This window comes from Vicugna pacos, unplaced genomic scaffold (assembly GCF_048564905.1).
Source record: "Vicugna pacos unplaced genomic scaffold, VicPac4 scaffold_20, whole genome shotgun sequence".
Lineage (NCBI taxonomy): Eukaryota > Metazoa > Chordata > Mammalia > Artiodactyla > Camelidae > Vicugna > Vicugna pacos.
The window spans coordinates 49,484,895-49,556,983 of record NW_027328741.1 but is presented as its reverse complement, the minus strand read 5'-3'; positions in this window follow the sequence as shown (position 1 = coordinate 49,556,983).

Below are 72,089 nucleotides of genomic sequence, written 5' to 3'. Positions count from 1 at the left end.
GATATGTAATTTGAATAGATTCCTTCAACATGATATTCCGTGTTCCGTACATGTTACATGCATGACGGATTCGACATACATGCATTCCTGAGTTGTGATCATGTGGATTACTGATTTTTCATCCTCTATAAAAGGAATAATTTCATATAGACTCGTGTACACATTTTCACAAGCTTTCCCTAACACAAGTTTCGAATTCGTTCATTTTTCACAGAAGAACACTTCTGGAGTTTATTCAACTTAACAGATATATAATTTACATGAATTCCATCAACATGGCATTCCGGGTTCCGTACATGATACATGCATGACGGATTCGAGAAACATGCGTTTCTGAGTTGTGAGCATGTGGATTAGTGAACTTTCATCCACCAAAGAAGGCATATATTACACTTTGAAATATTTACTCTGACTTCATAAGTTTTTTGTATCACCAGGTTCTAAAATCAGACATTTGGCAGTAGAAAACACTCTTTGAGCGAATTCTCACCAATACACATGTAATTTACATTGTTTACATAACCATGGCATTCCGTATTCCGAACATGTTTCATGCATCACGGATTCCTCAAACATGCATTTCTGAGCTGTGAACATTCGCATGACAGATGTTTCAACCACCAAACAAGTTATTTATGCACTTTGAAATAGTTCCTTGGGCTTCATTGCTTCTCCTATCACCAGTTTCAAGAATCACACTTTGATCCCAGAAAAACCCTCTTGGAGCGAATTCTACCCTAGAGATATATAATTTGAATAGATTCCTTCAACATGATATTCCGTGTTCCGTACATGTTACATGCATTACGGAATCGACATACATGCATTCCTGAGTTGTGAGCATGTGGATTACTGATTTTTCATCCTCTATAAAAGGAATAATTTCATATAGACTCTTGTACACATTTTCACAATCTTTCCCTAACACAAGTTTCGAATTCGTTCATTTTTCACAGAAGAACACTTCTGGAGTGTATTCAACCTAATAGATATATAATTTACATGAATTCCATCAACATGGCATTCCGGGTTCCGTACATGATACATGCATGACGGATTCGAGAAACATGCGTTTCTGAGTTGTGAGCATGTGGATTAGTGAACTTTCATCCACCAAAGAAGGCATATATTACACTTTGAAATATTTACTCTGACTTCATAAGTTTTTTGTATCACCAGGTTCTAAAATCGGACATTTGGCAGTAGAAAACACTCTTTGAGCGAATTCTCACCAATACACATGTAATTTACATTGTTTACATAACCATGGCATTCCGTATTCCGAACATGTTTCATGCATCACGGATTCCTCAAACATGCATTTCTGAGCTGTGAACATGCGCATGACAGATGTTTCAACCACCAAACATGTTACTTATGCACTTTGAAATAGTTCCTTGGACTTCGTTGCTTCTCCTATCACCAGTTTCAAGAATCACACTTTGATCCCAGAAAAACACTCTTGGAGCGAATTCTACCCTAGAGATATGTAATTTGAATAGATTCCTTCAACATGATATTCCGTGTTCCGTACATGTTACATGCATGACGGATTCGACATACATGCATTCCTGAGTTGTGAGCATGTGGATTACTGATTTTTCATCCTCTATAAAAGGAATAATTTCATATAGACTCGTGTACACATTTTCACAATCTTTCCCTAACACAAGTTTCGAATTCGTTCATTTTTCACAGAAGAATACTTCAGGAATGTATTCAACCTAATAGATATATAATTTACATGAATTCCATCACCATGGCATTCCGGGTTCCGTACATGCTACATGCATGACGGATTTGAGAAACATGCGTTTCTGAGTTGTGAGCATGTGGATTAGTGAACTTTCATCCACCAAAGAAGGCATATATTACACTTTGAAATATTTACTCTGACTTCATAAGTTTTTTGTATCACCAGGTTCTAAAATCGGACATTTGGCAGTAGAAAACACTCTTTGAGCGAATTCTCACCAATACACATGTAATTTACATTGTTCACATAATTATGGCATTCCGTATCCCGAACATGTTTCATGCATCACGGATTCCTCAAACATGCATTTCTGAGCTGTGAACATGCGCATGACAGATGTTTCAACCACCAAACAAGTTACTTATGCACTTTGAAATAGTTCCTTGGACTTCGTTGCTTCTCCTATCACCAGTTTCAAGAATCACACTTTGATCCCAGCAAACCCTCTTGGAGCGAATTCTACCCTAGAGATGTGTAATTTGAATAGTTTCCTTCAACATGATATTACGTGTTCCGTACATGTTACATGCATGACGGATTCGACATACATGCATTCCTGAGTTGTGAGCATGTGGATTACAGATTTTTCATCCTCTATAAAAGGAATAATTTCATATAGACTCGTGTACACATTTTCACAAGCTTTCCCTAACACAAGTTTCGAATTCGTTCATTTTTCACAGAAGAATACTTCTGGAGTGTATTCTACCTAATAGATATATAATTTACATGAATTCCATCAACATGGCATTCCGGGTTCCGTACATGATAGATGCATGACGGATTCGTGAATCATGCGTTTCTGAGTTGTGAGCATGTGGATTAGTGAACTTTCATCCACCAATGAAGGCATATATTACACTTTGAAATATTTACTCTGACTTCATAAGTTTTTTGTATCACCAGGTTCTAAAATCGGACATTTGGCAGTAGAAAACACTCTTTGAGCGAATTCTCACCAATACACATGTAATTTACATTGTTTACATAACCATGGCATTCCGTATTCCGTACATGTTTCATGCATCACGGATTCCTCAAACATGCATTTCTGAGCTGTGAACATGCGCATGACAGAAGTTTCAACCACCAAACATGTTACTTATGCACTTTGAAATAGTTCCTTGGACTTCGTTGCTTCTCCTATCACCAGTTTCAAGAATCACACTTTGATCCCAGAAAAACCCTCTTGGAGCGAATTCTACCCTAGAGATATGTAATTTGAATAGATTCCTTCAACATGATATTCCGTGTTCTGTACATGTAACATGCATGACGGATTCGACATACATGCATTCCTGAGTTGTGAGCATGTGGATTACTGATTTTTCATCCTCTATAAAAGGAATAATTTCATATAGACTCATGTACACATTTTCACAAGCTTTCCCTAACACAAGTTTCGAATTCGTTCATTTTTCACAGAAGAATACTTCAGGAATGTATTCAACCTAATAGATATATAATTTACATGAATTCCATCACCATGGCATTCCGGGTTCCGTACATGCTACATGCATGACGGATTTGAGAAACATGCGTTTCTGAGTTGTGAGCATGTGGATTAGTGAACTTTCATCCACCAAAGAAGGCATATATTACACTTTGAAATATTTACTCTGACTTCATAAGTTTTTTGTATCACCAGGTTCTAAAATCGGACATTTGGCAGTAGAAAACACTCTTTGAGCGAATTCTCACCAATACACAAGTTATTTACATTGTTCACATAACTATGGCATTCCGTATCCCGAACATGTTTCATGCATCACGGATTCCTCAAACATGCATTTCTGAGCTGTGAACATGCGCATGACAGATGTTTCAACCACCAAACAAGTTACTTATGCACTTTGAAATAGTTCCTTGGACTTCGTTGCTTCTCCTATCACCAGTTTCAAGAATCACACTTTGATCCCAGAAAAACCCTCTTGGAGCGAATTCTACCCTAGAGATGTGTAATTTCAATAGATTCCTTCAACATGATATTCCGTGTTCCGTACATGTTACATGCATGACGGATTCGACATACATGCATTCCTGAGTTGGGAGCATGTGGATTACTGATTTTTCATCCTCTATAAATGGAATAATTTCATATAGACTCGTGTACCCATTTTCACAAGCTTTCCCTAACACAAGTTTCGAATTCGTTCATTTTTCACAGAAGAATACTTCTGGAGTGTATTCAACCTAATAGATATATAATTTACATGAATTCCATCACCATGACATTCCGGGTTCCGTACATGCTACATGCAGGACGGATTTAAGAAACATGCGTTTCTGAGTTGTGAGCATGTGGATTAGTGAACTTTCATCCACCAAAGAAGGCATATATTACACTTTGAAATATTTACTCTGACTTCATAAGTTTTTTGTATCACCAGGTTCTAAAATCGGACATTTGGCAGTAGAAAACACTCTTTGAGCGAATTCTCACCAATACACATATAATTTACATTGTTCACATAACTATGGCATTCCGTATCCCGAACATGTTTCATGCATCACGGATTCCTCAAACATGCATTTCTGAGCTGTGAACATGCGCATGACAGATGTTTCAACCACCAAACAAGTTACTTATGCACTTTGAAATAGTTCCTTGGACTTCGTTGCTTCTCCTATCACCAGTTTCAAGAATCACACTTTGATCCCAGAAAAACCCTCTTGGAGCGAATTCTACCCTAGAGATGTGTAATTTGAATAGATTCCTTCAACATGATATTCCGTGTTCCGTACATGTTACATGCATGACGGTTTCGACAAACATGCATTCCTGAGTTGTGAGCATGCATATTACTGATTTTTCATCCTCTATAAAAGGAATAATTTCATATAGACTCGTGTACACATTTTCACAAGCTTCCCCTAACACAAGTTTTGAATTCGTTCATTTTTCACAGAAGAATACTTCTGGAGTGTATTCAACCTAATAGATATATAATTTACATGAATTCCATCACCATGACATTCCGGGTTCCGTACATGATACATGCATGACGGATTCGAGAAACATGCGTTTCTGAGTTGTGAGCATGTGGATTAGTGAACTTTCATCCACCAAAGAGGGCATATATTACACTTTGAAATATTTACTCTGACTTCATAAGTTTTTTGTATCACCAGGTTCTAAAATCGGACATTTGGCAGTAGAAAACACTCTTTGAGCGAATTCTCACCAATACACATGTAATTTACATTGTTTACATCACCATGGCATTCCGTATTCCGAACATGTTTCATGCATCACGGATTCCTCAAACATGCATTTCTGAGATGTGAACATGTGCATGACAGATATTTCAACCACCAAACATGTTACTTATGCACTTTGAAATAGTTCCTTGGACTTCGTTGCTTCTCCTATCACCAGTTTCAAGAATCACACTTTGATCCCAGAAAAACCCTCTTGGAGTGAATTCTACCCTAGAGATATGTAATTTGAATACATTCCTTCAACATGATATTCCGTGTTCTGTACATGTAACATGCATGACGGAATCGACATACATGCATTCCTGAGTTGTGACCATGTCTATTACTGACTTTTCATCTTCTATAAAAGGAATAATTTCATATAGACTCGTGTACACATTTTCACAAGCTTTCCCTAACACAAGTTTCGAATTCGTTCATTTTTCACAGAAGAATACTTCAGGGGTGTATTCAACCTAATAGATATATAATTTACATGAATTCCATCATCATGGCATTCGGGGTTCCGTACATGTTACATGCATGACGGATTTGAGAAACATGCGTTTCTGAGTTGTGAGCATGTGGATTAGTGAACTTTCATCCACCAAAGAAGGCATATATTACACTTTGAAATACTTACTCTGACTTCATAAGTTTTTTGTATCACCAGGTTCTAAAATCGGACATTTGGCAGTAGAAAACACTCTTTGAGCGAATTCTCACCAATACACATGTAATTTACATTGTTTACATCACCATGGCATTCCGTATTCCGAACATGTTTCATGCATCACGGATTCCTCAAACATGCATTTCTGAGCTGTGAACATGCGCATGACAGATGTTTCAACCACCAAACAAGTTACTTATGCACTTTGAAATAGTTCCTTGGACTTCGTTGCTTCTCCTATCACCAGTTTCAAGAATCACACTTTGATCCCAGAAAAACCCTCTTGGAGCGAATTCTACCCTAGAGATGTGTAATTTCAATAGATTCCTTCAACATGATATTCCGTGTTCCGTACATGTTACATGCATGACGGTTTCGACAAACATGCATTCCTGACTTGTGAGCATGCGGATTACTAATTTTTCATCCTCTATAAACGGAATAATTTCATAGAGACTCGTGTACTGATTTTCACAATCTTTCCCTAACACAAGTTTCGAATTCGATCATTTTACACAGAAGAATTCTTCTGGAGTGTATTCAACCTAATAGATATATAATTTACATGAATTCCATCACCATGACATTCCGGGTTCCGTACATGCTACATGCATGACGGATTCGAGAAACATGCGTTTCTGAGTTGTGAGCATGTGGATTAGTGAACTTTCGTCCACCAAAGAAGGCATATATTACACTTTGAAATATTTACTCTGACTTCATAAGTTTTTTGTATCACCAGGTTCTAAAATCGGACATTTGGCAGTAGAAAACTCTCTTTGAGCGAATTCTCACCAATACACATATAATTTACATTGTTTACATAACTATGGCATTCCGTATCCCGAACATGTTTCATGCATCACGGATTCCTCAAACATGCATTTCTGAGCTGTGAACATGCGCATGACAGATGTTTCAACCACCAAACAAGTTACTTATGCACTTTGAAATAGTTCCTTGGACTTCGTTGCTTCTCCTATCACCAGTTTCAAGAATCACACTTTGATCCCAGAAAAACCCTCTTGGAGCGAATTCTACCCTAGAGATGTGTAATTTCAACAGATTCCTTCAACATGATATTCCGTGTTCCGTACATGTTACATGCATGACGGATTCGACATACATGCATTCCTGAGTTGTGAGCATGTGAATTACAGATTTTTCATCCTCTATAAAAGGAATAATTTCATATAGACTCGTGTACACATTTTCACAAGCTTTCCCTAACACAAGTTTCGAATTCGTTTATTTTTCACAGAAGAATACTTCTGGAGTGTATTCAACCTAATAGATATATAATTTACATGAATTCCATCACCATGGCATTCCGGGTTCCGTACATGATACATGCATGACGGATTCGAGAAACATGCGTTTCTGAGTTGTGAGCATGTGGATTAGTGAACTTTCATCCACCAAAGAAGGCATATATTACACTTTGAAATATTTACTCTGACTTCATAAGTTTTGTGTATCACCAGGTTCTAAAATCGGACATTTGGCAGTAGAAAACACTCTTTGAGCGAATTCTCACCAATACAAAGGTAATTTACATTGTTTACATCACCATGGCATTCCGTATTCCGAACATATTTCATGCATCACGGATTCCTCAAACATGCATTTCTGAGCTGTGAACATGCGCATGACAGATGTTTCAACCACCAAACAAGTTACTTATGCACTTTGAAATACTTCCTTGGACTTTGTTGCTTCTCCTATCACCAGTTTCAAGAATCACACTTTGATCCCAGAAAAACCCTCTTGGAGCAAATTCAACCCGAAAGATATGTAATTTGAATAGATTTCTTCAACATGATATTCCGTGTTCCGTACATGTTACATGCATGACGGATTCGACAAACATGCATTCCTGAGTTGTGAGCATGTGGATTACAGATTTTTCATCCTCTATAAAAGGAATAATTTCATATAGACTCGTGTACACATTTTCACAAGCTTTCCCTAACACAAGTTTCGAATTCGTTCATTTTTCACAGAAGAATTCTTCAGGAGTGTATTCTACCTAATAGATATATAATTTACATGAATTCCATCAACATGGCATTCCGGGTTCCGTACATGATAGATGCATGACGGATTCGAGAAACATGCGTTTCTGAGTTGTGAGCATGTGGATTAGTGAACTTTCATCCACCAAAGAAGGCATATATTACACTTTGAAATATTTACTCTGACTTCATAAGTTTTTTGTATCACCAGGTTCTAAAATCGGACATTTGGCAGTAGAAAACACTCTTTGAGCGAATTCTCACCAATACACATGTAATTTACATTGTTTACATAACCATGGCATTCCGTATTCCGTACATGTTTCATGCATCACGGATTCCTCAAACATGCATTTCTGAGCTGTGAACATGCGCATGACAGATGTTTCAACCACCAAACATGTTACTTATGCACTTTGAAATAGTTCCTTGGACTTCGTTGCTTCTCCTATCACCAGTTTCAAGAATCACACTTTGATCCCAGAAAAACACTCTTGGAGCGAATTCTACCCTAGAGATATGTAATTTGAATAGATTCCTTCAACATGATATTCCGTGTTCCGTACATGTTACATGCATGACGGATTCGACATACATGCATTCCTGAGTTGTGAGCATGTGGATTACTGATTTTTCATCCTCTATAAAAGGAATAATTTCATATATACTCGTGTACACATTTTCACAAGCTTTCCCTAACACAAGTTTCGAATTCGTTCATTTTTCACAGAAGAATACTTCAGGAATGTATTCAACCTAATAGATATATAATTTACATGAATTCCATCACCATGGCATTCCGGGTTCCGTACATGCTACATGCATGACGTATTTGAGAAACATGCGTTTCTGAGTTGTGAGCATGTGGATTAGTGAACTTTCATCCACCAAAGAAGGCATATATTACACTTTGAAATATTTACTCTGACTTCATAAGTTTTTTGTATCACCAGGTTCTAAAATCGGACATTTGGCAGTAGAAAACACTCTTTGAGCGAATTCTCACCAATACACATGTAATTTACATTGTTCACATAACTATGGCATTCCGTATCCCGAACATGTTTCATGCATCACGGATTCCTCAAACATGCATTTCTGAGCTGTGAACATGCGCATGACAGATGTTTCAACCACCAAACAAGTTACTTATGCACTTTGAAATAGTTCCTTGGACTTCGTTGCTTCTCCTATCACCAGTTTCAAGAATCACACTTTGATCCCAGAAAAACCCTCTTGGAGCGAATTCTACCCTAGAGATGTGTAATTTGAATAGTTTCCTTCAACATGATATTCCGTGTTCCGTACATGTTACATGCATGACGGATTCGACAAACATGCATTCCTGAGTTGTGAGCATGTGGATTACTGATTTTTCATCCTCTATAAAAGGAATAATTTCATATAGACTCGTGTACACATTTTCACAAGCTTTCCCTAACACAAGTTTCGAATTCGTTCATTTTTCACAGAAGAATACTTCTGGAGTGTATTCTACCTAACAGATATATAATTTACATGAATTCCATCAACATGGCATTCCGGGTTCCGTACATGATAGATGCATGACGGATTCGAGAAACATGCGTTTCTGAGTTGTGAGCATGTGGATTAGTGAACTTTCATCCACCAAAGAAGGCATATATTACACTTTGAAATATTTACTCTGACTTCATAAGTTTTTTGTATCACCAGGTTCTAAAATCGGACATTTGGCAGTAGAAAACACTCTTTGAGCGAATTCTCACCAATACACATGTAATTTACATTGTTTACATCACCATGGCATTCCGTATTCCGAACATGTTTCATGCATCACGGATTCCTCAAACATGCATTTCTGAGCTGTGAACATGCGCATGACAGATGTTTCAACCACCAAACAAGTTACTTATGCACTTTGAAATAGTTCCTTGGACTTCGTTGCTTCTCCTATCACCAGTTTCAAGAATCACACTTTGATCCCAGAAAAACCCTCTTGGAGCGAATTCTACCCTAGAGATGTGTAATTTGAATAGTATCCTTCAACAAGATATTCCGTGTTCCGTACATGTTACATGCATGACGGATTCGACAAACATGCATTCCTGACTTGTGAGCATGTGGATTACTGATTTTTCATCCTCTATAAAAGGAATAATTTCATATAGAATCGTGTACACATTTTCACAAGCTTTCCCTAACTCAAGTTTCGAATTCGTTCATTTTTCACAGAAGAATACTTCAGGAGTGTATTCAAACTAATAGATATATAATTTACATGAATTCCATCACCATGACATTCCGGGTTCCGTACATGCTACATGCAGGACGGATTTGAGAAACATGCGTTTCTGAGTTGTGAGCATGTGGATTAGTGAACTTTCATCCACCAAAGAAGGCATATATTACACTTTGAAATATTTACTCTGACTTCATAAGTTTTTTGTATCACCAGGTTCTAAAATCGGACATTTGGCAGTAGAAATCACTCTTTGAGCGAATTCTCACCAATACCCATGTAACTTACATTGTTCACATAACCATAGCATTCCGTATTCCGAACATGTTTCATCCATCACGGATTCCTCAAACATGCATTTCTGAGCTGTGAACATGCGCATGACAGAAGTTTCAACCACCAAACAAGTTACTTATGCACTTTGAAATAGTTCCTTGGACGTCGTTGCTTCTCCTACCACCATTTTCAAGAATCACACTTTGATCCCAGAAAAACCCTCTTGGAGCGAATTCTACCCTAGAGATATGTAATTTGAATAGATTCCTTCAACATGATATTCCGTGTTCCGTACATGTTACATGCATGACGGATTCGACAAAAATGCATTCCTGAGTTGTGAGCATGTGGATTACTGATTTTTCATCCTCTATAAAAGGAATAATTTCATATAGACTCGTGTACACATTTTCACAAGCTTTCCGTAACACAAGTTTCGAATTCGTTCATTTTTCACAGAAGAATACTTCTGGAGTGTATTCAACCTAATAGATATATAATTTACATGAATTCCATCAACATGGCATTCCAGGTTCCGTACATGATTCATGCATGACGGATTCGAGAAACATGCGTTTCTGAGTTGTGAGCATGTGGATTAGTGAACTTTCATCCACCAAAGAAGGTATATATTACACTTTGAAATATTTACTCTGACTTCATAAGCTTTTTGTATCACCAGGTTCTAAAATCGCACATTTGGCAGTAGAAAACACGCTTTGAGCGAATTCTCACCAATACACATGTAATTTACATTGTTCACATAACCATGGCATTCCGTATTCCGAACATGTTTCATGCATCATGGATTCCTCAAACATGCATTTCTGAGCTGTGAACATGCGCATGACAGATGTTTCAACCACCAAATTACTTATGCACTTTGAAATAGTTCCTTGGACTTCGTTGCTTCTCCTACCACCAGTTTCAAGAATCACACTTTGATCCCAGAAAAACCCTCTTGGAACGAATTCAACCTTAGAGATATGTAATTTGAATAGACTCCTTCAACATGATATTCCGTGTTCCGTACATGTTACATGCATGACGGATTCGAAAAACATGCATTCCTGAGTTGAGAGCATGTGGATTACTGATTTTTCATCCTCTATAAAAGGAATAATTTCATATAGACTCGTGTACACATTTTCACAAGCTTTCCCTAACACAAGTTTCGAATTCGTTCATTTTTCACAGGAGAATACTTCTGGAGTGTATACAACCTAATAGATATATAATTTACATGAATTCCATCACCATGGCATTCCGGTTCCATACATGATACATGCATGACGGATTCGAGAAACATGCGTTTCTGAGTTGTGAGCATGTGGATTAGTGAACTTTCATCCACCAAAGAAGGCATATATTACACTTTGAAATATTTACTCTGACTTCATAAGTTTTTTGTATCACCAGGTTCTAAAATCGGACATTTGGCAGTAGAAAACACTCTTTGAGCGAATTCTCACCAATACACATGTAATTTACATTGTTTACATCACCATGGCATTCCGTATTCCGAACATGTTTCATGCATCACGGATTCCTCAAACATGCATTTCTGAGCTGTGAACATGCGCATGACAGATGTTTCAACCACCAAACAAGTTACTTATGCACTTTGAAATAGTTCCTTGGACTTCGTTGCTTCTCCTATCACCAGTTTCAAGAATCACACTTTGATCCCAGAAAAACCCTCTTGGAGCGAATTCTACCCTAGAGATGTGTAATTTGAATAGTTTCCTTCAACATGATATTCCGTGTTCCGTACATGTTACATGCATGACGGATTCGACAAACATGCATTCCTGAGTTGTGAGCATGTGGATTACTGATTTTTCATCCTCTATAAAAGGAATAATTTCATATAGAATCGTGTACACATTTTCACAAGCTTTCCCTAACTCAAGTTTCGAATTCGTTCATTTTTCACAGAAGAATACTTCAGGAGTGTATTCAAACTAATAGATATATAATTTACATGAATTCCATCACCATGACATTCCGGGTTCCGTACATGCTACATGCAGGACGGATTTGAGAAACATGCGTTTCTGAGTTGTGAGCATGTGGATTAGTGAACTTTCATCCACCAAAGAAGGCATATATTACACTTTGAAATATTTACTCTGACTTCATAAGTTTTTTGTATCACCAGGTTCTAAAATCGGACATTTGGCAGTAGAAAACACTCTTTGAGCGAATTCTCACCAATACACATATAATTTACATTGTTCACATAACTATGGCATTCCGTATCCCGAACATGTTTCATGCATCACGGATTCCTCAAACATGCATTTCTGAGCTGTGAACATGCGCATGACAGATGTTTCAACCACCAAACAAGTTACTTATGCACTTTGAAATAGTTCCTTGGACTTCGTTGCTTCTCCTATCACCAGTTTCAAGAATCACACTTTGATCCCAGAAAAACCCTCTTGGAGCGAATTCTACCCTAGAGATGTGTAATTTGAATAGATTCCTTCAACATGATATTCCGTGTTCCGTACATGTTACATGCATGACGGATTCGACATACATGCATTCCTGAGTTGTGAGCATGTGGATTACTGATTTTTCATCCTCTATAAAAGGAATAATTTCACATAGACACGTGTACACATTTTCACAAGCTTTCCCTAAAACAAGTTTCGAATTCGTTCATTTTTCACAGAAGAATACTTCTGGAGTGTATTCAACCTAATAGATATATAATTTACATGAATTCCATCAACATGGCATTCCGGGATCCGTAAATGATACATGCATGACGGATTCGAGAAACATGCGTTTCTGAGTTGTGAGCATGTGGATTAGTGAACTTTCATCCACCAAAGAAGGCATATATTACACTTTGAAATATTTACTCTGACTTCATAAGTTTTTTGTATCACCAGGTTCTAAAATCGGACATTTGGCAGTAGAAAACACTCTTTGAGCGAATTCTCACCAATACACATGTAATTTACATTGTTTACATCACCATGGCATTCCGTATTCCGAACATGTTTCATGCATCACGGATTCCTCAAACATGCATTTCTGAGCTGTGAACATGCGCATGACAGATGTTTCAACCACCAAACAAGTTACTTATGCACTTTGAAATATTTCCTTGGACTTCGTTGCTTCTCCTATCACCAGTTTCAAGAATCACACTTTGATCCCAGAAAAACCCTCTTGGAGCGAATTCTACCCTAGAGATGTGTAATTTGAATAGTTTCCTTCAACATGATATTCCGTTTTCCGTACATGTTACATGCATGACGGATTCGACAAACATGCATTCCTGAGTTGTGAGCATGTGGATTACTGATTTTTCATCCTCTATAAAAGGAATAATTTCATATAGAATCGTGTACACATTTTCACAAGCTTTCCCTAACTCAAGTTTCGAATTCGTTCATTTTTCACAGAAGAATACTTCAGGAGTGTATTCAAACTAATAGATATATAATTTACATGAATTCCATCACCATGACATTCCGGGTTCCGTACATGCTACATGCAGGACGGATTTGAGAAACATGCGTTTCTGAGTTGTGAGCATGTGGATTAGTGAACTTTCATCCACCAAAGAAGGCATATATTACACTTTGAAATATTTACTCTGACTTCATAAGTTTTTTGTATCACCAGGTTCTAAAATCGGACATTTGGCAGTAGAAAACACTCTTTGAGCGAATTCTCACCAATACACATATAATTTACATTGTTCACATAACTATGGCATTCCGTATCCCGAACATGTTTCATGCATCACGGATTCCTCAAACATGCATTTCTGAGCTGTGAACATGCGCATGACAGATGTTTCAACCACCAAACAAGTTACTTATGCACTTTGAAATAGTTCCTTGGACTTCATTGCTTCTCCTATCACCAGTTTCAAGAATCACACTTTGATCCCAGAAAAACCCTCTTGGAGCGAATTCTACCCTAGAGATGTGTAATTTGAATAGATTCCTTCAACATGATATTCCGTGTTCCGTACATGTTACATGCATGACGGATTCGACATACATGCATTCCTGAGTTGTGAGCATGTGGATTACTGATTTTTCATCCTCTATAAAAGGAATAATTTCACATAGACACGTGTACACATTTTCACAAGCTTTCCCTAAAACAAGTTTCGAATTCGTTCATTTTTCACAGAAGAATACTTCTGGAGTGTATTCAACCTAATAGATATATAATTTACATGAATTCCATCAACATGGCATTCCGGGATCCGTAAATGATACATGCATGACGGATTCGAGAAACATGCATTTCTGAGTTGTGAGCATGTGGATTAGTGAACTTTCATCCACCAAAGAAGGCATATATTACACTTTGAAATATTTACTCTGACTTCATAAGTTTTTTGTATCACCAGGTTCTAAAATCGGACATTTGGCAGTAGAAAACACTCTTTGAGCGAATTCTCACCAATACACATGTAATTTACATTGTTTACATAACCATGGCATTCCGTATCCCGAACATGTTTCATGCATCACGGATTCCTCAAACATGCATTTCTGAGCTGTGAACATGCGCATGACAGATGTTTCAACCACCAAACAAGTTACTTATGCACTTTGAAATAGTTCCTTGGACTTCGTTGCTTCTCCTATCACCAGTTTCAAGAATCACACTTTGATCCCAGAAAAACCCTCTTGGAGCGAATTCTACCCTAGAGATGTGTAATTTGAATAGATTCCTTCAACATGATATTCCGTGTTCCGTACATGTTACATGCATGACGGATTCGACATACATGCATTCCTGAGTTGTGAGCATGTGAATTACAGATTTTTCATCCTCTATAAAAGGAATAATTTCATATAGACTCGTGTACACATTTTCACAAGCTTTCCCTAACACAAGTTTCGAATTCGTTCATTTTTCACAGAAGAATACTTCTGGAGTGTATTCAACCTAATAGATATATAATTTACATGAATTCCATCAACATGGCATTCCAGGTTCCGTACATGATTCATGCATGACGGATTCGAGAAACATGCGTTTCTGAGTTGTGAGCATGTGGATTAGTGAACTTTCATCCACCAAAGAAGGTATATATTACACTTTGAAATATTTACTCTGACTTCATAAGCTTTTTGTATCACCAGGTTCTAAAATCGCACATTTGGCAGTAGAAAACACGCTTTGAGCGAATTCTCACCAATACACATGTAATTTACATTGTTCACATAACCATGGCATTCCGTATTCCGAACATGTTTCATGCATCATGGATTCCTCAAACATGCATTTCTGAGCTGTGAACATGCGCATGACAGATGTTTCAACCACCAAATTACTTATGCACTTTGAAATAGTTCCTTGGACTTCGTTGCTTCTCCTACCACCAGTTTCAAGAATCACACTTTGATCCCAGAAAAACCCTCTTGGAACGAATTCAACCTTAGAGATATGTAATTTGAATAGACTCCTTCAACATGATATTCCGTGTTCCGTACATGTTACATGCATGACGGATTCGAAAAACATGCATTCCTGAGTTGAGAGCATGTGGATTACTGATTTTTCATCCTCTATAAAAGGAATAATTTCATATAGACTCGTGTACACATTTTCACAAGCTTTCCCTAACACAAGTTTCGAATTCGTTCATTTTTCACAGAAGAATACTTCTGGAGTGTATACAACCTAATAGATATATAATTTACATGAATTCCATCACCATGGCATTCCGGTTCCATACATGATACATGCATGACGGATTCGAGAAACATGCGTTTCTGAGTTGTGAGCATGTGGATTAGTGAACTTTCATCCACCAAAGAAGGCATATATTACACTTTGAAATATTTACTCTGACTTCATAAGTTTTTTGTATCACCAGGTTCTAAAATCGGACATTTGGCAGTAGAAAACACTCTTTGAGCGAATTCTCACCAATACACATGTAATTTACATTGTTTACATCACCATGGCATTCCGTATTCCGAACATGTTTCATGCATCACGGATTCCTCAAACATGCATTTCTGAGCTGTGAACATGCGCATGACAGATGTTTCAACCACCAAACAAGTTACTTATGCACTTTGAAATAGTTCCTTGGACTTCGTTGCTTCTCCTATCACCAGTTTCAAGAATCACACTTTGATCCCAGAAAAACCCTCTTGGAGCGAATTCTACCCTAGAGATGTGTAATTTGAATAGTTTCCTTCAACATGATATTCCGTGTTCCGTACATGTTACATGCATGACGGATTCGACAAACATGCATTCCTGAGTTGTGAGCATGTGGATTACTGATTTTTCATCCTCTATAAAAGGAATAATTTCATATAGAATCGTGTACACATTTTCACAAGCTTTCCCTAACTCAAGTTTCGAATTCGTTCATTTTTCACAGAAGAATACTTCAGGAGTGTATTCAAACTAATAGATATATAATTTACATGAATTCCATCACCATGACATTCCGGGTTCCGTACATGCTACATGCAGGACGGATTTGAGAAACATGCGTTTCTGAGTTGTGAGCATGTGGATTAGTGAACTTTCATCCACCAAAGAAGGCATATATTACACTTTGAAATATTTACTCTGACTTCATAAGTTTTTTGTATCACCAGGTTCTAAAATCGGACATTTGGCAGTAGAAAACACTCTTTGAGCGAATTCTCACCAATACACATATAATTTACATTGTTCACATAACTATGGCATTCCGTATCCCGAACATGTTTCATGCATCACGGATTCCTCAAACATGCATTTCTGAGCTGTGAACATGCGCATGACAGATGTTTCAACCACCAAACAAGTTACTTATGCACTTTGAAATAGTTCCTTGGACTTCGTTGCTTCTCCTATCACCAGTTTCAAGAATCACACTTTGATCCCAGAAAAACCCTCTTGGAGCGAATTCTACCCTAGAGATGTGTAATTTGAATAGATTCCTTCAACATGATATTCCGTGTTCCGTACATGTTACATGCATGACGGATTCGACATACATGCATTCCTGAGTTGTGAGCATGTGGATTACTGATTTTTCATCCTCTATAAAAGGAATAATTTCACATAGACACGTGTACACATTTTCACAAGCTTTCCCTAAAACAAGTTTCGAATTCGTTCATTTTTCACAGAAGAATACTTCTGGAGTGTATTCAACCTAATAGATATATAATTTACATGAATTCCATCAACATGGCATTCCGGGATCCGTAAATGATACATGCATGACGGATTCGAGAAACATGCGTTTCTGAGTTGTGAGCATGTGGATTAGTGAACTTTCATCCACCAAAGAAGGCATATATTACACTTTGAAATATTTACTCTGACTTCATAAGTTTTTTGTATCACCAGGTTCTAAAATCGGACATTTGGCAGTAGAAAACACTCTTTGAGCGAATTCTCACCAATACACATGTAATTTACATTGTTTACATCACCATGGCATTCCGTATTCCGAACATGTTTCATGCATCACGGATTCCTCAAACATGCATTTCTGAGCTGTGAACATGCGCATGACAGATGTTTCAACCACCAAACAAGTTACTTATGCACTTTGAAATATTTCCTTGGACTTCGTTGCTTCTCCTATCACCAGTTTCAAGAATCACACTTTGATCCCAGAAAAACCCTCTTGGAGCGAATTCTACCCTAGAGATGTGTAATTTGAATAGTTTCCTTCAACATGATATTCCGTTTTCCGTACATGTTACATGCATGACGGATTCGACAAACATGCATTCCTGAGTTGTGAGCATGTGGATTACTGATTTTTCATCCTCTATAAAAGGAATAATTTCATATAGAATCGTGTACACATTTTCACAAGCTTTCCCTAACTCAAGTTTCGAATTCGTTCATTTTTCACAGAAGAATACTTCAGGAGTGTATTCAAACTAATAGATATATAATTTACATGAATTCCATCACCATGACATTCCGGGTTCCGTACATGCTACATGCAGGACGGATTTGAGAAACATGCGTTTCTGAGTTGTGAGCATGTGGATTAGTGAACTTTCATCCACCAAAGAAGGCATATATTACACTTTGAAATATTTACTCTGACTTCATAAGTTTTTTGTATCACCAGGTTCTAAAATCGGACATTTGGCAGTAGAAAACACTCTTTGAGCGAATTCTCACCAATACACATATAATTTACATTGTTCACATAACTATGGCATTCCGTATCCCGAACATGTTTCATGCATCACGGATTCCTCAAACATGCATTTCTGAGCTGTGAACATGCGCATGACAGATGTTTCAACCACCAAACAAGTTACTTATGCACTTTGAAATAGTTCCTTGGACTTCGTTGCTTCTCCTATCACCAGTTTCAAGAATCACACTTTGATCCCAGAAAAACCCTCTTGGAGCGAATTCTACCCTAGAGATGTGTAATTTGAATAGATTCCTTCAACATGATATTCCGTGTTCCGTACATGTTACATGCATGACGGATTCGACATACATGCATTCCTGAGTTGTGAGCATGTGGATTACTGATTTTTCATCCTCTATAAAAGGAATAATTTCACATAGACACGTGTACACATTTTCACAAGCTTTCCCTAAAACAAGTTTCGAATTCGTTCATTTTTCACAGAAGAATACTTCTGGAGTGTATTCAACCTAATAGATATATAATTTACATGAATTCCATCAACATGGCATTCCGGGATCCGTAAATGATACATGCATGACGGATTCGAGAAACATGCATTTCTGAGTTGTGAGCATGTGGATTAGTGAACTTTCATCCACCAAAGAAGGCATATATTACACTTTGAAATATTTACTCTGACTTCATAAGTTTTTTGTATCACCAGGTTCTAAAATCGGACATTTGGCAGTAGAAAACACTCTTTGAGCGAATTCTCACCAATACACATGTAATTTACATTGTTTACATAACCATGGCATTCCGTATCCCGAACATGTTTCATGCATCACGGATTCCTCAAACATGCATTTCTGAGCTGTGAACATGCGCATGACAGATGTTTCAACCACCAAACAAGTTACTTATGCACTTTGAAATAGTTCCTTGGACTTCGTTGCTTCTCCTATCACCAGTTTCAAGAATCACACTTTGATCCCAGAAAAACCCTCTTGGAGCGAATTCTACCCTAGAGATGTGTAATTTGAATAGATTCCTTCAACATGATATTCCGTGTTCCGTACATGTTACATGCATGACGGATTCGACATACATGCATTCCTGAGTTGTGAGCATGTGAATTACAGATTTTTCATCCTCTATAAAAGGAATAATTTCATATAGACTCGTGTACACATTTTCACAAGCTTTCCCTAACACAAGTTTCGAATTCGTTCATTTTTCACAGAAGAATACTTCTGGAGTGTATTCAACCTAATAGATATATAATTTACATGAATTCCATCAACATGGCATTCCAGGTTCCGTACATGATTCATGCATGACGGATTCGAGAAACATGCGTTTCTGAGTTGTGAGCATGTGGATTAGTGAACTTTCATCCACCAAAGAAGGTATATATTACACTTTGAAATATTTACTCTGACTTCATAAGCTTTTTGTATCACCAGGTTCTAAAATCGCACATTTGGCAGTAGAAAACACGCTTTGAGCGAATTCTCACCAATACACATGTAATTTACATTGTTCACATAACCATGGCATTCCGTATTCCGAACATGTTTCATGCATCATGGATTCCTCAAACATGCATTTCTGAGCTGTGAACATGCGCATGACAGATGTTTCAACCACCAAATTACTTATGCACTTTTAAATAGTTCCTTGGACTTCGTTGCTTCTCCTACCACCAGTTTCAAGAATCACACTTTGATCCCAGAAAAACCCTCTTGGAACGAATTCTACCTTAGAGATATGTAATTTGAATAGACTCCTTCAACATGATATTCCGTGTTCCGTACATGTTACATGCATGACGGATTCGAAAAACATGCATTCCTGAGTTGAGAGCATGTGGATTACTGATTTTTCATCCTCTATAAAAGGAATAATTTCATATAGACTCGTGTACACATTTTCACAAGCTTTCCCTAACACAAGTTTCGAATTCGTTCATTTTTCACAGAAGAATACTTCTGGAGTGTATACAACCTAATAGATATATAATTTACATGAATTCCATCACCATGGCATTCCGGTTCCATACATGATACATGCATGACGGATTCGAGAAACATGCGTTTCTGAGTTGTGAGCATGTGGATTAGTGAACTTTCATCCACCAAAGAAGGCATATATTACACTTTGAAATATTTACTCTGACTTCATAAGTTTTTTGTATCACCAGGTTCTAAAATCGGACATTTGGCAGTAGAAAACACTCTTTGAGCGAATTCTCACCAATACACATGTAATTTACATTGTTTACATCACCATGGCATTCCGTATTCCGAACATGTTTCATGCATCACGGATTCCTCAAACATGCATTTCTGAGCTGTGAACATGCGCATGACAGATGTTTCAACCACCAAACAAGTTACTTATGCACTTTGAAATAGTTCCTTGGACTTCGTTGCTTCTCCTATCACCAGTTTCAAGAATCACACTTTGATCCCAGAAAAACCCTCTTGGAGCGAATTCTACCCTAGAGATGTGTAATTTGAATAGTTTCCTTCAACATGATATTCCGTGTTCCGTACATGTTACATGCATGACGGATTCGACAAACATGCATTCCTGAGTTGTGAGCATGTGGATTACTGATTTTTCATCCTCTATAAAAGGAATAATTTCATATAGAATCGTGTACACATTTTCACAAGCTTTCCCTAACTCAAGTTTCGAATTCGTTCATTTTTCACAGAAGAATACTTCAGGAGTGTATTCAAACTAATAGATATATAATTTACATGAATTCCATCACCATGATATTCCGGGTTCCGTACATGCTACATGCAGGACGGATTTGAGAAACATGCGTTTCTGAGTTGTGAGCATGTGGATTAGTGAACTTTCATCCACCAAAGAAGGCATATATTACACTTTGAAATATTTACTCTGACTTCATAAGTTTTTTGTATCACCAGGTTCTAAAATCGGACATTTGGCAGTAGAAAACACTCTTTGAGCGAATTCTCACCAATACACATATAATTTACATTGTTCACATAACTATGGCATTCCGTATCCCGAACATGTTTCATGCATCACGGATTCCTCAAACATGCATTTCTGAGCTGTGAACATGCGCATGACAGATGTTTCAACCACCAAACAAGTTACTTATGCACTTTGAAATAGTTCCTTGGACTTCGTTGCTTCTCCTATCACCAGTTTCAAGAATCACACTTTGATCCCAGAAAAACCCTCTTGGAGCGAATTCTACCCTAGAGATGTGTAATTTGAATAGATTCCTTCAACATGATATTCCGTGTTCCGTACATGTTACATGCATGACGGATTCGACATACATGCATTCCTGAGTTGTGAGCATGTGGATTACTGATTTTTCATCCTCTATAAAAGGAATAATTTCACATAGACTCGTGTACACATTTTCACAAGCTTTCCCTAACAGAAGTTTCGAATTCGTTAATTTTTCACAGAAGAATACTTCTGGAGTGTATTCAACCTAATAGATATATAATTTACATGAATTCCATCAACATGGCATTCCGGGATCCGTAAATGAAACATGCATGACGGATTCGAGAAACATGCGTTTCTGAGTTGTGAGCATGTGGATTAGTGAACTTTCATCCACCAAAGAAGGCATATATTACACTTTGAAATATTTACTCTGACTTCATAAGTTTTTTGTATCACCAGGTTCTAAAATCGGACATTTGGCAGTAGAAAACACTCTTTGAGCGAATTCTCACCAATACACATGTAATTTACATTGTTTACATCACCATGGCATTCCGTATTTCGAACATGTTTCATGCATCACGGATTCCTCAAACATGCATTTCTGAGCTGTGAACATATGCATGACAGATGTTTCAACCACCAAACATGTTACTTATGCACTTTGAAATAGTTCCTTGTACTTCGTTGCTTCTCCTATCACCAGTATCAAGAATCACACTTTGATCCCAGGATAACCCTCTTGGAGCGAATTCTACCCTAGAGATATGTAATTTGAATACATTCCTTCAACATAATATTCCGTGTTCCGTACGTATTACATGCATGACGGATTCGACAAACATGCATTCCTGAGTTGTGAGCATGTGGATTACTGATTTTTCATCCTCTATAAAAGGAATAATTTCATATAGAATCGTGTACACATTTTCACAAGCTTTCCCTAACTCAAGTTTCGAATTCGTTCATTTTTCACAGAAGAATACTTCAGGAGTGTATTGAAACTAATAGATATATAATTTACATGAATTCCATCACCATGACATTCCGGGTTCCGTACATGATACATGCAGGACGGATTTGAGAAACATGCGTTTCTGAGTTGTGAGCATGTGGATTAGTGAACTTTCATCCACCAAAGAAGGCATATATTACACTTTGAAATATTTACTCTGACTTCATAAGTTTTTTGTATCACCAGGTTCTAAAATCGGACATTTGGCAGTAGAAAACACTCTTTGAGCGAATTCTCACCAATACACATATAATTTACATTGTTCACATAACTATGGCATTCCGTATCCCGAACATGTTTCATGCATCACGGATTCCTCAAACATGCATTTCTGAGCTGTGAACATGCGCATGACAGATGTTTCAACCACCAAACAAGTTACTTATGCACTTTGAAATAGTTCCTTGGACTTCGTTGCTTCTCCTATCACCAGTTTCAAGAATCACACTTTGATCCCAGAAAAACCCTCTTGGAGCGAATTCTACCCTAGAGATGTGTAATTTGAATAGATTCCTTCAACATGATATTCCGTGTTCCGTACATGTTACATGCATGACGGATTCGACATACATGCATTCCTGAGTTGTGAGCATGTGGATTACTGATTTTTCATCCTCTATAAAAGGAATAATTTCACATAGACACGTGTACACATTTTCACAAGCTTTCCCTAAAACAAGTTTCGAATTCGTTCATTTTTCACAGAAGAATACTTCTGGAGTGTATTCAACCTAATAGATATATAATTTACATGAATTCCATCAACATGGCATTCCGGGATCCGTAAATGATACATGCATGACGGATTCGAGAAACATGCGTTTCTGAGTTGTGAGCATGTGGATTAGTGAACTTTCATCCACCAAAGAAGGCATATATTACACTTTGAAATATTTACTCTGACTTCATAAGTTTTTTGTATCACCAGGTTCTAAAATCGGACATTTGGCAGTAGAAAACACTCTTTGAGCGAATTCTCACCAATACACATGTAATTTACATTGTTTACATCACCATGGCATTCCGTATTTCGAACATGTTTCATGCATCACGGATTCCTCAAACATGCATTTCTGAGCTGTGAACATGCGCATGACAGATATTTCAACCACCAAACAAGTTACTTATGCACTTTGAAATAGTTCCTTGGACTTCGTTGCTTCTCCTATCACCAGTTTCAAGAATCACACTTTGATCCCAGAAAAACCCTCTTGGAGCGAATTCTACCCTAGAGATGTGTAATTTCAATAGATTCCTTCAACATGATATTCCGTGTTCCGTACATGTTACATGCATGACGGATTCGAGAAACATGCATTCCTGAGTTGAGAGCATGTGGATTACTGATTTTTCATCCTCTATAAAAGGAATAATTTCATATAGACTCTTGTACACATTTTCACAAGCTTTCCCTAACACAAGTTTCGAATTCGTTCATTTTTCACAGAAGAATACTTCTGGAGTGTATTCAACCTAATAGATATATAATTTACATGAATTCCATCAACATGGCATTCCGGGTTCCGTACATGATACATGCATGACGGATTCGAGAAACATGCATTTCTGAGTTGTGAGCATGTGGATTAGTGAACTTTCATCCACCAAAGAAGGCATATATTACACTTTGAAATATTTACTCTGACTTCATAAGTTTTTTGTATCACCAGGTTCTAAAATCGGACATTTGGCAGTAGAAAACACTCTTTGAGCGAATTCTCACCAATACACATGTAATTTACATTGTTTACATAACCATGGCATTCCGTATCCCGAACATGTTTCATGCATCACGGATTCCTCAAACATGCATTTCTGAGCTGTGAACATGCGCATGACAGATGTTTCAACCACCAAACAAGTAACTTATGCACTTTGAAATATTTCCTTGGACTTCGTTGCTTCTCCTACCACCAGTTTCAAGAATCACACTTTGATCCCAGAAAAACCCTCTTGGAACGAATTCTACCTTAGAGATATGTAATTTGAATAGACTCCTTCAACATGATATTCCGTGTTCCGTACATGTTACATGCATGACGGATTCGAAAAACATGCATTCCTGAGTTGAGAGCATGTGGATTACTGATTTTTCATCCTCTATAAAAGGAATAATTTCATATAGACTCGTGTACACATTTTCACAAGCTTTCCCTAACACAAGTTTCGAATTCGTTCATTTTTCACAGAAGAATACTTCTGGAGTGTATACAACCTAATAGATATATAATTTACATGAATTCCATCACCATGGCATTCCGGTTCCATACATGATACATGCATGACGGATTCGAGAAACATGCGTTTCTGAGTTGTGAGCATGTGGATTAGTGAACTTTCATCCACCAAAGAAGGCATATATTACACTTTGAAATATTTACTCTGACTTCATAAGTTTTTTGTATCACCAGGTTCTAAAATCGGACATTTGGCAGTAGAAAACACTCTTTGAGCGAATTCTCACCAATACACATGTAATTTACATTGTTTACATCACCATGGCATTCCGTATTCCGAACATGTTTCATGCATCACGGATTCCTCAAACATGCATTTCTGAGCTGTGAACATGCGCATGACAGATGTTTCAACCACCAAACAAGTTACTTATGCACTTTGAAATAGTTCCTTGGACTTCGTTGCTTCTCCTATCACCAGTTTCAAGAATCACACTTTGATCCCAGAAAAACCCTCTTGGAGCGAATTCTACCCTAGAGATGTGTAATTTGAATAGTTTCCTTCAACATGATATTCCGTGTTCCGTACATGTTACATGCATGACGGATTCGACAAACATGCATTCCTGAGTTGTGAGCATGTGGATTACTGATTTTTCATCCTCTATAAAAGGAATAATTTCATATAGAATCGTGTACACATTTTCACAAGCTTTCCCTAACTCAAGTTTCGAATTCGTTCATTTTTCACAGAAGAATACTTCAGGAGTGTATTCAAACTAATAGATATATAATTTACATGAATTCCATCACCATGATATTCCGGGTTCCGTACATGCTACATGCAGGACGGATTTGAGAAACATGCGTTTCTGAGTTGTGAGCATGTGGATTAGTGAACTTTCATCCACCAAAGAAGGCATATATTACACTTTGAAATATTTACTCTGACTTCATAAGTTTTTTGTATCACCAGGTTCTAAAATCGGACATTTGTCAGTAGAAAACACTCTTTGAGCGAATTCTCACCAATACACATATAATTTACATTGTTCACATAACTATGGCATTCCGTATCCCGAACATGTTTCATGCATCACGGATTCCTCAAACATGCATTTCTGAGCTGTGAACATGCGCATGACAGATGTTTCAACCACCAAACAAGTTACTTATGCACTTTGAAATAGTTCCTTGGACTTCGTTGCTTCTCCTATCACCAGTTTCAAGAATCACACTTTGATCCCAGAAAAACCCTCTTGGAGCGAATTCTACCCTAGAGATGTGTAATTTGAATAGATTCCTTCAACATGATATTCCGTGTTCCGTACATGTTACATGCATGACGGATTCGACATACATGCATTCCTGAGTTGTGAGCATGTGGATTACTGATTTTTCATCCTCTATAAAAGGAATAATTTCACATAGACTCGTGTACACATTTTCACAAGCTTTCCCTAACAGAAGTTTCGAATTCGTTAATTTTTCACAGAAGAATACTTCTGGAGTGTATTCAACCTAATAGATATATAATTTACATGAATTCCATCAACATGGCATTCCGGGATCCGTAAATGAAACATGCATGACGGATTCGAGAAACATGCGTTTCTGTGTTGTGAGCATGTGGATTAGTGAACTTTCATCCACCAAAGAAGGCATATATTACACTTTGAAATATTTACTCTGACTTCATAAGTTTTTTGTATCACCAGGTTCTAAAATCGGACATTTGGCAGTAGAAAACACTCTTTGAGCGAATTCTCACCAATACACATGTAATTTACATTGTTTACATCACCATGGCATTCCGTATTTCGAACATGTTTCATGCATCACGGATTCCTCAAACATGCATTTCTGAGCTGTGAACATATGCATGACAGATGTTTCAACCACCAAACATGTTACTTATGCACTTTGAAATAGTTCCTTGTACTTCGTTGCTTCTCCTATCACCAGTATCAAGAATCACACTTTGATCCCAGGATAACCCTCTTGGAGCGAATTCTACCCTAGAGATATGTAATTTGAATACATTCCTTCAACATAATATTCCGTGTTCCGTACGTATTACATGCATGACGGATTCGACAAACATGCATTCCTGAGTTGTGAGCATGTGGATTACTGATTTTTCATCCTCTATAAAAGGAATAATTTCATATAGAATCGTGTACACATTTTCACAAGCTTTCCCTAACTCAAGTTTCGAATTCGTTCATTTTTCACAGAAGAATACTTCAGGAGTGTATTGAAACTAATAGATATATAATTTACATGAATTCCATCACCATGACATTCCGGGTTCCGTACATGATACATGCAGGACGGATTTGAGAAACATGCGTTTCTGAGTTGTGAGCATGTGGATTAGTGAACTTTCATCCACCAAAGAAGGCATATATTACACTTTGAAATATTTACTCTGACTTCATAAGTTTTTTGTATCACCAGGTTCTAAAATCGGACATTTGGCAGTAGAAAACACTCTTTGAGCGAATTCTCACCAATACACATATAATTTACATTGTTCACATAACTATGGCATTCCGTATCCCGAACAGGTTTCATGCATCACGGATTCCTCAAACATGCATTTCTGAGCTGTGAACATGCGCATGACAGATGTTTCAACCACCAAACAAGTTACTTATGCACTTTGAAATAGTTCCTTGGACTTCGTTGCTTCTCCTATCACCAGTTTCAAGAATCACACTTTGATCCCAGAAAAACCCTCTTGGAGCGAATTCTACCCTAGAGATGTGTAATTTGAATAGATTCCTTCAACATGATATTCCGTGTTCCGTACATGTTACATGCATGACGGATTCGACAAACATGCATTCCTGAGTTGAGAGCATGTGGATTACTGATTTTTCATCCTCTATAAAAGGAATAATTTCATATAGACTCTTGTACACATTTTCACAAGCTTTCCCTAACACAAGTTTCGAATTCGTTCATTTTTCACAGAAGAATACTTCTGGAGTGTATTCAACCTAATAGATATATAATTTACATGAATTCCATCAACATGGCATTCCGGGTTCCGTACATGATACATGCATGACGGATTCGAGAAACATGCATTTCTGAGTTGTGAGCATGTGGATTAGTGAACTTTCATCCACCAAAGAAGGCATATATTACACTTTGAAATATTTACTCTGACTTCATAAGTTTTTTGTATCACCAGGTTCTAAAATCGGACATTTGGCAGTAGAAAACACTCTTTGAGCGAATTCTCACCAATACACATGTAATTTACATTGTTTACATAACCATGGCATTCCGTATCCCGAACATGTTTCATGCATCACGGATTCCTCAAACATGCATTTCTGAGCTGTGAACATGCGCATGACAGATGTTTCAACCACCAAACAAGTTACTTATGCACTTTGAAATAGTTCCTTGGACTTCGTTGCTTCTCCTATCACCAGTTTCAAGAATCACACTTTGATCCCAGAAAAACCCTCTTGGAGCGAATTCTACCCTAGAGATGTGTAATTTCAATAGATTCCTTCAACATTATATTCCGTGTTCCGTACATGTTACATGCATGACGGATTCGACATACATGCATTCCTGAGTTGTGAGCATGTGAATTACAGATTTTTCATCCTCTATAAAAGGAATAATTTCATATAGACTCGTGTACACATTTTCACAAGCTTTCCCTAACACAAGTTTCGAATTCGTTCATTTTTCACAGAAGAATACTTCTGGAGTGTATTCAACCTAATAGATATATAATTTACATGAATTCCATCAACATGGCATTCCGGGTTCCGTAAATGATACATGCATGACGGATTCGAGAAACATGCGTTTCTGAGTTGTGAGCATGTGGATTAGTGAACTTTCATCCACCAAAGAAGTCATATATTACACTTTGAAATATTTACTCTGACTTCATAAGTTTTTTGTATCACCAGGTTCTAAAATCGGACATTTGGCAGTAGAAAACACACTTTGAGCGAATTCTCACCAATACACATGTAATTTACATTGTTTACATCACCATGGCATTCCGTATTTCGAACATGTTTCATGCATCACGGATTCCTCAAACATGCATTTCTGAGCTGTGAACATATGCATGACAGATGTTTCAACCACCAAACATGTTACTTATGCACTTTGAAATAGTTCCTTGGACTTCGTTGCTTCTCCTATCACCAGTTTCAAGAATCACACTTTGATCCCAGAAAAACCCTCTTGGAGCGAATTCTACCCTAGAGATATTTAATTTGAATACATTTCTTCAACATGATATTCCGTGTTCCGTACATGTTACATGCATGACGGATTCGACAAACATGCATTCCTGAGTTGTGAGCATGTGGATTACTGATTTTTCATCCTCTATAAAAGGAATAATTTCATATAGACTCGTGTACACATTTTCACAAGCTTTCCCTAACACAAGTTTCGAATTCGTTCATTTTTCACAGAAGAACACTTCTGGAGTGTATTCAACCTAATAGATATATAATTTACATGAATTCCATCAACATGGCATTCCGGGTTCCGTACATGCTACATGCATGACGGATTCGAGAAACATGCGTTTCTGAGTTGTGAGCATGTGGATTAGTGAACTTTCATCCACCAAAGAAGGCATATATTACACTTTGAAATATTTACTCTGACTTCATAAGTTTTTTGTATCACCAGGTTCTAAAATCGGACATTTGGCAGTAGAAATCACTCTTTGAGCGAATTCTCACCAATACACATGTAATTTACATTGTTCACATAACCATGGCATTCCGTATTCCGAACATGTTTCATCCATCACGGATTCCTCAAACATGCATTTCTGAGCTGTGAACATGCACATGACAGATGTTTCAACCACCAAACAAGTTACTTATGCACTTTGAAATATTTCCTTGGACTTCGTTGCTTCTCCTACCATCAGTTTCAAGAATCACAATTTGATCCCAGAAAAACCCTCTTGGAGCGAATTCTACCCTAGAGATATGTAATTTGAATAGATTCCTTCAACATGATATTCCGTGTTCCGTACATGTTACATGCATGACGGATTCGACAAACATGCATTCCTGAGTTGAGAGCATGTGGATTACTGATTTTTCATCCTCTATAAAAGGAATAATTTCATATAGACTCGTGTACACATTTTCACAAGCTTTCCCTAACACAAGTTTCGAATTCGTTCATTTTTCACAGAAGAATACTTCTGGAGTGTATTCAACCTAATAGATATATAATTTACATGAATTCCATCAACATGGCATTCCGGTTTCCGTACATGATACATGCATGACGAATTCTAGAAACATGCATTTCTGAGTTGTGAGCATGTGGATTAGTGAACTTTCATCCACCAAAGAAGGCATATATTACACTTTGAAATATTTACTCTGACTTCATAAGTTTTATGTATCACCAGGTTCTAAAATCGGACATTTGGCAGTAGAAAACACTCTTTGAGCGAATTCTCACCAATACACATGTAATTTACATTGTTTACATAACCATGGCATTCCGTATTCCGAACATGTTTCATGCATCACGGATTCCACAAACATGCATTTCTGAGCTGTGAACATGCGCATGACAGATGTTTCAACCACCAAACAAGTTACTTATGCACTTTGAAATAGTTCCTTGGACTTCGTTGCTTCTCCTACCACCAGTTTCAAGAATCACACTTTGATCCCAGAAAAACCCTCTTGGAGCGAATTCTACCCTAGAGATATGTAATTTGAATAGATTCCTTCAACATGATATTCCGTGTTCCGTACATGTTACATGCATGACGGATTCGACAAACATGCATTCCTGAGTTGTGAGCATGTGGATTACTGATTTTTCATCCTCTATAAAAGGAATAATTTCATATAGACTCGTGTACACATTTTCATAAGCTTTCCGTAACACAAGTTTCGAATTCGTTCATTTTTCACAGAAGAATACTTCTGGAGTGTATTCAACCTAATAGATATATAATTTACATGAATTCCATCAACATGGCATTCCAGGTTCCGTACATGATACATGCATGACGGATTCGAGAAACATGCGTTTCTGAGTTGTGAGCATGTGGATTAGTGAACTTTCATCCACCAAAGAAGGTATATATTACACTTTGAAATATTTACTCTGACTTCATAAGTTTTTTGTATCACCAGGTTCTAAAATCGGACATTTGGCAGTAGAAAACACGCTTTGAGCGAATTCTCACCAATACACATGTAATTTAAATTGTTCACATAACCATGGCATTCCGTATTCCGAACATGTTTCATGCATCATGGATTCCTCAAACATGCATTTCTGAGCTGTGAACATGCGCATGACAGATGTTTCAACCACCAAACAAGTTACTTATGCACTTTGAAATAGTTCCTTGGACTTCGTTGCTTCTCCTACCACCAGTTTCAAGAATCACACTTTGATCCCAGAAAAACCCTCTTGGAACGAATTCTACCTTAGAGATATGTAATTTGAATAGACTCCTTCAACATGATATTCCGTGTTCCGTACATGTTACATGCATGACGGATTCGACATACATGCATTCCTGAGTTGTGAGCATGTGGATTACAGATTTTTCATCCTCTATAAAAGGAATAATTTCATATAGACTCGTGTACACATTTTCACAAGCTTTCCCTAACACAAGTTTGGAATTCGTTCATTTTTCACCGAAGAATACTTCTGGAGTGTATTCAACCTAATAGATATAATTTACATGAATTCCATCAACATGGCATTCCGGGTTCCGTACATGATACACACATGACTGATTCGAGAAACATGCATTTCTGAGTTGTGAGCATGTGGATTAGTGAACTTTCATCCACCAAAGAATGCATATATTACACTTTGAAATATTTACTCTGACTTCATAAGTTTTTTGTATCACCAGGTTCTAAAATCGGACATTTGGCAGTAGAAAACACTCTTTGAGCGAATTCTCACCAATACACATGTAATTTACATTGTTTACATAACCATGGCATTCCGTATTTCGAACATGTTTCATGCATCACGTATTCCTCAAACATGCATTTCTGAGCTGTGAACATGCGCATGACAGATGTTTCAACCACCAAACAAGTTACTTATGCACTTTGAAATAGTTCCTTGGACTTCGTTGCTTCTCCTATCACCAGTTTCAAGAATCACACTTTGATCCCAGAAAAACCCTCTTGGTGCGAATTCTACCCTAGAGATATGTAATTTGAATAGATTCCTTCAACATGATATTCCGTATTCCGTACATGTTACATGCATGACGGATTCGACATACATGCATTCCTGAGTTGTGATCATGTGGATTACTGATTTTTCATCCTCTATAAAAGGAATAATTTCATATAGACTCGTGTACACATTTTCACAAGCTTTCCCTAACACAAGTTTCGAATTCGTTCATTTTTCACAGAAGAACACTTCTGGAGTTTATTCAACTTAACAGATATATAATTTACATGAATTCCATCAACATGGCATTCCGGGTTCCGTACATGATACATGCATGACGGATTCGAGAAACATGCGTTTCTGAGTTGTGAGCATGTGGATTAGTGAACTTTCATCCACCAAAGAAGGCATATATTACACTTTGAAATATTTACTCTGACTTCATAAGTTTTTTGTATCACCAGGTTCTAAAATCGGACATTTGGCAGTAGAAAACACTCTTTGAGCGAATTCTCACCAATACACATGTAATTTACATTGTTTACATAACCATGGCATTCCGTATTCCGAACATGTTTCATGCATCACGGATTCCTCAAACATGCATTTCTGAGCTGTGTACATTCGCATGACAGATGTTTCAACCACCAAACAAGTTATTTATGCACTTTGAAATAGTTCCTAGGGCTTCATTGCTTCTCCTATCACCAGTTTCAAGAATCACACTTTGATCCCAGAAAAACCCTCTTGGAGCGAATTCTACCCTAGAGATATATAATTTGAATAGATTCCTTCAACATGATATTCCGTGTTCCGTACATGTTACATGCATGACGGAATCGACATACATGCATTCCTGAGTTGTGAGCATGTGGATTACTGATTTTTCATCCTCTATAAAAGGAATAATTTCATATAGACTCGTGTACACATTTTCACAACCTTTCCCTAACACAAGTTTCGAATTCGTTCATTTTTCACAGAAGAATACTTCTGGAGTGTATTCAACCTAATAGATATTTAATTTACATGAATTACATCAACATGGCATTCCGGGTTCCGTACATGATACATGCATGACGGATTCGAGAAACATGCGTTTCTGAGTTGTGAGCATGTGGATTAGTGAACTTTCATCCACCAAAGGAGGCATATATTACACTTTGAAATATTTACACAGACTTCATAAGTTTTTTGTATCACCAGGTTCTAAAATCGGACATTTGGCAGTAGAAAACACTCTTTGAGCGAATTCTCACCAATACAAATGTAATTTACATTGTTTACATAACTATGGCATTCCGTATTCCGAACATGTTTCATGCATCACGGATTCCTCAAACATGCATTTCTGAGCTGTGAACATGCGCATGACAGATGTTTCAACCACCAAACAAGTTACTTATGCACTTTGAAATTCTTCCTTGGACTTCGTTGCTTCTCCTATCACCAGTTTCAAGAATCACACTTTGATCACTGGAAAACCCTCTTGGAGCGAATTCTACCCTAGAGATATGTAATTTGAATAGATTCCTTCAACATGATATTCCGTGTTCCGTACATGTTACATGCATGACGGATTCGACAAACATGCATTCCTGAGTTGTGAGCATGTGGATTACTGATTTTTCATCCTCTATAAAAGGAATAATTTCATATAGACTCGTGTACACATTTTCACAAGCTTTCCGTAACACAAGTTTCGAATTCGTTCATTTTTCACAGAAGAATACTTCTGGAGTGTATTCAACCTAATAGATATATAATTTACATGAATTCCATCAACATGGCATTCCGGGTTCCGTACATGATACATGCATGACGGATTCGAGAAACATGCGTTTCTGAGTTGTGAGCATGTGGATTAGTGAACTTTCATCCACCAAAAAGGCATATATTACACTTTGAAATATTTACACTGACTTCATAAGTTTTTTGTATCACCAGGTTCTAAAATCGGACATTTGGCAGTAGAAAACACTCTTTGAGCGAATTCTCACCAATACACATGTAATTTACATTGTTTACATCACCATGGGATTCCGAATTCCGAACATGTTTCATGCATCACCGATTCCTCAAACATGCATTTCTGAGCTGTGAACATGCGCATGACAGATGTTTCAACCACCAAACAAGTTACTTATGCACTTTGAAATAGTTCCTTGGACTTCATTGCTTTTCCTATCACCAGTTTCAAGAATCACACTTTGATCCAAGAAAAACCCTCTTGGAGCGAATTCTACCCTAGAGATATGTAATTTGAATAGATTCCTTCAACATGATATTCCGTGTTCCGTACATGTTACATGCATGACGGATTCGACAAACATGCATTCCTGAGTTGTGAGCATGTGGATTACTGATTTTTCATCCTCTAAAAAGGAATAATTTCATATAGACTCGTGTACACATTTTCACAAGCTTTCCCTAACACAAGTTTCGAATTCGTTCATTTTTCACAGAAGAATACTTCTGGAGTGTATTCAACCTAATAGATATATAATTAACATGAATTCCATCAACATGGCATTCCGGGTTCCGTACATGATACATGCATGACGGATTCGAGAAACATGCGTTTCTGAGTTGTGAGCATGTGGATTAGTGAACTTTCATCCACCAAAGAAGGCATATATTACACTTTGAAATATTTACTCTGACTTCATAAGTTTTTTGTATCACCAGGTTCTAAAATCGGACATTTGGCAGTAGAAAACACTCTTTGAGCGAATTCTCACCAATACACATGTAATTTACATTGTTTACATAACCATGGCATTCCGTATTCCGAACATGTTTCATGCATCACGGATTCCTCAAACATGCATTTCTGAGCTGTGAACATGCGCATGACAGATGTTTCAACCACCAAACAAGTTACTTATGCACTTTGAAATAGTTCCTAGGGCTTCATTGCTTCTCCTACCACCAGTTTCAAGAATCACACTTTGATCCCAGAAAAACCCTCTTGGAGCGAATTCTACCCTAGAGATATGTAATTTGAATAGATTCCTTCAACATGATATTCCGTGTTCCGTACATGTTACATGCATGACGGATTCGACAAACATGCATTCCTGAGTTGTGAGCATGTGGATTACTGATTTTTCATCCTCTATAAAAGGAATAATTTCATATAGACTCGTGTACACATTTTCACAAGCTTTCCGTAACACAAGTTTCGAATTCGTTCATTTTTCACAGAAGAATACTTCTGGAGTGTATTCAACCTAATAGATATATAATTTACATGAATTCCATCAACATGGCATTCCAGGTTCCGTACATGATACATGCATGACGGATTCGAGAAACATGCGTTTCTGAGTTGTGAGCATGTGGATTAGTGAACTTTCATCCACCAAAGAAGGTATATATTACACTTTGAAATATTTACTCTGACTTCATAAGTTTTTTGTATCACCAGGTTCTAAAATCGGACATTTGGCAGTAGAAAACACGCTTTGAGCGAATTCTCACCAATACACATGTAATTTAAATTGTTCACATAACCATGGCATTCCGTATTCCGAACATGTTTCATGCATCATGGATTCCTCAAACATGCATTTCTGAGCTGTGAACATGCGCATGACAGATGTTTCAACCACCAAACAAGTTACTTATGCACTTTGAATTAGTTCCTTGGACTTCGTTGCTTCTCCTACCACCAGTTTCAAGAATCACACTTTGATCCCAGAAAAACCCTCTTGGAACGAATTCTACCTTAGAGATATGTAATTTGAATAGACTCCTTCAACATGATATTCCGTGTTCCGTACATGTTACATGCATGACGGATTCGAAAAACATGCATTCCTGAGTTGAGAGCATGTGGATTACTGATTTTTCATCCTCTATAAAAGGAATAATTTCATATAGACTCGTGTACACATTTTCACAAGCTTTCCCTAACACAAGTTTGGAATTCGTTCATTTTTCACCGAAGAATACTTCTGGAGTGTATTCAACCTAATAGATATAATTTACATGAATTCCATCAACATGGCATTCCGGGTTCCGTACATGATACACACATGACTGATTCGAGAAACATGCATTTCTGAGTTGTGAGCATGTGGATTAGTGAACTTTCATCCACCAAAGAATGCATATATTACACTTTGAAATATTTACTCTGACTTCATAAGTTTTTTGTATCACCAGGTTCTAAAATCGGACATTTGGCAGTAGAAAACACTCTTTGAGCGAATTCTCACCAATACACATGTAATTTACATTGTTTACATAACCATGGCATTCCGTATTTCGAACATGTTTCATGCATCACGTATTCCTCAAACATGCATTTCTGAGCTGTGAACATGCGCATGACAGATGTTTCAACCACCAAACAAGTTACTTATGCACTTTGAAATAGTTCCTTGGACTTCGTTGCTTCTCCTATCACCAGTTTCAAGAATCACACTTTGATCCCAGAAAAACCCTCTTGGTGCGAATTCTACCCTAGAGATATGTAATTTGAATAGATTCCTTCAACATGATATTCCGTGTTCCGTACATGTTACATGCATGACGGATTCGACAAACATGCATTCCTGAGTTGTGAGCATGTGGATTACTGATTTTTCATCCTCTATAAAAGGAATAATTTCATATAGACTCGTGTACACATTTTCACAAGCTTTCCGTAACACAAGTTTCCAATTCGTTCATTTTTCACAGAAGAACACTTCTGGAGTGTATTCAACCTAATAGATATATAATCTACATGAATTCCATCAACATGGCATTCCGGGTTCCGTATATGATACATGCATGACGGATTCGAGAAACATGCGTTTCTGAGTTGTGAGCATGTGGATTAGTGAACTTTCATCCACCAAAGAAGGCATATATTACACTTTGAAATATTTACTCTGACTTCATAAGTTTTTTGTATCACCAGGTTCTAAAATCGGACATTTGGCAGTAGAAAACACTCTTTGAGCGAATTCTCACCAATACACATGTAATTTACATTGTTTACATCACCATGGCATTCCGTATTCCGAACATGTTTCATGCATCACGGATTCCTCAAACATGCATTTCTGAGCTGTGAACATGCGCATGACAGATGTTTCAACCACCAAACAAGTTACTTATGCACTTTGAAATAGTTCCTTGGACTTCGTTGCTTCTCCTACCACCAGTTTCAAGAATCACACTTTGATCACTGGAAAACCCTCTTGGAGCGAATTCTACCCTAGAGATATGTAATTTGAATAGATTCCTTCAACATGATATTCCGTGTTCCGTACATGTTACATGCATGACGGATTCGACAAACATGCATTCCTGAGTTGTGAGCATGTGGATTACTGATTTTTCATCCTCTATAAAAGGAATAATTTCATATAGACTCGTGTACACATTTTCACAAGCTTTCCCTAACACAAGTTTCGAATTCGTTCATTTTTCACAGAAGAATACTTCTGGAGTGTATTCAACCTAATAGATATATAATTTACATGAATTCCATCAACATGGCATTCCGGGTTCCGTACATGATACATGCATGACGGATTCGAGAAACATGCGTTTCTGAGTTGTGAGCATGTGGATTAGTGAACTTTCATCCACCAAAAAGGCATATATTACACTTTGAAATATTTACACTGACTTCATAAGTTTTTTGTATCACCAGGTTCTAAAATCGGACATTTGGCAGTAGAAAACACTCTTTGAGCGAATTCTCACCAATACACATGTAATTTACATTGTTTACATCACCATGGGATTCCGAATTCCGAACATGTTTCATGCATCACCGATTCCTCAAACATGCATTTCTGAGCTGTGAACATGCGCATGACAGATGTTTCAACCACCAAACAAGTTACTTATGCACTTTGAAATAGTTCCTTGGACTTCATTGCTTTTCCTATCACCAGTTTCAAGAATCACACTTTGATCCCAGAAAAACCCTCTTGGAGCGAATTCTACCCTAGAGATATGTAATTTGAATAGATTCCTTCAACATGATATTCCGTGTTCCGTACATGTTACATGCATGACGGATTCGACAAACATGCATTCCTGAGTTGTGAGCATGTGGATTACTGATTTTTCATCCTCTATAAAAGGAATAATTTCATATAGACTCGTGTACACATTTTCACAAGCTTTCCCTAACACAAGTTTCGAATTCGTTCATTTTTCACAGAAGAATACTTCTGGAGTGTATTCAACCTAATAGATATATAATTAACATGAATTCCATCAACATGGCATTCCGGGTTCCGTACATGATACATGCATGACGGATTCGAGAAACATGCGTTTCTGAGTTGTGAGCATGTGGATTAGTGAACTTTCATCCACCAAAGAAGGCATATATTACACTTTGAAATATTTACTCTGACTTCATAAGTTTTTTGTATCACCAGGTTCTAAAATCGGACATTTGGCAGTAGAAAACACTCTTTGAGCGAATTCTCACCAATACACATGTAATTTACATTGTTTACATAACCATGGCATTCCGTATTCCGAACATGTTTCATGCATCACGGATTCCTCAAACATGCATTTCTGAGCTGTGAACATGCGCATGACAGATGTTTCAACCACCAAACAAGTTACTTATGCACTTTGAAATAGTTCCTTGGACTTCGTTGCTTCTCCTACCACCAGTTTCAAGAATCACACTTTGATCCCAGAAAAACCCTCTTGGAGCGAATTCTACCCTAGAGATATGTAATTTGAATAGATTCCTTCAACATGATATTCCGTGTTCCGTACATGTTACATGCATGACGGATTCGACAAACATGCATTCCTGAGTTGTGAGCATGTGGATTACTGATTTTTCATCCTCTATAAAAGGAATAATTTCATATAGACTCGTGTACACATTTTCACAAGCTTTCCGTAACACAAGTTTCGAATTCGTTCATTTTTCACAGAAGAATACTTCTGGAGTGTATTCAACCTAATAGATATATAATTTACATGAATTCCATCAACATGGCATTCCAGGTTCCGTACATGATACATGCATGACGGATTCGAGAAACATGCGTTTCTGAGTTGTGAGCATGTGGATTAGTGAACTTTCATCCACCAAAGAAGGTATATATTACACTTTGAAATATTTACTCTGACTTCATAAGTTTTTTGTATCACCAGGTTCTAAAATCGGACATTTGGCAGTAGAAAACACGCTTTGAGCGAATTCTCACCAATACACATGTAATTTAAATTGTTCACATAACCATGGCATTCCGTATTCCGAACATGTTTCATGCATCATGGATTCCTCAAACATGCATTTCTGAGCTGTGAACATGCGCATGACAGATGTTTCAACCACCAAACATGTTACTTATGCACTTTGAATTAGTTCCTTGGACTTCGTTGCTTCTCCTACCACCAGTTTCAAGAATCACACTTTGATCCCAGAAAAACCCTCTTGGAACGAATTCTACCTTAGAGATATGTAATTTGAATAGACTCCTTCAACATGATATTCCGTGTTCCGTACATGTTACATGCATGACGGATTCGAAAAACATGCATTCCTGAGTTGAGAGCATGTGGATTACTGATTTTTCATCCTCTATAAAAGGAATAATTTCATATAGACTCGTGTACACATTTTCACAAGCTTTCCCTAACACAAGTTTGGAATTCGTTCATTTTTCACCGAAGAATACTTCTGGAGTGTATTCAACCTAATAGATATAATTTACATGAATTCCATCAACATGGCATTCCGGGTTCCGTATATGATACATGCATGACGGATTCGAGAAACATGCGTTTCTGAGTTGTGAGCATGTGGATTAGTGAACTTTCATCCACCAAAGAAGGCATATATTACACTTTGAAATATTTACTCTGACTTCATAAGTTTTTTGTATCACCAGGTTCTAAAATCGGACATTTGGCAGTAGAAAACACTCTTTGAGCGAATTCTCACCAATAGACATGTAATTTACATTGTTTACATCACCATGGCATTCCGTATTCCGAACATGTTTCATGCATCACGGATTCCTCAAACATGCATTTCTGAGCTGTGAACATGCGCATGACAGATGTTTCAACCACCAAACAAGTTACTTATGCACTTTGAAATACTTCCTTGGACTTCGTTGCTTCTCCTATCACCAGTTTCAAGAATCACACTTTGATCCCAGAAAAACCCTCTTGGAGCAAATTCTACCCTAGAGATATGTAATTTGAATAGATTCCTTCAACATGATATTCCGTGTTCCGTACATGTTACATGCATGACGGATTCGACATACATGCATTCCTGAGTTGTGATCATGTGGATTACTGATTTTTCATCCTCTATAAAAGGAATAATTTCATATAGACTCGTGTACACATTTTCACAAGCTTTCCCTAACACAAGTTTCGAATTCGTTCATTTTTCACAGAAGAACACTTCTGGAGTTTATTCAACTTAACAGATATATAATTTACATGAATTCCATCAACATGGCATTCCGGGTTCCGTACATGATACATGCATGACGGATTCGAGAAACATGCGTTTCTGAGTTGTGAGCATGTGGATTAGTGAACTTTCATCCACCAAAGAAGGCATATATTACACTTTGAAATATTTACTCTGACTTCATAAGTTTTTTGTATCACCAGGTTCTAAAATCGGACATTTGGCAGTAGAAAACACTCTTTGAGCGAATTCTCACCAATACACATGTAATTTACATTGTTTACATAACCATGGCATTCCGTATTCCGAACATGTTTCATGCATCACGGATTCCTCAAACATGCATTTCTGAGCTGTGAACATTCGCATGACAGATGTTTCAACCACCAAACAAGTTATTTATGCACTTTGAAATAGTTCCTTGGGCTTCATTGCTTCTCCTATCACCAGTTTCAAGAATCACACTTTGATCCCAGAAAAACCCTCTTGGAGCGAATTCTACCCTAGAGATATATAATTTGAATAGATTCCTTCAACATGATATTCCGTGTTCCGTACATGTTACATGCATGACGGAATCGACATACATGCATTCCTGAGTTGTGAGCATGTGGATTACTGATTTTTCATCCTCTATAAAAGGAATAATTTCATATAGACTCTTGTACACATTTTCACAATCTTTCCCTAACACAAGTTTCGAATTCGTTCATTTTTCACAGAAGAACACTTCTGGAGTGTATTCAACCTAATAGATATATAATTTACATGAATTCCATCAACATGGCATTCCGGGTTCCGTACATGATACATGCATGACGGATTCGAGAAACATGCGTTTCTGAGTTGTGAGCATGTGGATTAGTGAACTTTCATCCACCAAAGAAGGCATATATTACACTTTGAAATATTTACTCTGACTTCATAAGTTTTTTGTATCACCAGGTTCTAAAATCGGACATTTGGCAGTAGAAAACACTCTTTGAGCGAATTCTCACCAATACACATGTAATTTACATTGTTTACATAACCATGGCATTCCGTATTCCGAACATGTTTCATGCATCACGGATTCCTCAAACATGCATTTCTGAGCTGTGAACATGCGCATGACAGATGTTTCAACCACCAAAAAAGATACTTATGCACTTTGAAATAGTTCCTTGGACTTCGTTGCTTCTCCTACCACCAGTTTCAAGAATCACACTTTGATCCCATAAAAACCCTCTTGGAGCGAATTCTACCCTAGAGATATGTAATTTGAATAGATTCCTTCAACATGATATTCCGTGTTCCGTACATGTTACATGCATGACGGATTCGACAAACATGCATTCCTGAGTTGTGAGCATGTGGATTACTAATTTTTCATCCTCTATAAAAGGAATAATTTCATATAGACTCGTGTACACATTTTCACAACCTTTCCCTAACACAAGTTTCGAATTCGTTCATTTTTCACAGAAGAATACTTCTGGAGTGTATTCAACCTAATAGATATTTAATTTACATGAATTACATCAACATGGCATTCCGGGTTCCGTACATGATACATGCATGACGGATTCGAGAAACATGCGTTTCTGAGTTGTGAGCATGTGGATTAGTGAACTTTCATCCACCAAAGAAGGCATATATTACACTTTGAAATATTTACTCTGACTTCATAAAGTTTTTGTATCACCAGGTTCTAAAATCGGACATTTGGCAGTAGAAAACACTCTTTGAGCGAATTCTCACCAATACACATGTAATTTACATTGTTTACATAACCATGGCATTCCGTATTCCGAACATGTTTCATGCATCACGGATTCCTCAAACATGCATTTCTGAGCTGTGAACATGCGCATGACAGATGTTTCAACCACCAAACAAGTTACTTATGCACTTTGAAATAGTTCCTTGGACTTCGTTGCTTCTCCTATCACCAGTTTCAAGAATCACACTTTGATCCCAGGATAACCCTCTTGGAGCGAATTCTACCCTAGAGATATGTAATTTGAATAGATTCCTTCAACATGATATTCCGTGTTCCGTACATGTTACATGCATCACGGATTCGACATACATGCATTCCTGAGTTGTGAGCATGTGGATTACTGATTTTTCATCCTCTATAAAAGGAATAATTTCATATAGACTCGTGTACACATTTTCACAAGCTTTCCCTAACACAAGTTTCGAATTCGTTCATTTTTCACAGAAGAATACTTCTGGAGTGTATTCAACCTAATAGATATATAATTTACATGAATTCCGTCAACATGGCATTCCGGGTTCCGTACATGATCCATGCATGACGGATTCGAGAAACATGCGTTTCTGAGTTGTGAGCATGTGGATTAGTGAACTTTCATCCACCAAAGTAGGCATATATTACACTTTGAAATATTTACTCTGACTTCATAAGTTTTTTGTATCACCAGGTTCTAAAATCGGACATTTGGCAGTACAAAACACTCTTTGAGCGAATTCTCACCAATACAAATGTAATTTACATTGTTTACATAACTATGGCATTCCGTATTCCGAACATGTTTCATGCATCACGGATTCCTCAAACATGCATTTCTGAGCTGTGAACATGCGCATGACAGATGTTTCAACCACCAAACAAGTTACTTATGCACTTTGAAATTCTTCCTTGGACTTCGTTGCTTCTACTATCACCAGTTTCAAGAATCACACTTTGATCACTGGAAAACCCTCTTGGAGCGAATTCTACCCTAGAGATATGTAATTTGAATAGATTCCTTCAACATGATATTCCGTGTTCCGTACATGTTACATGCATGACGGATTCGACAAACATGCATTCCTGAGTTGTGAGCATGTGGATTACTGATTTTTCATCCTCTATAAAAGGAATAATTTCATATAGACTCGTGTACACATTTTCACAAGCTTTCCCTAACACAAGTTTCGAATTCGTTCATTTTTCACAGAAGAATACTTCTGGAGTGTATTCAACCTAATAGATATATAATTTACATGAATTCCATCAACATGGCTTTCCGGGTTCCGTACATGAACATGCATGACGGATTCGAGAAACATGCGTTTCTGAGTTGTGAGCATGTGGATTAGTGAACTTTCATCCACCAAAGAAGTCATATATTACACTTTGAAATATTTACACTGACTTCATAAGTTTTTTGTATCACCAGGTTCTAAAATCGGACATTTGGCAGTAGAAAACACTCTTTGAGCGAATTCTCACCAATACACATGTAATTTACATTGTTTACATCACCATGGCATTCCGTATTCCGAACATGTTTCATGCATCACCGATTCCTCAAACATGCATTTCTGAGCTGTGAACATGCGCATGACAGATGTTTCAACCACCAAACAAGTTACTTATGCACTTTGAAATAGTTCCTTGGACTTCATTGTTTCTCCTATCACCAGTTTCAAGAATCACACTTTGATCCCAGAAAAACCCTCTTGGAGCGAATTCTACCCTAGAGATATGTAATTTGAATAGATTCCTTCAACATGATTTTCCGTGTTCCGTACATGTTACATGCATGACGGATTCGACAAACATGCATTCCTGAGTTGTGAGCATGTGGATTACTGATTTTTCATCCTCTATAAAAGGAATAATTTCATATAGACTCGTGTACACATTTTCACAAGCTTTCCCTAACACAAGTTTCGAATTCGTTCTTATTTCACAGAAGAATACTTCTGGAGTGTATTCAACCTAATAGATATTTAATTTACAAGAATTCTATCAACATGGCATTCCGGGTTCCGTACATGATACATGCATGACGGATTCGAGAAACATGCATTTCTGAGTTGTGAGCATGTGGATTAGTGAACTTTCATCCACCAAAGAAGTCATATATTACACTTTGAAATATTTACTCTGACTTCATAAGTTTTTTGTATCACCAGGTTCTAAAATCGGACATTTGGCAGTAGAAAACACTCTTTGAGCGAATTCTCACCAATACACATGTAATTTACATTGTTTACATAACCATGGCATTCCGTATCCCGAACATGTTTCATGCATCATGGATTCCTCAAACATGCATTTCTGAGCTGTGAACATGCGCATGACAGATGTTTCAACCACCAAACAAGTTACTTATGCACTTTGTAATAGTTCCTTGGACTTCGTTGCTTCTCCTAACACCAGTTTCAAGAATCACAATTTGATCCCAGAAAAACCCTCTAGGAGCGAATTCTACCCTAGAGATATGTAATTTGAATAGATTCCTTCAACATGATATTCCGTGTTCCGTACATGTTACATGCATCACGGATTCGACATACATACATTCCTGAGTTGTGAGCATGTGGATTACTGATTTTTCATCCTCTATAAAAGGAATAATTTCATATAGACTCGTGTACACATTTTCACAAGCTTTCCCTAACACAAGTTTCGAATTCGTTCATTTTTCACAGAAGAATACTTCTGGAGTGTATTCAACCTAATAGATATATAATTTACATGAATTCCGTCAACATGGCATTCCGGGTTCCGTACATGATCCATGCATGACGGATTCGAGAAACATGCGTTTCTGAGTTGTGAGCATGTGGATTAGTGAACTTTCATCCACCAAAGAAGTCATATATTACACTTTGAAATATTTACTCTGACTTCATAAGTTTTTTGTATCACCAGGTTCTAAAATCGGACATTTTGCAGTAGAAAACACTCTTTGAGCGAATTCTCACCAATACACATGTAATTTACATTGTTTACATAACCATGGCATTCCGTATTCCGAACATGTTTCATGCATCACGGATTCTTCAAACATGCATTTCTGAGCTGTGAACATGCGCATGACAGATGTTTCAACCACCAAACAAGTTACTTATGCACTTTGAAATAGTTCCTTGGACTTCGTTGCTTCTCCTATCACCAGTTTCAAGAATCACACTTTGATCCCAGAAAAACCCTCTTGGAGCGAATTCTACCCTAGAGATATGTAATTTGAATAGATTCCTTCAACATGACATTTCGTGTCCCGTACATGTTACATGCATGATGGATTCGACAAACATGCATTCCTTAGTTGTGAGCATGTGGATAACTGATTTTTCATCCTCTATAAAAGGAATAATTTCATATAGACTCGTGTACACATTTTCACCAGCTTTCCATAACACAAGTTTCGAATTCGTTCATTTTTCACAGAAGAATACTTCTGGAGTGTATTCAAACTAATAGATATATAATTTACATGAATTCCATCAACATGGCATTCCGGGTTCCGTACATGATACATGCATGACGGATTCGAGAAACATGCGTTTCTGAGTTGTGAGCATGTGGATTAGTGAACTTTCATCCACCAAAGAAGGCATATATTACACTTTGAAATATTTACTCTGACTTCATAAGTTTTTTGTATCACCAGGTTCTAAAATCGGACATTTGGCAGTAGAAAACACTCTTTGAGCGAATTCTCACCAATACACATGTAATTTACATTGTTCACATAACCATGGCATTCCGTATTCCGAACATGTTTCATGCATCACGGATTCCTCAAACATGCATTTCTGAGCAGTGAACATGCGCATGACAGATGTTTCAACCACCAAACAAGTTACTTATGCACTTTGAAATAGTTCCTTGGACTTCGTTGCTTCTCCTATCACCAGTTTCAAGAATCACACTTTGATCCCAGAAAAACCCTCTTGGAGCGAATTCTACCCTAGAGATATGTAATTTGAATAGATTCCTTCAACATGATATTCCGTGTTCCGTACATGTTACATGCATCACGGATTCGACATAGATACATTCCTGAGTTGTGAGCATGTGGATTACTGATTTTTCATCCTCTATAAAAGGAATAATTTCATATAGACTCGTGTACACATTTTCACAAGCTTTCCCTAACACAAGTTTCGAATTCGTTCTTTTTTCACAGAAGAATACTTCTGGAGTGTATTCAACCTAATAGATATATAATTTACATGAATTCCATCAACATGGCATTCCGGGTTCCATACATGATACATGCATGACGGGTTCGAGAAACATGCGTTTCTGAGTTGTGAGCATGTGGATTAGTGAACTTTCATCCACCAAAGAAGGCATATATTACACTTTGAATTATTTACTCTGACTTCATAAGTTTTTTGTATCACCAGGTTCTAAAATCGGACATTTGGCAGTAGAAAACTCTCTTTGAGCGAATTCTCACCAATACACATGTAATTTACATTGTTTACATAACCATGGCATTCCGTATTCCGAACATGTTTCATGCATCACGGATTCCTCAAACATGCATTTCTGAGCTGCGAACATGCACATGACAGATGTTTCAACCACCAAACAAGTTACTTATGCACTTTGAAATAGTTCCTTGGACTTCGTTGCTTCTCCTATCACCAGTTTCAAGAATCACACTTTGATCCCAGAAAAACCCTCTTGGAGCGAATTCTACCCTAGAGATATGTAATTTGAATAGATTCCTTCAACATGATATTCCGTGTTCCGTACATGTTACATGCATCACGGATTCGACATACATACATTCCTGAGTTGTGAGCATGTGGATTACTGATTTTTCATCCTCTATAAAAGGAATAATTTCATATAGACTCGTGTACACATTTTCACAAGCTTTCCCTAACACAAGTTTCGAATTCGTTCATTTTTCACAGAAGAATACTTCTGGAGTGTATTCAACCTAATAGATATATAATTTACATGAATTCCATCAACATGGCATTCCGGGTTCCATACATGATACATGCATGACGGGTTCGAGAAACATGCGTTTCTGAGTTGTGAGCATGTGGATTAGTGAACTTTCATCCACCAAAGAAGGCATATATTACACTTTGAATTATTTACTCTGACTTCATAAGTTTTTTGTATCACCAGGTTCTAAAATCGGACATTTGGCAGTAGAAAACTCTCTTTGAGCGAATTCTCACCAATACACATGTAATTTACATTGTTTACATAACCATGGCATTCCGTATTCCGAACATGTTTCATGCATCACGGATTCCTCAAACATGCATTTCTGAGCTGTGAACATGCGCATGACAGATGTTTCAACCACCAAACAAGTTACTTATGCACTTTGAAATAGTTCCTTGGACTTCGTTGCTTCTCCTATCACCAGTTTCAAGAATCACACTTTGATCCCAGAAAAACCCTCTTGGAGCGAATTCTACCCTAGAGATATGTAATTTGAATAGATTCCTTCAACATGATTTTCCGTGTTCCGTACATGTTACATGCATGACGGATTCGACAAACATGCATTCCTGAGTTGTGAGCATGTGGATTACTGATTTTTCATCCTCTATAAAAGGAATAATTTCATATAGACTCGTGTACACATTTTCACAAGCTTTCCCTAACACAAGTTTCGAATTCGTTCTTATTTCACAGAAGAATACTTCTGGAGTGTATTCAACCTAATAGATATTTAATTTACAAGAATTCCATCAACATGGCATTCCGGGTTCCGTACATGATACATGCATGACGGATTCGAGAAACATGCATTTCTGAGTTGTGAGCATGTGGATTAGTGAACTTTCATCCACCAAAGAAGTCATATATTACACTTTGAAATATTTACTCTGACTTCATAAGTTTTTTGTATCACCAGGTTCTAAAATCGGACATTTGGCAGTAGAAAACACTCTTTGAGCGAATTCTCACCAATACACATGTAATTTACATTGTTTACATAACCATGGCATTCCGTATCCCGAACATGTTTCATGCATCATGGATTCCTCAAACATGCATTTCTGAGCTGTGAACATGCGCATGACAGATGTTTCAACCACCAAACAAGTTACTTATGCACTTTGTAATAGTTCCTTGGACTTCGTTGCTTCTCCTAACACCAGTTTCAAGAATCACAATTTGATCCCAGAAAAACCCTCTAGGAGCGAATTCTACCCTAGAGATATGTAATTTGAATAGATTCCTTCAACATGATATTCCGTGTTCCGTACATGTTACATGCATCACGGATTCGACATACATACATTCCTGAGTTGTGAGCATGTGGATTACTGATTTTTCATCCACTATAAAAGGAATAATTTCATATAGACTCGTGTACACATTTTCACAAGCTTTCCCTAACACAAGTTTCGAATTCGTTCATTTTTCACAGAAGAATACTTCTGGAGTGTATTCAACCTAATAGATATATAATTTACATGAATTCCGTCAACATGGCATTCCGGGTTCCGTACATGATCCATGCATGACGGATTCGAGAAACATGCGTTTCTGAGTTGTGAGCATGTGGATTAGTGAACTTTCATCCACCAAAGAAGTCATATATTACACTTTGAAATATTTACTCTGACTTCATAAGTTTTTTGTATCACCAGGTTCTAAAATCGGACATTTGGCAGTAGAAAACACTCTTTGAGCGAATTCTCACCAATAGACATGTAATTTACATTGTTTACATAACCATGGCATTCCGTATTCCGAACATGTTTCATGCATCACGGATTCTTCAAACATGCATTTCTGAGCTGTGAACATGCGCATGACAGATGTTTCAACCACCAAACAAGTTACTTATGCACTTTGAAATATTTCCTTGGACTTCGTTGCTTCTCCTATCACCAGTTTCAAGAATCACACTTTGATCCCAGAAAAACCCTCTTGGAGCGAATTCTACCCTAGAGATATGTAATTTGAATAGATTCCTTCAACATGACATTTCGTGTCCCGTACATGTTACATGCATGATGGATTCGACAAACATGCATTCCTTAGTTGTGAGCATGTGGATAACTGATTTTTCATCCTCTATAAAAGGAATAATTTCATATAGACTCGTGTACACATTTTCACCAGCTTTCCATAACACAAGTTTCGAATTCGTTCATTTTTCACAGAAGAATACTTCTGGAGTGTATTCAAACTAATAGATATATAATTTACATGAATTCCATCAACATGGCATTCCGGGTTCCGTACATGATACATGCATGACGGATTCGAGAAACATGCGTTTCTGAGTTGTGAGCATGTGGATTAGTGAACTTTCATCCACCAAAGAAGGCATATATTACACTTTGAAATATTTACTCTGACTTCATAAGTTTTTTGTATCACCAGGTTCTAAAATCGGACATTTGTCAGTAGAAAACACTCTTTGAGCGAATTCTCACCAATACACATGTAATTTACATTGTTCACATAACCATGGCATTCCGTATTCCGAACATGTTTCATGCATCACGGATTCCTCAAACATGCATTTCTGAGCAGTGAACATGCGCATGACAGATGTTTCAACCACCAAACAAGTTACTTATGCACTTTGAAATAGTTCCTTGGACTTCGTTGCTTCTCCTATCACCAGTTTCAAGAATCACACTTTGATCCCAGAAAAACCCTCTTGGAGCGAATTCTACCCTAGAGATATGTAATTTGAATAGATTCCTTCAACATGATATTCCGTGTTCCGTACATGTTACATGCATCACGGATTCGACATAGATACATTCCTGAGTTGTGAGCATGTGGATTACTGATTTTTCATCCTCTATAAAAGGAATAATTTCATATAGACTCGTGTACACATTTTCACAAGCTTTCCCTAACACAAGTTTCGAATTCGTTCATTTTTCACAGAAGAATACTTCTGGAGTGTATTCAACCTAATAGATATATAATTTACATGAATTCCATCAACATGGCATTCCGGGTTCCATACATGATACATGCATGACGGGTTCGAGAAACATGAGTTTCTGAGTTGTGAGCATGTGGATTAGTGAACTTTCATCCACCAAAGAAGGCATATATTACACTTTGAATTATTTACTCTGACTTCATAAGTTTTTTGTATCACCAGGTTCTAAAATCGGACATTTGGCAGTAGAAAACTCTCTTTGAGCGAATTCTCACCAATACACATGTAATTTACATTGTTTACATAACCATGGCATTCCGTATTCCGAACATGTTTCATGCATCACGGATTCCTCAAACATGCATTTCTGAGCTGCGAACATGCACATGACAGATGTTTCAACCACCAAACAAGTTACTTATGCACTTTGAAATAGTTCCTTGGACTTCGTTGCTTCTCCTATCACCAGTTTCAAGAATCACACTTTGATCCCAGAAAAACCCTCTTGGAGCGAATTCTACCCTAGAGATATGTAATTTGAATAGATTCCTTCAACATGATATTCCGTGTTCCGTACATGTTACATGCATCACGGATTCGACATACATACATTCCTGAGTTGTGAGCATGTGGATTACTGATTTTTCATCCTCTATAAAAGGAATAATTTCATATAGACTCGTGTACACATTTTCACAAGCTTTCCCTAACACAAGTTTCGAATTCGTTCATTTTTCACAGAAGAATACTTCTGGAGTGTATTCAACCTAATAGATATATAATTTACATGAATTCCATCAACATGGCATTCCGGGTTCCATACATGATACATGCATGACGGGTTCGAGAAACATGCGTTTCTGAGTTGTGAGCATGTGGATTAGTGAACTTTCATCCACCAAAGAAGGCATATATTACACTTTGAATTATTTACTCTGACTTCATAAGTTTTTTGTATCACCAGGTTCTAAAATCGGACATTTGGCAGTAGAAAACTCTCTTTGAGCGAATTCTCACCAATACACATGTAATTTACATTGTTTACATAACCATGGCATTCCGTATTCCGAACATGTTTCATGCATCACGGATTCCTCAAACATGCATTTCTGAGCTGTGAACATGCGCATGACAGATGTTTCAACCACCAAACAAGTTACTTATGCACTTTGAAATAGTTCCTTGGACTTCGTTGCTTCTCCTATCACCAGTTTCAAGAATCACACTTTGATCCCAGAAAAACCCTCTTGGAGCGAATTCTACCCTAGAGATATGTAATTTGAATAGATTCCTTCAACATGATTTTCCGTGTTCCGTACATGTTACATGCATGACGGATTCGACAAACATGCATTCCTGAGTTGTGAGCATGTGGATTACTGATTTTTCATCCTCTATAAAAGGAATAATTTCATATAGACTCGTGTACACATTTTCACAAGCTTTCCCTAACACAAGTTTCGAATTCGTTCTTATTTCACAGAAGAATACTTCTGGAGTGTATTCAACCTAATAGATATTTAATTTACAAGAATTCCATCAACATGGCATTCCGGGTTCCGTACATGATACATGCATGACGGATTCGAGAAACATGCATTTCTGAGTTGTGAGCATGTGGATTAGTGAACTTTCATCCACCAAAGAAGTCATATATTACACTTTGAAATATTTACTCTGACTTCATAAGTTTTTTGTATCACCAGGTTCTAAAATCGGACATTTGGCAGTAGAAAACACTCTTTGAGCGAATTCTCACCAATACACATGTAATTTACATTGTTTACATAACCATGGCATTCCGTATCCCGAACATGTTTCATGCATCATGGATTCCTCAAACATGCATTTCTGAGCTGTGAACATGCGCATGACAGATGTTTCAACCACCAAACAAGTTACTTATGCACTTTGTAATAGTTCCTTGGACTTCGTTGCTTCTCCTAACACCAGTTTCAAGAATCACAATTTGATCCCAGAAAAACACTCTAGGAGCGAATTCTACCCTAGAGATATGTAATTTGAATAGATTCCTTCAACATGATATTCCGTGTTCCGTACATGTTACATGCATCACGGATTCGACATACATACATTCCTGAGTTGTGAGCATGTGGATTACTGATTTTTCATCCACTATAAAAGGAATAATTTCATATAGACTCGTGTACACATTTTCACAAGCTTTCCCTAACACAAGTTTCGAATTCGTTCATTTTTCACAGAAGAATACTTCTGGAGTGTATTCAACCTAATAGATATATAATTTACATGAATTCCGTCAACATGGCATTCCGGGTTCCGTACATGATCCATGCATGACGGATTCGAGAAACATGCGTTTCTGAGTTGTGAGCATGTGGATTAGTGAACTTTCATCCACCAAAGAAGTCATATATTACACTTTGAAATATTTACTCTGACTTCATAATTTTTTTGTATCACCAGGTTCTAAAATCGGACATTTGGCAGTAGAAAACACTCTTTGAGCGAATTCTCACCAATACACATGTAATTTACATTGTTTACATAACCATGGCATTCCGTATTCCGAACATGTTTCATGCATCACGGATTCTTCAAACATGCATTTCTGAGCTGTGAACATGCGCATGACAGATGTTTCAACCACCAAACAAGTTACTTATGCACTTTGAAATATTTCCTTGGACTTCGTTGCTTCTCCTATCACCAGTTTCAAGAATCACACTTTGATCCCAGAAAAACCCTCTTGGAGCGAATTCTACCCTAGAGATATGTAATTTGAATAGATTCCTTCAACATGACATTTCGTGTCCCGTACATGTTACATGCATGATGGATTCGACAAACATGCATTCCTTAGTTGTGAGCATGTGGATAACTGATTTTTCATCCTCTATAAAAGGAATAATTTCATATAGACTCGTGTACACATTTTCACCAGCTTTCCATAACACAAGTTTCGAATTCGTTCATTTTTCACAGAAGAATACTTCTGGAGTGTATTCAAACTAATAGATATATAATTTACATGAATTCCATCAACATGGCATTCCGGGTTCCGTACATGATACATGCATGACGGATTCGAGAAACATGCGTTTCTGAGTTGTGAGCATGTGGATTAGTGAACTTTCATCCACCAAAGAAGGCATATATTACACTTTGAAATATTTACTCTGACTTCATAAGTTTTTTGTATCACCAGGTTCTAAAATCGGACATTTGGCAGTAGAAAACACTCTTTGAGCGAATTCTCACCAATACACATGTAATTTACATTGTTCACATAACCATGGCATTCCGTATTCCGAACATGTTTCATGCATCACGGATTCCTCAAACATGCATTTCTGAGCTGTGAACATGCGCATGACAGATGTTTCAACCACCAAACAAGTTACTTATGCACTTTGAAATAGTTCCTTGGACTTCGTTGCTTCTCCTATCACCAGTTTCAAGAATCACAATTTGATCCCAGAAAAACCCTCTTGGAGCGAATTCTACCCTAGAGATATGTAATTTGAATAGATTCCTTCAACATGATATTCCGTGTTCCGTACATGTTACATGCATCACGGATTCGACATACATACATTCCTGAGTTGTGAGCATGTGGATTACTGATTTTTCATCCTCTATAAAAGGAATAATTTCATATAGACTCGTGTACACATTTTCACAAGCTTTCCCTAACACAAGTTTCGAATTCGTTCATTTTTCACAGAAGAATACTTCTGGAGTTTATTCAACCTAATAGATATATAATTTACATGAATTCCTTCAACATGGCATTCCGGGTTCCATACATGATACATGCATGACGGGTTCGAGAAACATGCGTTTCTGAGTTGTGAGCATGTGGATTAGTGAACTTTCATCCACCAAAGAAGGCATATATTACACTTTGAATTATTTACTCTGACTTCATAAGTTTTTTGTATCACCAGGTTCTAAAATCGGACATTTGGCAGTAGAAAACTCTCTTTGAGCGAATTCTCACCAATACACATGTAATTTACATTGTTTACATAACCATGGCATTCCGTATCCCGAACATGTTTCATGCATCATGGATTCCTCAAACATGCATTTCTGAGCTGTGAACATGCGCATGACAGATGTTTCAACCACCAAACAAGTTACTTATACACTTTGTAATAGTTCCTTGGACTTCGTTGCTTCTCCTAACACCAGTTTCAAGAATCACAATTTGATCCCAGAAAAACCCTCTAGGAGCGAATTCTACCCTAGAGATATGTAATTTGAATAGATTCCTTCAACATGATATTCCGTGTTCCGTACATGTTACATGCATCACGGATTCGACATACATACATTCCTGAGTTGTGAGCATGTGGATTACTGATTTTTCATCCTCTATAAAAGGAATAATTTCATATAGACTCGTGTACACATTTTCACAAGCTTTCCCTAACACAAGTTTCGAATTCGTTCATTTTTCACAGAAGAATACTTCTGGAGTGTATTCATCCTAATAGATATATAATTTACATGAATTCCATCAACATGGCATTCCGGGTTCCGTACATGATACATGCATGACAGATTCGAGAAACATGCGTTTCTGAGTTGTGAGCATGTGGATTAGTGAACCTTCATCCACCAAAGAAGGCATATATTACACTTTGAAATATTTACTCTGACTTCATAAGTTTTTTGTATCACCAGGTTGTAAAATCGGACATTTGTCACTAGAAAACACGCTTTGAGCGAATTCTCACCAATACACATGTAATTTACATTGTTTACATAACCATGGCATTCCGTATTCCGAACATGTTTCATGCATCACGGATTCCTCAAACATGCATTTCTGAGCTGTGAACATGCGCATGACAGATGTTTCAACCACCAAACAAGTTACTTATGCACTTTGAAATAGTTCCTTGGACTTCGATGCTTCTCCTATCACCAGTTTCAAGAATCACACTTTGATCCCAGAAAAACCCTCTTGGAGCAAATTCTACCCTAGAGATATGTAATTTGAATAGATTCCTTCAACATGATATTCCGTGTTCCGTACATGTTACATGCATGACGGTTTCCACAAACATGCATTCCTGAGTTGTGAGCATGTGGATTACTGATTTTTCACCCTCTATAAAAGGAATAATTTCATATAGACTCGTGTACACATTTTCACAAGCTTTCCCTAACACAAGTTTCGAATTCGTTCATTTTTCACAGAAGAATACTTCTGGAGTGTATTCAACCTAATAGATATATAATTTACATGAATTCCATCACCATGGCATTCCGGTTCCGTACATGATACATGCATGACGGATTCGAGAAACATGCGTTTCTGGGTTGTGAGCATGTGGATTAGTGAACTTTCATCCACCAAAGAAGGCATATATTACACTTTGAAATATTTACTCTGACTTCATAAGTTTTTTGTATCACCAGGTTCTAAAATCGGACATTTGGCAGTAGAAAACACTCTTTGAGCGAATTCTCACCAATACACATGTAATTTACATTGTTTACATCACCATGGCATTCCGTAATCCGAACATGTTTCATGCATCACGGATTCCTCAAACATGCATTTCTGAGCTGTGAACATGCGCATGACAGATGTTTCAACCACCAAACAAGTTACTTATGCACTTTGAAATAGTTCCTTGGACTTCGTTGCTTCTCCTATCACCAGTTTCAAGAATCACACTTTGATCCCAGAAAAACCCTCTTGGAGCGAATTCTACCCTAGAGATGTGTAATTTGAATAGTTTCCTTCAACATGATATTCCGTGTTCCGTACATGTTACATGCATGACGGATTCGACATACATGCATTCCTGAGTTGAGAGCATGTGGATTACTGATTTTTCATCCTCTATAAAAGGAATAATTTCATATAGACTCGTGTACACATTTTCACAAGCTTTCCCTAACACAAGTTTCGAATTCGTTCATTTTTCACAGAAGAATTCTCCTGGAGTGTATTCAACCTAATAGATATATAATTAACATGAATTCCATCAACATGGCATTCCGGGTTCCGTACATGATCCATGCATGACGGATTCGAGAAACATGCGTTTCTGAGTTGTGAGCATGTGGATTAGTGAACTTTCATCCACCAAAGAAGGCATATATTACACTTTGAAATATTTACTCTGACTTCATAAGTTTTTTGTATCACCAGGTTCTAAAATCGGACATTTGGCAGTAGAAAACACTCTTTGAGCAAATTCTCACCAATACACATGTAATTTACATTGTTTACATAACCATGGCATTCCGTATTCTGAACATGTTTCATGCATCACGGATTCCTCAAACATGCATTTCTGAGCTGTGAACATGCGCATGACAGATGTTTCAACCACCAAACAAGTTACTTATGCACTTTGAAATAGTTCCTTGGACTTCGTTGCTTCTCCTATCACCAGTTTCAAGAATCACACTTTGATCCCAGCAAACCCTCTTGGAGCGAATTCTACCATAGAGATGTGTAATTTGAATAGTTTCCTTCAACATGATATTCCGTGTTCCGTACATGTTACATGCATGACGGATTCGACATACATGCATTCCTGAGTTGAGAGCATGTGGATTACTGATTTTTCATCCTCTATAAAAGGAATAATTTCATATAGACTCGTGTACACATTTTCACAAGCTTTCCCTAACACAAGTTTCGAATTCGTTCATTTTTCACAGCAGAATACTTCTGGAGTGTATTCAACCTAATAGATATATAATTTACATGAATTCCATCAACATGGCATTCCGGGTTCCGTACATGATACATGCATGACGGATTCGAGAAACATGCGTTTCTGAGTTGTGAGCATGTGGATTAGTGAACTTTCATCCACCAAAGAAGGCATATATTACACTTTGAAATATTTACTCTGACTTCATAAGTTTTTTGTATCACCAGGTTCTAAAATCGGACATTTGGCAGTAGAAAACACTCTTTGAGCGAATTCTCACCAATACACATGTAATTTACATTGTTTACATAATCATGGCATTCCGTATTCCGAACATGTTTCATGCATCACGGATTCCTCAAACATGCATTTCTGAGCTGTGAACATGCGCATGACAGATGTTTCAACCACCAAACAAGTTACTTATGCACTTTGAAATAGTTCCTTGGACTTCGTTGCTTCTCCTATCACCAGTTTCAAGAAACACACTTTGATCCCAGGATAACCCTCTTGGAGCGAATTCTACCCTAGAGATATGTAATTTGAATACATCCTTTCAACATGATATTCCGTGTTCCGTACATATTACATGCATGACGGATTCGACAAACATGCATTCCTGAGTTGTGAGCATGTGGATTACTGATTTTTCATCCTCTATAAAAGGAATAATTTCATATAGAATCCTGTACACATTTTCACAAGCTTTCCCTAACTCAAGTTTCGAATTCGTTCATTTTTCACAGAAGAATACTTCAGGAGTGTATTCAAACTAATAGATATATAATTTACATGAGTTCCATCACCATGACATTCCGGGTTCCATACATGCTACATGCAGGACGGATTTGAGAAATATGCGTTTCTGAGTTGTGAGCATGTGGATTAGTGAACTTTCATCCACCAAAGAAGGCATATATTACACTTTGAAATATTTACTCTGACTTCATAATTTTTTTGTATCACCAGGTTCTAAAATCGGACATTTGGCAGTAGAAAACACTCTTTGAGCGAATTCTCACCAATACACATGTAATTTACATTGTTTACATAACCATGGCATTCCGTATTCCGAACATGTTTCATGCATCACGGATTCCTCAAACATGCATTTCTGAGCTGTGAACATGCGCATGACAGATGTTTCAACCACCAAACAAGTTACTTATGCACTTTGAAATAGTTCCTTGGACTTCGTTGCTTCTCCTATCACCAGTTTCAAGAATCACACTTTGATCCCAGAAAAACCCTCTTGGAGCGAATTCTACCCTAGAGATGTGTAATTTGAATAGTTTCCTTCAACATGATATTCCGTGTTCCGTACATGTTACATGCATGACGGATTCGACATACATGCATTCCTGAGTTGAGAGCATGTGGATTACTGATTTTTCATCCTCTATAAAAGGAATAATTTCATATAGACTCGTGTACACATTTTCACAAGCTTTCCCTAACACAAGTTTCGAATTCGTTCATTTTTCACAGAAGAATTCTCCTGGAGTGTATTCAACCTAATAGATATATAATTAACATGAATTCCATCAACATGGCATTCCGGGTTCCGTACATGATCCATGCATGACGGATTCGAGAAACATGCGTTTCTGAGTTGTGAGCATGTGGATTAGTGAACTTTCATCCACCAAAGAAGGCATATATTACACTTTGAAATATTTACTCTGACTTCATAAGTTTTTTGTATCACCAGGTTCTAAAATCGGACATTTGGCAGTAGAAAACACTCTTTGAGCGAATTCTCACCAATACACATGTAATTTACATTGTTTACATAACCATGGCATTCCGTATTCCGAACATGTTTCATGCATCACGGATTCCTCAAACATGCATTTCTGAGCTGTGAACATGCGCATGACAGATGTTTCAACCACCAAACAAGTTACTTATGCACTTTGAAATAGTTCCTTGGACTTCGTTGCTTCTCCTATCACCAGTTTCAAGAATCACACTTTGATCCCAGCAAACCCTCTTGGAGCGAATTCTACCCTAGAGATATGTAATTTGAATAGATTCCTTCAACATGACATTTCGTGTCCCGTACATGTTACATGCATGATGGATTCGACAAACATGCATTCCTTAGTTGTGAGCATGTGGATAACTGATTTTTCATCCTCTATAAAAGGAATAATTTCATATAGACTCGTGTACACATTTTCACCAGCTTTCCATAACACAAGTTTCGAATTCGTTCATTTTTCACAGAAGAATACTTCTGGAGTGTATTCAAACTAATAGATATATAATTTACATGAATTCCATCAACATGGCATTCCGGGTTCCGTACATGATACATGCATGACGGATTCGAGAAACATGCGTTTCTGAGTTGTGAGCATGTGGATTAGTGAACTTTCATCCACCAAAGAAGGCATATATTACACTTTGAAATATTTACTCTGACTTCATAAGTTTTTTGTATCACCAGGTTCTAAAATCGGACATTTGGCAGTAGAAAACACTCTTTGAGCGAATTCTCACCAATACACATGTAATTTACATTGTTCACATAACCATGGCATTCCGTATTCCGAACATGTTTCATGCATCACGGATTCCTCAAACATGCATTTCTGAGCAGTGAACATGCGCATGACAGATGTTTCAACCACCAAACAAGTTACTTATGCACTTTGAAATAGTTCCTTGGACTTCGTTGCTTCTCCTATCACCAGTTTCAAGAATCACACTTTGATCCCAGAAAAACCCTCTTGGAGCGAATTCTACCCTAGAGATATGTAATTTGAATAGATTCCTTCAACATGATATTCCGTGTTCCGTACATGTTACATGCATCACGGATTCGACATAGATACATTCCTGAGTTGTGAGCATGTGGATTACTGATTTTTCATCCTCTATAAAAGGAATAATTTCATATAGACTCGTGTACACATTTTCACAAGCTTTCCCTAACACAAGTTTCGAATTCGTTCATTTTTCACAGAAGAATACTTCTGGAGTGTATTCAACCTAATAGATATATAATTTACATGAATTCCATCAACATGGCATTCCGGGTTCCATACATGATACATGCATGACGGGTTCGAGAAACATGAGTTTCTGAGTTGTGAGCATGTGGATTAGTGAACTTTCATCCACCAAAGAAGGCATATATTACACTTTGAAATATTTACTCTGACTTCATAAGTTTTTTGTATCACCAGGTTCTAAAATCGGACATTTGGCAGTAGAAAACTCTCTTTGAGCGAATTCTCACCAATACACATGTAATTTACATTGTTTACATAACCATGGCATTCCGTATTCCGAACATGTTTCATGCATCACGGATTCCTCAAACATGCATTTCTGAGCTGCGAACATGCACATGACAGATGTTTCAACCACCAAACAAGTTACTTATGCACTTTGAAATAGTTCCTTGGACTTCGTTGCTTCTCCTATCACCAGTTTCAAGAATCACACTTTGATCCCAGAAAAACCCTCTTGGAGCGAATTCTACCCTAGAGATATGTAATTTGAATAGATTCCTTCAACATGATATTCCGTGTTCCGTACATGTTACATGCATCACGGATTCGACATACATACATTCCTGAGTTGTGAGCATGTGGATTACTGATTTTTCATCCTCTATAAAAGGAATAATTTCATATAGACTCGTGTACACATTTTCACAAGCTTTCCCTAACACAAGTTTCGAATTCGTTCATTTTTCACAGAAGAATACTTCTGGAGTGTATTCAACCTAATAGATATATAATTTACATGAATTCCATCAACATGGCATTCCGGGTTCCATACATGATACATGCATGACGGGTTCGAGAAACATGCGTTTCTGAGTTGTGAGCATGTGGATTAGTGAACTTTCATCCACCAAAGAAGGCATATATTACACTTTGAATTATTTACTCTGACTTCATAAGTTTTTTGTATCACCAGGTTCTAAAATCGGACATTTGGCAGTAGAAAACTCTCTTTGAGCGAATTCTCACCAATACACATGTAATTTACATTGTTTACATAACCATGGCATTCCGTATTCCGAACATGTTTCATGCATCACGGATTCCTCAAACATGCATTTCTGAGCTGTGAACATGCGCATGACAGATGTTTCAACCACCAAACAAGTTACTTATGCACTTTGAAATAGTTCATTGGACTTCGTTGCTTCTCCTATCACCAGTTTCAAGAATCACACTTTGATCCCAGAAAAACCCTCTTGGAGCGAATTCTACCCTAGAGATATGTAATTTGAATAGATTCCTTCAACATGATTTTCCGTGTTCCGTACATGTTACATGCATGACGGATTCGACAAACATGCATTCCTGAGTTGTGAGCATGTGGATTACTGATTTTTCATCCTCTATAAAAGGAATAATTTCATATAGACTCGTGTACACATTTTCACAAGCTTTCCCTAACACAAGTTTCGAATTCGTTCTTATTTCACAGAAGAATACTTCTGGAGTGTATTCAACCTAATAGATATTTAATTTACAAGAATTCCATCAACATGGCATTCCGGGTTCCGTACATGATACATGCATGACGGATTCGAGAAACATGCATTTCTGAGTTGTGAGCATGTGGATTAGTGAACTTTCATCCACCAAAGAAGTCATATATTACACTTTGAAATATTTACTCTGACTTCATAAGTTTTTTGTATCACCAGGTTCTAAAATCGGACATTTGGCAGTAGAAAACACTCTTTGAGCGAATTCTCACCAATACACATGTAATTTACATTGTTTACATAACCATGGCATTCCGTATCCCGAACATGTTTCATGCATCATGGATTCCTCAAACATGCATTTCTGAGCTGTGAACATGCGCATGACAGATGTTTCAACCACCAAACAAGTTACTTATGCACTTTGTAATAGTTCCTTGGACTTCGTTGCTTCTCCTAACACCAGTTTCAAGAATCACAATTTGATCCCAGAAAAACACTCTAGGAGCGAATTCTACCCTAGAGATATGTAATTTGAATAGATTCCTTCAACATGATATTCCGTGTTCCGTACATGTTACATGCATCACGGATTCGACATACATACATTCCTGAGTTGTGAGCATGTGGATTACTGATTTTTCATCCACTATAAAAGGAATAATTTCATATAGACTCGTGTACACATTTTCACAAGCTTTCCCTAACACAAGTTTCGAATTCGTTCATTTTTCACAGAAGAATACTTCTGGAGTGTATTCAACCTAATAGATATATAATTTACATGAATTCCGTCAACATGGCATTCCGGGTTCCGTACATGATCCATGCATGACGGATTCGAGAAACATGCGTTTCTGAGTTGTGAGCATGTGGATTAGTGAACTTTCATCCACCAAAGAAGTCATATATTACACTTTGAAATATTTACTCTGACTTCATAATTTTTTTGTATCACCAGGTTCTAAAATCGGACATTTGGCAGTAGAAAACACTCTTTGAGCGAATTCTCACCAATACACATGTAATTTACATTGTTTACATAACCATGGCATTCCGTATTCCGAACATGTTTCATGCATCACGGATTCTTCAAACATGCATTTCTGAGCTGTGAACATGCGCATGACAGATGTTTCAACCACCAAACAAGTTACTTATGCACTTTGAAATATTTCCTTGGACTTCGTTGCTTCTCCTATCACCAGTTTCAAGAATCACACTTTGATCCCAGAAAAACCCTCTTGGAGCGAATTCTACCCTAGAGATATGTAATTTGAATAGATTCCTTCAACATGACATTTCGTGTCCCGTACATGTTACATGCATGATGGATTCGACAAACATGCATTCCTTAGTTGTGAGCATGTGGATAACTGATTTTTCATCCTCTATAAAAGGAATAATTTCATATAGACTCGTGTACACATTTTCACCAGCTTTCCATAACACAAGTTTCGAATTCGTTCATTTTTCACAGAAGAATACTTCTGGAGTGTATTCAAACTAATAGATATATAATTTACATGAATTCCATCAACATGGCATTCCGGGTTCCGTACATGATACATGCATGACGGATTCGAGAAACATGCGTTTCTGAGTTGTGAGCATGTGGATTAGTGAACTTTCATCCACCAAAGAAGGCATATATTACACTTTGAAATATTTACTCTGACTTCATAAGTTTTTTGTATCACCAGGTTCTAAAATCGGACATTTGGCAGTAGAAAACACTCTTTGAGCGAATTCTCACCAATACACATGTAATTTACATTGTTCACATAACCATGGCATTCCGTATTCCGAACATGTTTCATGCATCACGGATTCCTCAAACATGCATTTCTGAGCTGTGAACATGCGCATGACAGATGTTTCAACCACCAAACAAGTTACTTATGCACTTTGAAATAGTTCCTTGGACTTCGTTGCTTCTCCTATCACCAGTTTCAAGAATCACACTTTGATCCCAGAAAAACCCTCTTGGAGCGAATTCTACCCTAGAGATATGTAATTTGAATAGATTCCTTCAACATGATATTCCGTGTTCCGTACATGTTACATGCATCACGGATTCGACATACATACATTCCTGAGTTGTGAGCATGTGGATTACTGATTTTTCATCCTCTATAAAAGGAATAATTTCATATAGACTCGTGTACACATTTTCACAAGCTTTCCCTAACACAAGTTTCGAATTCGTTCATTTTTCACAGAAGAATACTTCTGGAGTTTATTCAACCTAATAGATATATAATTTACATGAATTCCATCAACATGGCATTCCGGGTTCCATACATGATACATGCATGACGGGTTCGAGAAACATGCGTTTCTGAGTTGTGAGCATGTGGATTAGTGAACCTTCATCCACCAAAGAAGGCATATATTACACTTTGAAATATTTACTCTGACTTCATAAGTTTTTTGTATCACCAGGTTGTAAAATCGGACATTTGTCACTAGAAAACACGCTTTGAGCGAATTCTCACCAATACACATGTAATTTACATTGTTTACATAACCATGGCATTCCGTATTCCGAACATGTTTCATGCATCACGGATTCCTCAAACATGCATTTCTGAGCTGTGAACATGCGCATGACAGATGTTTCAACCACCAAACAAGTTACTTATGCACTTTGAAATAGTTCCTTGGACTTCGATGCTTCTCCTATCACCAGATTCAAGAATCACACTTTGATCCCAGAAAAACCCTCTTGGAGCGAATTCTACCCTAGAGATGTGTAATTTGAATAGTTTCCTTCAACATGATATTCCGTGTTCCGTACATGTTACATGCATGACGGATTCGACATACATGCATTCCTGAGTTGAGAGCATGTGGATTACTGATTTTTCATCCTCTATAAAAGGAATAATTTCATATAGACTCGTGTACACATTTTCACAAGCTTTCCCTAACACAAGTTTCGAATTCGTTCATTTTTCACAGAAGAATTCTCCTGGAGTGTATTCAACCTAATAGATATATAATTAACATGAATTCCATCAACATGGCATTCCGGGTTCCGTACATGATCCATGCATGACGGATTCGAGAAACATGCGTTTCTGAGTTGTGAGCATGTGGATTAGTGAACTTTCATCCACCAAAGAAGGCATATATTACACTTTGAAATATTTACTCTGACTTCATAAGTTTTTTGTATCACCAGGTTCTAAAATCGGACATTTGGCAGTAGAAAACACTCTTTGAGCAAATTCTCACCAATACACATGTAATTTACATTGTTTACATAACCATGGCATTCCGTATTCTGAACATGTTTCATGCATCACGGATTCCTCAAACATGCATTTCTGAGCTGTGAACATGCGCATGACAGATGTTTCAACCACCAAACAAGTTACTTATGCACTTTGAAATAGTTCCTTGGACTTCGTTGCTTCTCCTATCACCAGTTTCAAGAATCACACTTTGATCCCAGCAAACCCTCTTGGAGCGAATTCTACCCTAGAGATGTGTAATTTGAATAGTTTCCTTCAACATGATATTCCGTGTTCCGTACATGTTACATGCATGACGGATTCGACATACATGCATTCCTGAGTTGAGAGCATGTGGATTACTGATTTTTCATCCTCTATAAAAGGAATAATTTCATATAGACTCGTGTACACATTTTCACAAGCTTTCCCTAACACAAGTTTCGAATTCGTTCATTTTTCACAGCAGAATACTTCTGGAGTGTATTCAACCTAATAGATATATAATTTACATGAATTCCATCAACATGGCATTCCGGGTTCCGTACATGATACATGCATGACGGATTCGAGAAACATGCGTTTCTGAGTTGTGAGCATGTGGATTAGTGAACTTTCATCCACCAAAGAAGGCATATATTACACTTTGAAATATTTACTCTGACTTCATAAGTTTTTTGTATCACAAGGTTCTGAAATCGGACATTTGGCAGTAGAAAACACTCTTTGAGCGAATTCTCACCAATACACATGTAATTTACATTGTTTACATAACCATGGCATTCCGTATTCCGAACATGTTTCATGCATCACGGATTCCTCAAACATGCATTTCTGAGCTGTGAACATGCGCATGACAGATGTTTCAACCACCAAACAAGTTACTTATGCACTTTGAAATAGTTCCTTGGACTTCGTTGCTTCTCCTATCACCAGTTTCAAGAAACACACTTTGATCCCAGGATAACCCTCTTGGAGCGAATTCTACCCTAGAGATATGTAATTTGAATACATCCTTTCAACATGATATTCCGTGTTCCGTACATATTACATGCATGACGGATTCGACAAACATGCATTCCTGAGTTGTGAGCATGTGGATTACTGATTTTTCATCCTCTATAAAAGGAATAATTTCATATAGAATCTTGTACACATTTTCACAAGCTTTCCCTAACTCAAGTTTCGAATTCGTTCATTTTTCACAGAAGAATACTTCAGGAGTGTATTCAAACTAATAGATATATAATTTACATGAGTTCCATCACCATGACATTCCGGGTTCCATACATGCTACATGCAGGACGGATTTGAGAAATATGCGTTTCTGAGTTGTGAGCATGTGGATTAGTGAACTTTCATCCACCAAAGAAGGCATATATTACACTTTGAAATATTTACTCTGACTTCATAATTTTTTTGTATCACCAGGTTCTAAAATCGGACATTTGGCAGTAGAAAACACTCTTTGAGCGAATTCTCACCAATACACATGTAATTTACATTGTTTACATCACGATGGCATTCCGTATTCCGAACATGTTTCATGCATCACGGATTCCTCAAACATGCATTTCTGAGCTGTGAACATGCGCATGACAGATGTTTCAACCACCAAACAAGTTACTTATGCACTTTGAAATAGTTCCTTGGACTTCGTTGCTTCTCCTATCACCAGTTTCAAGAATCACACTTTGATCCCAGAAAAACCCTCTTGGAGCGAATTCTACCCTAGAGATGTGTAATTTGAATAGTTTCCTTCAACATGATATTCCGTGTTCCGTACATGTTACATGCATGACGGATTCGACATACATGCATTCCTGAGTTGAGAGCATGTGGATTACTGATTTTTCATCCTCTATAAAAGGAATAATTTCATATAGACTCGTGTACACATTTTCACAAGCTTTCCCTAACACAAGTTTCGAATTCGTTCATTTTTCACAGAAGAATTCTCCTGGAGTGTATTCAACCTAATAGATATATAATTAACATGAATTCCATCAACATGGCATTCCGGGTTCCGTACATGATCCATGCATGACGGATTCGAGAAACATGCGTTTCTGAGTTGTGAGCATGTGGATTAGTGAACTTTCATCCACCAAAGAAGGCATATATTACACTTTGAAATATTTACTCTGACTTCATAAGTTTTTTGTATCACCAGGTTCTAAAATCGGACATTTGGCAGTAGAAAACACTCTTTGAGCGAATTCTCACCAATACACATGTAATTTACATTGTTTACATAACCATGGCATTCCGTATTCCGAACATGTTTCATGCATCACGGATTCCTCAAACATGCATTTCTGAGCTGTGAACATGCGCATGACAGATGTTTCAACCACCAAACAAGTTACTTATGCACTTTGAAATAGTTCCTTGGACTTCGTTGCTTCTCCTATCACCAGTTTCAAGAATCACACTTTGATCCCAGCAAACCCTCTTGGAGCGAATTCTACCCTAGAGATGTGTAATTTCAATAGATTCCTTCAACATGATATTCCGTGTTCCGTACATGTTACATGCATGACGGATTCGACATACATGCATTCCTGAGTTGAGAGCATGTGGATTACTGATTTTTCATCCTCTATAAAAGGAATAATTTCATATAGACTCGTGTACACATTTTCACAAGCTTTCCCTAACACAAGTTTCGAATTCGTTCATTTTTCACAGAAGAATACTTCTGGAGTGTATTCAACCTAATAGATATATAATTAACATGAATTCCATCAACATGGCATTCCGGGTTCCGTACATGATACATGCATGACGGATTCGAGAAACATGCGTTTCTGAGTTGTGAGCATGTGGATTAGTGAACTTTCATCCACCAAAGAAGGCATATATTACACTTTGAAATATTTACTCTGACTTCATAAGTTTTTTGTATCACCAGGTTCTAAAATCGGACATTTGGCAGTAGAAAACACTCTTTGAGCGAATTCTCACCAATACACATGTAATTTACATTGTTTACATAACCATGGCATTCCGTATTCCGAACATGTTTCATGCATCACGGATTCCTCAAACATGCATTTCTGAGCTGTGAACATGCGCATGACAGATGTTTCAACCACCAAACAAGTTACTTATGCACTTTGAAATAGTTCCTTGGACTTCGTTGCTTCTCCTATCACCAGTTTCAAGAAACACACTTTGATCCCAGGATAACCCTCTTGGAGCGAATTCTACCCTAGAGATATGTAATTTGAATACATCCTTTCAACATGATATTCCGTGTTCCGTACATATTACATGCATGACGGATTCGACAAACATGCATTCCTGAGTTGTGAGCATGTGGATTACTGATTTTTCATCCTCTATAAAAGGAATAATTTCATATAGAATCCTGTACACATTTTCACAAGCTTTCCCTAACTCAAGTTTCGAATTCGTTCATTTTTCACAGAAGAATACTTCAGGAGTGTATTCAAACTAATAGATATATAATTTACATGAGTTCCATCACCATGACATTCCGGGTTCCATACATGCTACATGCAGGACGGATTTGAGAAATATGCGTTTCTGAGTTGTGAGCATGTGGATTAGTGAACTTTCATCCACCAAAGAAGGCATATATTACACTTTGAAATATTTACTCTGACTTCATAAGTTTTTTGTATCACCAGGTTCTAAAATCGGACATTTGGCAGTAGAAAACACTCTTTGAGCGAATTCTCACCAATACACATGTCATTTACATTGTTTACATCACCATGGCATTCCGTATTTCGAACATGTTTCATGCATCACGGATTCCTCAAACATGCATTTCTGAGCTGTGAACATATGCATGACAGATGTTTCAACCACCAAACATGTTACTTATGCACTTTGAAATAGTTCCTTGGACTTCGTTGCTTCTCCTATCACCAGTTTCAAGAATCACACTTTGATCCCAGAAAAACCCTCTTGGAGCGAATTCTACCCTAGAGATATGTAATTTGAATAGATTCCTTCAACATGATTTTCCGTGTTCCGTACATGTTACATGCATGACGGATTCGACAAAAATGCATTCCTGAGTTGTGAGCATGTGGATTACTGATTTTTCATCCTCTATAAAAGGAATAATTTCATATAGACTCGTGTACACATTTTCACAAGCTTTCCCTAACACAAATTTCGAATTCGTTCATTTTTCACAGAAGAATACTTCTGGAGTGTATTCAACCTAATAGATATATAATTTACATGAATTCCATCAACATGGCATTCCGGGTTCCGTACATGATACATGCATGACGGATTCGAGAAACATGCGTTTCTGAGTTGTGAGCATGTGGATTAGTGAACTTTCATCCACCAAAGAAGGCATATATTACACTTTGAAATATTTACTCTGACTTCATAAGTTTTTTGTATCACCAGGTTCAAAAATCGGACATTTGGCAGTAGAAAACACTCTTTGAGCGAATTCTCACCAATACACATGTAATTTACATTGTTTACATAACCATGGCATTCCATATTCCGAACATGTTTCATGCATCACGGATTCCTCAAACATGCATTTCTGAGCTGTGAACATGCGCATGACAGATGTTTCAACCACCAAACAAGTTACTTATGCACTTTGAAATAGTTCCTTGGACTTCGTTGCTTCTCCTATCACCAGTTTCAAGAATCACACTTTGATCCCAGGAAAACTCTCTTGGAGCGAATTCTACCCTAGAGATATGTAATTTGAATAGATTCCTTCAACATGATATTCCGTGTTCCGTACATGTTACATGCATGACGGATTCGACAAACATGCATTCCTGAGTTGTGAGCATGTGGATTACTGATTTTTCACCCTCTATAAAAGGAATAATTTCATATAGACTCGTGTACACATTTTCACAAGCTTTCCCTAACACAAGTTTCGAATTCGTTCATTTTTCACAGAAGAATACTTCTGGAGTGTATTCAACCTAATAGATATATAATTTACATGAATTCTATCAACATGGCATTCCAGGTTCGGTACATGATACATGCATGACGGATTCGAGAAACATGCGTTTCTGAGTTGTGAGCATGTGGATTAGTGAACTTTCATCCACCAAAGAAGGCATATATTACACTTTGAAATACTTACTCTGACTTCATAAGTTTTTTGTATCACCAGGTTCTAAAATTGGACATTTGGCAGTAGAAAACACTCTTTGAGCGAATTCTCACCAATACACATGTAATTTTCATTGTTTACATAACCATGGCATTCCGTATTCCGAACATGTTTCATGCATCACGGATTCCTCAAACATGCATTTCTGAGCTGTGAACATGCGCATGACAGATGTTTCAACCACCAAACAAGTTACTTATGCACTTTGAAATAGTTCCTTGGACTTCGTTGCTTCTCCTATTACCAGTTTCAAGAATCACACTTTGATCCCTGAAAAACCCTCTTGGAGTGAATTCTAGCCTAGAGATATGTAATTCGAATAGATTCCTTCAACATGACATTCCGTGTTCCGTACATGTTATATGCATGACGGATTCGACAAACATGCATTCTTGAGTTGTGAGCATGTGGATTACTGATTTTTCATCCTCTATAAAAGGAATAATTTCATATAGACTCGTGTACACATTTTCACAAGCTTTCCCTAACACAAGTTTCGAATTCGTTCATTTTTCACAGAAGAATACTTCTGGAGTGTATTCAACCTAATAGATATATAATTTACATGAATTCCATCAACATGGCATTCCGGGTTCCGTACATGATACATGCATGACGGATTCGAGAAACATGCGTTTCTGAGTTGCGAGCATGTGGATTAGTGAACTTTCATCCACCAAAGAAGGCATATATTACACTTTGAAATATTTACTCTGACTTCATAAGTTTTTTGTATCACCAGGTTCTAAAATCGGACATTTGGCAGTAGAAAACACTCTTTGAGCGAATTCTCACCAATACACATGTAATTTACATTGTTTACATAACCATGGCATTCCGTATTCCGAACATGTTTCATGCATCACGGATTCCTCAAACATGCATTTCTGAGCTGTGAACATGCGCATGACAGAGGTTTCAACCACCAAACAAGTTACTTATGCACTTTGAAATAGTTCCTTGGACTTCGTTGCTTCTCCTATCACCAGTTTCACGAATCACACTTTGATCCCAGAAAAACCCTCTTGGAGCGAATTCTACCCTAGAGATATGTAATTTGAATAGATTCCTTCAACATGATATTCCGTGTTCCGTACATGTTACATGCATGACGGTTTCCACAAACATGCATTCCTGAGTTGTGAGCATGTGGATTACTGATTTTTCATCCTCTATAAAAGGAATAACTTCATATAGACTCGTGTACACTTTTTCACAAGCTTTCCGTAACACAAGTTTCGAATTCGTTCATTTCTCACAGAAGAATACTTCAGGAGTGTATTCAACCTAATAGATATATAATTTACATGAATTCCATCAACATGGCTTTCCGGGTTCCGTACATGATACATGCATGACGGATTCGAGAAACATGCGTTTCTGAGTTGTGAGCATGTGGATTAGTGAACTTTCATCCACCAAAGAAGGCATATATTACACTTTGAAATATTTACTCTGACTTCAGAAGTTTTTTGTATCACCAGGTTCTAAAATCGGACATTTGGCAGTAGAAAACACTCTTGGAGCGAATTCTCACCAATACACATGTAATTTACATTGTTTACATAACCATGGCATTCCGTATTCCGAACACGTTTCATGCATCACGGATTCCTCAAACATGCATTTCTGAGCTGTGAACATGCGCATGACAGATGTTTCAACCACCAAACAAGTTACTTATGCACTTTGAAATAGTTCCTTGGACTTCGTTGCTTCTCCTATCACCAGTTTCACGAATCACACTTTGATCCCAGAAAAACCCTCTTGGAGCGAATTCTACCCTAGAGATATGTAATTTGAATAGATTCCTTCAACATGATATTCCGTGTTCCGTACATGTTACATGCATGACGGTTTCCACAAACATGCATTCCTGAGTTGTGAGCATGTGGATTACTCTTTTTTCACCCTCTATAAAAGGAATAATTTCATATAGACTCGTGTACACATTTTCACAAGCTTTCCCTAACACAAGTTTCGAATTCGTTCATTTTTCACAGAAGAATACTTCTGGAGTGTATTCAACCTAATAGATATATAATTTACATGAATTCCATCAACATGGCATTCCGTATTCCGAACATGATTCATGCATCACGAATTCTTCAAATTGCATTTCTAAGCTGTGAACATGCACATGACAGATGTTTCAACCACCAAACAAGTTACTTATGCACTTTGAAATATTTCCTTGGACTTTGTTGCTTCTCCTACCACCAGTTTCAAGAATCACACTTTGATCCCAGAAAAACCCTCTTGGAGCGAATTCTAACTTAGAGATATGTAATTTGAATAGACTCCTTCAACATGATATTCCGTGTTCCGTACATGTTACATGCATGACGGATTCGACAAACATGCATTCCTGAGTTGAGAGCATGTGGATTACTGATTTTTCATCCTCTATAAAAGGAATAATTTCATATAGACTCGTGTACACATTTTCACAAGCTTTCCCTAACACAAGTTTCGAATTCGTTCATTTTTCACAGAAGAACACTTCTGGAGTGTATTCAACCTAATAGATATATAATTTACATGAATTCCATCAACATGGCATTCCGGGTTCCGTACATGATACATGCATGACGGATTCGAGAAACATGCATTTCTGAGTTGTGAGCATGTGGATTAGTGAACTTTCATCCACCAAAGAAGGCATATATTACACTTTG